General features: G+C 43.9%; 4 protein-coding genes across 11 annotated transcripts; all 4 read left to right on the top strand.

Moving 5' to 3' along the window:
• The first annotated feature begins 24,036 nt into the window (after positions 1 to 24,036).
• Positions 24,037 to 27,359, top strand: LOC127316548 (probable protein S-acyltransferase 7). Its single transcript, XM_051346965.1, has 6 exons — positions 24,037 to 24,209; positions 24,312 to 24,551; positions 25,022 to 25,204; positions 25,721 to 26,026; positions 26,221 to 26,454; positions 26,543 to 27,359. Exons 2-6 carry the CDS (start codon positions 24,438 to 24,440, stop codon positions 26,984 to 26,986), a joined length of 1,281 nt encoding a protein of 426 aa, XP_051202925.1. The 5' UTR covers positions 24,037 to 24,209; positions 24,312 to 24,437; the 3' UTR covers positions 26,987 to 27,359.
• A 440-nt stretch (positions 27,360 to 27,799) lies between these two features.
• LOC127316549 (pentatricopeptide repeat-containing protein At4g33990-like) lies at positions 27,800 to 31,151 on the top strand. 2 transcript variants are annotated; one of them, XM_051346966.2, is made up of 2 exons: positions 27,800 to 30,224; positions 30,622 to 31,151. In XM_051346966.2, exon 1 carries the CDS (start codon positions 27,880 to 27,882, stop codon positions 29,695 to 29,697), a length of 1,818 nt encoding a protein of 605 aa, XP_051202926.1. In that variant the 5' UTR covers positions 27,800 to 27,879; the 3' UTR covers positions 29,698 to 30,224; positions 30,622 to 31,151. The 2 variants fall into 2 exon arrangements, with proteins under 2 accessions (XP_051202926.1, XP_051202927.1); XM_051346967.2 differs by having other exon boundaries at positions 27,800 to 29,794; positions 30,622 to 31,146.
• Positions 31,152 to 31,810: 659 nt separating this feature from the next.
• On the top strand, positions 31,811 to 36,538 carry LOC127316551 (DNA polymerase zeta processivity subunit). Of its 6 annotated transcripts, none has more exons than XM_051346971.2 (6): positions 31,815 to 32,021; positions 34,744 to 34,868; positions 34,974 to 35,054; positions 35,151 to 35,263; positions 35,828 to 36,017; positions 36,159 to 36,538. In XM_051346971.2, exons 2-6 carry the CDS (start codon positions 34,841 to 34,843, stop codon positions 36,374 to 36,376), a joined length of 630 nt encoding a protein of 209 aa, XP_051202931.1. In that variant the 5' UTR covers positions 31,815 to 32,021; positions 34,744 to 34,840; the 3' UTR covers positions 36,377 to 36,538. The 6 variants fall into 6 exon arrangements, with proteins under 6 accessions (XP_051202928.1, XP_071679351.1, XP_051202931.1 ...); XM_051346973.2 differs by lacking the exon at positions 31,815 to 32,021 and adding an exon at positions 34,208 to 34,319; XM_051346972.2 differs by lacking the exon at positions 31,815 to 32,021 and adding an exon at positions 34,346 to 34,645.
• Positions 36,539 to 54,873: 18,335 nt separating this feature from the next.
• Positions 54,874 to 60,768, top strand: LOC127316552 (retinoblastoma-related protein 1). 2 transcript variants are annotated; one of them, XM_051346976.2, is made up of 18 exons: positions 54,874 to 55,163; positions 55,891 to 55,995; positions 56,080 to 56,207; positions 56,327 to 56,423; positions 56,531 to 56,577; positions 56,765 to 56,960; positions 57,085 to 57,151; positions 57,252 to 57,434; positions 57,539 to 57,732; positions 57,823 to 58,699; positions 58,837 to 58,972; positions 59,060 to 59,132; positions 59,210 to 59,386; positions 59,476 to 59,595; positions 59,684 to 59,819; positions 59,913 to 60,025; positions 60,131 to 60,246; positions 60,329 to 60,768. In XM_051346976.2, the coding sequence occupies exons 1-18, from the start codon at positions 55,008 to 55,010 to the stop codon at positions 60,477 to 60,479; spliced, it is 3,072 nt and encodes a 1,023-aa protein (XP_051202936.1). In that variant the 5' UTR covers positions 54,874 to 55,007; the 3' UTR covers positions 60,480 to 60,768. The 2 variants fall into 2 exon arrangements, with proteins under 2 accessions (XP_051202936.1, XP_051202935.1); XM_051346975.2 differs by having other exon boundaries at positions 54,876 to 55,163; positions 59,910 to 60,025.
• Positions 60,769 to 70,683: the final 9,915 nt, after the last annotated feature.

The raw sequence follows: 70,683 nt of genomic DNA, 5'->3' as shown, positions 1-70,683 counted from the left end.
GTACATAATCAAAAACTCACATGTTCAGAGGTGACACAATCATTCTTAACACTTCTGGACATTGCTCAAAGCTACTGGAAGGTAATGGAACAAAGAAATCCACCCAACACAGCGAAAGAAGCAATGCGAAATAAAAGGCAGAATCTGTCAAAACAGAACAGTCCGTAAAGACGAATTTTTAATAAATACTTCCGTTGCTCAGATCAGAAAACTCAAAACTAATGAAAGTTGCGTACATATCTGAGGAACACGCACGTAAATTGGCATATTTTTCTGAGTTACCTACAGAGAAAACAGCCCAGATTCGTGACAGATAGAAATCTGTTTCTGCGCAGAAATCCAAATCTAGTATCAACCTTCGATTAGAGGATTCACTTGGCACAACAAAACACAAAACTAAGATAAGGAGAGGTTGCTACAGTAGTAAAAAACTTCCAAGACACAAATATAAAACAAAGTACTGTAGCAAAATAACACATGGGTTATCTCCCAAGAAGTTCTTTCTTTATAGCCATTAAGATGGGCTCAGCAGTTTTAATGATGCACTCGCAAGAAATAGTATTTGAAGCAAAAGAGAGCATCAAGAGGCAAATTCAAAACAAATTTAAGCCTAACATGCTTCCTATAAAAAGGAATCTTGTAAATAAACAAGTTCAAGAAGCATAATGCAACAAGCATAGAAAGATAAAACAAGTGTAGCTTCAAAAATTTCAGCACATAGAGAGGTGTTTTAGTAACATGAAAATTTCTACAACCATATTTTCCTCTCTCATAATAACTTTTAGTAGTGTCATGAGCAAACTCAACAATATAACTATCACATAAAGCATTCTTATCATGAGTCTCATGCATAAAATTATTACTACCCACATAAGCATAGTCATTTTTATTAGTTGTAGTGGGAGCAAATTCAACAAAGTAGCTATCATCAAATATAGGAGGCATATTGTAATCATAATCAAATTTATCCTCCATAACAGGCGGTACCAAAAGACTACTATCATCATCATAAATAGGAGGCAAAGTATCATCAAAGTAAATTTTCTCCTCCATGCCCGGGGGACTAAAAAGATCATGAAAACCAGCTTCCCCAAGATTAGAACTTTCTATATCATTATCAACAATGGTGTTTAAAGCGTTCATACTAATATTACTACCAGCATGCAAATAAGATTCCATATGTTTTTTAATTTTCGCATCAAACAATCCATGTTTTAAATCAGGAAATAGCATAAGAAGCTCATTCTTGTCCATTATGCCAAACTAGTGTAAACAAGAAACAAAAAGATGCAATTGCAGGATCTAAAGGAAATAGCTTCGAGTACTTACGACGGCGGAAAATAGCTTAGTAGCTGAGATCCGGAGTGTGAGTACCTTTTACCTTTCCTCCCCGGCAACGGCGCCAGAAAATAGCTTGATGTCTACGCCCCCTCCTTTTCCTGTAGACTGTGTTGGCCCTCCAAGAGCAGAGGTTTGTAGAACAGCAGCAAGTTTTCCCTTAAGTGGATCACCCAAGGTTTATCGAACTCATGGAGGAAGAGGTCAAAGATATCCCTCTCAAGCAACCCTGCAACCACAAAGCAAGAAGTCTCTTGTGTCCCCAACACACCTAATAGGTGCACTAGTTCAGCGAAGAGATAGTGAAATACAGGTGGTATAAATAAGTAGTAGCAACGGCACCAGAAAAGTGCTTTGCCCAGGACAGTAAACAAGCAGTAGTAACGCAACAGTAGTAACACAGTAAAACAGTAAACAAGCAGCGATAACAGTATTTAGGAACAAGGCCTAGGGATCAGACTTTCACTAGTGGACACTCTCAACTTTGATCACATAACAGAATAGATAAATGCATACTCTACACTCTTGTTGGATGATGAACACATTGCGTAGGGTTACACGAACCCTCAATGCCGGAGTTAACAAGCTCCACAATTCAATGTTCATATTTAAATAACCTTAGAGTGCATGAAAGATCAATAAGACTAAACCAAGTACTAACATAGCATGCACACTGTCACCTTCATGCTAAGAAAGGAGGAATAGATCACATCAATACTATCATAGCAATAGTTAACTTCATAATCTACAAGAGATCATAATCATAGCCTACGCCAAGTACTAACACGGATGCACACACTGTCACCATTACACCGTGCAGGAGGAATAAAACTACTTTAATAACATTGCTAGAGTAGCACATAGATAAATTGTGATACAAAATACATTGCAATCATAAAGAGATATAAATAAGCACTTCACTATGCCATTCATAACAGTGAATAAGTATTCTGTGAAATATAGCCTAAGAGACCCACACGGTGCACACACTGTCACCTTTACACACGTGGGACAAGGAGTCTCCGGAGATCACATAAGTAAAATTCACTTGACTAGCATAACGGCATCTAGATTACAAGCATCATCATATGAATCTCAATCATGTAAGGCAGCTCATGAGATTATTGTATTGAAGTACATAGGAGAGAGATGAACCACATAGCTACCGGTACAGCCCCGAGCCTCGATGGAGAACTACTCCCTCCTCATGGGAGCAAAGAATGCGGTGATGAAGATGGCGGTGGAGATGGCAGCGGTGTCGATGGAGAAGCCTTCCGGGCACTTCCCCGTTCCGGCGGCGTGCCAGAACAGAGACTCCTGTCCCCCAGATCTTGGCTTCGCGATGGCGGCGGCTCTGGAAGGTTTCTGTGGGTTTCGTCGATCGTATCAGGGTTTTCGCGACGGAGGCTTTAAATAGGCGGAAGGGCAAGGTCGGTGGACTTCTGGGGGGCCCACACTATAGGGGGGCGCGGGCCCCCCCTTGGCCGCGCCGGCCTAGGGTCTGGTGGCCCTGTGCCCCCTCTCTGGCGGTTCCCGTGTGTTCTGGATGCTTCCGGGCAAAATAGGAACCTGGGCGTTGATTTCGTCCGATTCCGAGAATATTTCTTTACTAGGATTTCTGAAACCAAAAACAGCAGAAAACAAAGAATCGGCACTTCGGCATCTTGTTAATAGGTTAGTTCCAGAAAATGCACGAATATGACATAAAGTGTGCATAAAACATGTAGATATCATCAATAATGTGGCATGGAACATAAGAAATTATCGATACGTCGGAGACGTATCAGCCAGCCGTGGAGAAGATTGGGAATCGGAGGGATCTAACGCATGGATTCCATCTGGGTAAGCATCGTCTGCCTATGTGAATTAACAGTAGGCAGTTTTTGAGCGCCAATCGTTGTTGCTCAACTAACTGCGTTGCTTTTCGAATAGGATGGATCCAGCGCTGGCTTTTCGGCTGGTGGTTAGGCTGGATTCTAGCTTTACGCGTGATTCTAAACGCTGTAAGACTAGGTTTTACTTCCCTGCGGTATTTGCAACCACCATCTCGTTAAGGGATTTCAAAGCTAACATCTACGATAAGTACACCTGGAGCTCTTTCGATGCAGTTCATTTCGAATATTTCAACAGCCCGGAGGGAAGATTTGTTCCACTAATTTCTGAAGACGATCTGGAAATTCTTTTTGCTTTGAATGCTTCTTGCCGGTTCGGTAAAATTCGTATCCATGTGGACAGGGCTGCATCATCCGGTGCCGGGGCATCATCAGGTGGTCGGGCATCATGTCTCTCACCGCTGCCTCTGCTAATAGTGTGCGCCGTGGCGCTCCTTGTAGGTCCACAGCAGCACCATCTGTCCCCAGTGCTAGTGGTAGCCAGATCGTTCGTACGGTCGATGTGGAGGACGATGCAGACATTGAGGATCAGTCTCCTCAAGATGATGAGGATGAGTTGATGTTTCCTGAATTGGTAGATCAATGCAGTAAGCAGGCAATGGAGGATCAATAAATGGAAGATATTGCTTTTGGTGCCAGATTTGATGACACTGATGATGAAGAGAAGAATGAGAATGATGACAGCCTCGTTTTAGCCGATTACGAAGGTGAAGACTTGCCAACAATTGAGTGGAACAGGGAGGATCCCCAGCTTGCAGAAGGCACCGTGTTTCAAATGATGATGGACTGTCGTAATGCAATTACTACATATCACATTCTCACTAAGAATAATTATGAGGTTATTAAAAGTGAGCCAGGTAGGTTCACAATTAAATGCCCATACCTAAGGTGTAGGTTTAGGCTGCATGCATCCACAATGCGCAGAAGCAGCTTGGTTCAGGTACTACGCCAACCAGTTGTGTATTTAGATCACGGTGTAAAATTTGTTATCTATTACTGACATCCCTTATCATTATGTTTCAGATAAAGAAGAATAAGGAGATCCATAGGTGTCCACCTCTAGGGGGAGAGCCAGAGCTGAAAACAAAGCTAGCGAAGACTAGGTGGTTGGCAGATATAATCCTAGATTGGCTGAGAGAAAATCCTTCACTTGGTCCAACAGCACTCGTAAAAAAGTGGTTGAGAAGTATAAAATGGAAGTACCTTACATGAGGATGTTCTATGCAAAGGAAATGGCTCTTGACAAGATCAATGGTCCATGGAATGAAAGCTTTCAGTTGCTTTACACTTTCAAAGCTGAAGTGGAGATGGCTAGTCCAGGCAGTGTTGTAGCGATAGACAAGCATACAGTTCCCTACAAATTGAAAAGCGGGAAGGTAATGCACAAGGAATGTTTTAGAAGGGCTTTTGTTTGTTTCAAAGCTTGCTGGAAAGGCTTTTTGGACGGTTGTGCCTTATTTGGCCGTGGATGCATCAGCTCTTCATGGCAGGTTTAAAGGACAGCTAGTTGCTGCCATCTGCAGCTTGATGGACATAATTGGATGTTCCCTGTTGCTTATGGGGTTTTGGAGGTTGAGTCACGGGAAAGTTGGACTTGGTTTCTCGCAGAATTTGCGCGACCTTATAGGTCCTCCACCAGGAGTGGTTATCCACACGTACGCTTGCAAAGGTTTGGAGATCATGGTAGAAGCAAGATTCCCCGGAGTGGAGCATAGGGAATGTATGCGACACTTGGTACAGAATTTTACAAAGAAGTTCAAGGGTAAAGTTTTTACTGACAACCTATGGCCAGCTTCATACACATGCAGCTCTAGGAAGCATCTGTTTCATTTGGATGTGTTGTATAAACAAAAACCTGGGGTGAAGGAGTACTTGGATGAACATCATGGTAGGGTGTGGTCAAGAAGCCAATTCAATGAAATTTGCAAGGTAGACTATGTAACAAGTAACCTTGCGGAGAGTTTCAATTCAAAGGTCAAGTCATTGAAAGGGCTTATGTTGTGGCAAATATTTGATAAGATTAGGCAGATGATCATGATAAAGATCGATCTGCGTCAAAGAATTGCATCCACAAATTATGTTGGCCATCTCATGCTCCCATCTTTGATTAAGTCTTTGCATGACAGGGCAAAACAATTGAGGATGCAATGCGTCAGAAAAGGAATGGAGGCTGAGGTAACCTACACTGACAAACAAAACAGGCAGTGGAGGTATCAAGTGAGTTTGGTTGATAGGACATGCCATTGTAGGGGATGGCAGATCCGTGGGATACCCTGCATACACACATTGTTTTTCATGAGTGTTATAGGGGGTGAAGATGGTGAAGTTGATCAGTATGTGTCAGAGTATTTCTCTGTTGCCAAATTTAGGGCTGCATATGCTATGAATGTTCCTACCTTGTTGGGAAAAGACCAATGGATGAAAGTCGATCCAGGCTTCAAACTGTACTCTCCAGTATTGACTAGACCGGCAGGTAGGCCGAGGAAGAATAGGATCAGAGCTAGTGCAGAGGGTGGTGCACCGATTCGAAAACGTAAGTGCAAACGTTGTGGAATCCCTGGACACATTGCTAGGCTTTGTAAATATGCAGTTGACCCAGCTTTTGGAATGGAAGATCAGGCGGGAGCAGCAAATGCAGAGGAGAATGAAGCAGCAATTCAACTTGAGATTGAAGCAGCAGTTCAACATGAGGAGATTGAAGCAGCAAATGCAGAGGAGATTGAAGCAGCAATTGAACATGAGGAAATTGAACCGATGGATCGAGAGCAGAGGGAACAGATGGATGTAGAATGGCTTCAACCGATGAGTCCAGAGGAGAGGGAACAGTATAATCGAGAGTGCCTCGAAAGTAGTAAGGCCCTGATAGATGCTAACTTCACAGAGTACATGGCAGAAGAAAAAACACAAGCTTCGCAGAAGAAGAAGAACAAGAAAGAGGGCAAAAGGAAGGTAGACACCGGTAATATCCCTGGTAGGGTTACCCGGAGTAAGGTGGTGGCCCCGGCGAGTCACACCAGGAGCAAGAGAAAGATTTTATTCTGAACAACTAATTTGAATTTGTATGAACAATTTGTATTGGGGTTCCCTTTGTATTGGGGATCCCTTTGTGTTGAACAATTTGTATTGGGGTTCCCTTTGTATTGGGGATGCCTTTGTGTTGAACAATTTGAATTTCTATGAACAATTTGAATTTGTATGAACAATTTGTATTGGGGTTCCCTTTGTATTGGGGATCCCTTTGTGTTGAACAATTTGTATTGGGGTTCCCTTTGTATTGGGGATGCCTTTGTGTTGAACAATTTGAATTTCTATGAACAATTTGAATTTGTATGAACAATTTGTATTGGGGATGCCTTTGTGTTCAACAATTTGAATTTGTATGAACAATTTGTATGCCACATTTAAGCCACATTTTTCATTTTCTCTAGGTTTTAGGGTTTTAGGGTTTTAGGGTTCAATTCAAAATAATTCAAAACATGGTGGAACCTTCCCATGGAGCCTTGTTATGTTACCTACAACCTAGAGAAATAATAATGGAAAAGGAAATATAGAGATATGAAGTTTTTATGCCAAAAGCTTCAAAACCACTTCCTAGTCCATGAGCTACTAGATATGAAGATGCAGGGCTTTCTGCTCAATACACCTCCCAAATACCCACTATGCTTACAAACTTTGTCCAAATGAGTCCAAATTCGTCACACTTGTGTATCTTTGAATTGCAAACAATATCTAGTCGGCAAAAATGTAATATATTGTTCAAATAACACAATTTTATAATTTCTATGCCAAAAGCTTCAATTTCCCTTAGTCCCTTTATTATTTGGGTGCCCCTGTTTTACTTAGTGTTACTCGGTTTTCCCCCTCCGGGTCCACTTGTTTTACTCAGTCGTACTCAGTTTTGCCCTTCCGATAAACATTTCCTCACTTTTCCCCCTCTTAGTTGTACTCAGTTTTCCTAACTTGTACTCACTGGCTGATCTCTGATTGGTCGAGATGTATGTCACACGGATCTTGGTTGGTTGAAAGCTCAACGAACGCTTGCACCGTTCGATCATTTATGATCGGACGGCCTGTATATCTCTCTCTACCACGATGGACGCATACGGAGACAAGAGCAGAGCACATACCTACCAACCCTGGCAGTCGCATATTCCAGTCGCATCTTCCTCTCTCGTATTTCCTCTCTTACTCCGGCGGTCGCGGCGGCGCGGATCTAACCGTGCGTGCGGCGGCGTGCGGCGGCGCGGATCTAACCGTGCGTGCGGTGGCGTGCGGCGGCACGGATCTAACCGTGCGTGCGGCGGCGCGGATCTAACCGGGCGTGCGGCGGCGCGGATCTAACCGTGCGTGCGCCGTGGATCTAAGAGTGCCGGTGAGGATCTAACCGTCAGAAATAGTTGAAATGTCTCTCTCTGTCTCACTTTCGTTTCTCTTCTCAGATCTGTTGAATGATGAAGAACACCAAGACGGCGGCCGTGCCGACAGTGGTCATCGATGCCACAAACATTGAAGCCATCTCCTACAACATTGCTTCGACGGCGCAGACCCAGCCTTCAATGTCGGAGCCTGTTGATGTCTCACTTCCGGTGCCGAGAGTGCGAATCGATGCCAAGACGATTGAAGCCATCATCTACAACCGCGCTGCAAAGCCGCCGATCCAGCCCTCCGCAGATCCGTCGCTGATGAAGTACACCAAGACAGCGGCGGTTCCGACACTGGTCATCGATGCCACGAACATTGAAGCCATCGCCGATAACATCGCTTCAACGGCGGATGGTGATACGTCTCCAACGTATCCATAATTTCTGATGTTCCATGCTTGTTTTATGACAATACTTACATGTTTTGCTCGCACTTTATGATGATTTCATGCGTTTTCCGGAACTAACCTATTAACAAGATGCCACAGTGCCAGTTCCTGTTTTCTGCTGTTTTTGGTTCCAGAAAGGCTGTTCGGGCAATATTCTCGGAATTGGACGAAATCAACGCCAAACATCTTATTTTTCCCGGAAGCATCCAGAACACCGAAGGAGAGTCGGAGAGGGGCCAGGGGGCCACCACACAACATGGCGGCGCGGCCCCAGGCCTGGCCGCGCCGGCCTACTGTGAGGGGGGCCCAGGCACCCTCCGACTCCGTCTCTTCGCCTATATGAGCCCTTTCGACCTAAAAACGCGATACCAATTGACGAAACTCCAGAAAGACTCCAGGGGCGCCGCCGCCATCGCGAAACTCCAATTCGGGGGACAGAAGTCTCTGTTCCGGCACCCTGCCGGGACGGGGAAGTGCCCCCGGAAGCCATCTCCATCGACGCCACCGCCTCCATCATGCTCCGTGAGTAGTTCCCCCATGGACTACGGGTTCTAGCAGTAGCTAGTTGGTACTCTCTATCCCATGTACTTCAATACAATGATCTCATGAGCTGCCTTACATGATTGAGATCCATCTAATGTAATCGGTGTTGTGTTTGTTGGGATCCGATGGATGATACATTATGATTAGTCTATCTATAAAGTTTGTGAAGTTATTGTTGATGCAATCTTGTTATGCTTAATGCTTGTCACTAGGGCCCGAGTGGCATGATCTTAGATTTAAGCTCTATATGTATTGCTTAGATTGTATCTACAAGTTGTATGCACATGTCACTGTCCGGAACCAAAGGCCCCGAAGTGACAGAAATCGGGACAACCGGAGGGGATGGCGGTGATGTGAGGATCACATGTTTTCACGGAGTGTTAATGCTTTGCTCCGGTACTCTATTAAAAGGAGTACCTTAATATCCAGTAGATTCCCTTGAGGCCCGGCTGCCACCGGCTGGTAGGACAAAAGATGTTGTGCAAGTTTCTCATTGCGAGCACGTACGACTATATATGGAAAACATGCCTACATGATTAATAATCTTGATGTTCTATCTTAATGCTTTGAATCCTATCAATTGCCCAACTGTAATTTGTTCACCCAACACTTGTCACTTGTTATTGGAGAGTTACCACTAGTGTAGATCGCTGGGAACCCCGGTCCATCTCTCATCATCATATACTCGTTCTATATGTCATTGGAAGTAGTATCAATTATTTTCTGGTGCCATTGCTCCTGTGTTACTGCTACCGCTGCTGTGTTACTGTTACTATTGCTCTCATATTACTGCTGCTTTCACATCTCCCCTGTTACTAGTGCTTTTCCAGGTGCAGCTGAATTGACAACTCAGTTGTTAAGGCTTATAAGTATTCTTTACCTCCCCTTGTGTCGAATCAATAAATTTGGGTTTTACTTCCCTCGAAGACTGCTGCGATCCCCAATACTTGTGGGTTATCAAGACTGTTTTCTGGCGCCGTTGCCGGGGAGGCATAGCTCTACTCATAAGTTCACCTGGGGAGTACACTCTATCTCTCTCTCTGTTTTTATTTTGTTTTATTTTGTTTTGCTTAGTTTACTTCTATCTAGTTTATTTGTGCTTAGTTTATTTCTGTCTAGTATTATTTTGCTTAGTTTACTTTTGTCTAGTTTCTTTTTGTCTTGTTTTACTTTTCTCATATACCCAAAAATCCATAAAAATTTGAAAAACCTAAAAATTAAAAACTGCTGTTATGGGAGAACCCATAACCTACTTGGAGCTTATAGAATGTTATAATAATTATAGAGAATCAAGAACTGGTAAAGTAATGAGTGCTATGATAGAAAAATTGAATACAATTGCTAAAATCTTGCTTAAACGCCATGATATAAATTATTGCTCTAAAGAGGACACTAAACATCTGAAATTTCAATGTGGCTTTAGTGAAGAAGTTTTAATTAAGAACTATAATTGGAATAACTATATTCATCTTGGGTTCGAAGAGGTAGAACAATTTGTCTTATTTATGGGAGCCTCTGAGATAGAATCCTTCATGTCTAGAAATTATGAAACTTGTGTTGTTTGTAAGGACCTTAAAGATTATGTCTCTTCTATCCTTAATTTTTGCAATGAAAGTTACATTGATAATCCTTATATCATTGATTATAAAGAGAGACTCATTAATGCACAAGAATGCACTCACAATTTGCAGGAACCTGTGGAAGAAGGAATTGATGAACCTGAAAGCTCATTGGATGAAAAAGAGGAGGAAATTGATGAACCTGAAAGCTCATTGGATGAAAAAGAAGAGGAGAGTGATGAACAAAAGGAGGAAGAATGGATTAGCTACCCATGCCAACCTTCTAATGAGAGTAACTCTTTATCTCTTACACTATTTGATTGTCCTCCATGCTTACCAAAGGAGGTTGAATGTTATGTTCATGTGGATTCTCTTGAAATAGTACCTATGAGTAAAACTTGTGAGAATAATTATGCTACTGTTATCTATGATAATCCATGCTACTTTGATAAATCTTATGATAATGCTTTGTTTGTGCCTGATGTCGAAATGCATGGAACTAAAGAATTTTGCTTAGCAAATGTTTATGATAAATCTTTAGATGATGGTCCTATGTTACTTGATAATATTAATTGTACTACTAATGAAAATGGGATTGGAGACATCTTGACTTTATCTATGAGTCCCATATCTCTTGAGATTGATCAATCATCATGTTATATTATTGATAAAAGCGGGTTTGAAAGTTTTAATCCCACTATTTTTGAGCTTGATAAAAATTATGTGTTTATGGATCATGAGAAACATGCTTTATGTGATAGTTATATTGTTGAGTTTATTCATGAAGCTACTGAAAATTATTATGAGAGAGGAAAATATGGTTGTAGAAATCTGCATGGTACTAAAATACCTCTCTACATGCTGAAAATTTTGAAGTTACACTTGTTCTATCTTTCTATGCTTGTTACTTTGCTTTTCATGAACTTGTTTATTTACAAGATTACTATGCATAGGAAGCATGTTAGACTTAAATGTGTTTTGAATTTGCTTTTTGATGCTCTCTTTTGCTTCAACTCTTGTTTCTTGCGAGTGCATCATCAAAATTGCTGAGCCCATCTTAATGGCTATAAAGAAAGCACTTCTTGGGAGATAACCCATGTGTTTATTTTGCTACTGTTTTGTTGTGTTTTGGAAGTTGTTACTACTGTAGCAACCTCTCCTTATCTTTATTTTATTGCAATGTTGTGCCAAGTGAAGCCTCTAATCGAAGGTTGATACTAGATTTGGATTTCTGCGCAGAAACAGATTTCTATCTGTCACGAATCTGGGCTGTTTTCTCTGTAGGTAACTCAGAAAAATCTGCCAATTTACGTGCGTGTTCCTCAGATATGTACGCAACTTTCATTAGTTTTGAGTTTTCTGATTTGAGCAACGGAAGTACCTCTTTAAAATTCGTCTTTCCTGGCTGTTCTGTTTTGGCAGATTCTGTCTCTGTTTTTTGCATTGTCTCTTGTGGACTTTAAGCAAGGCTTTCTAGACGTGCAGAGCTGTAGCTAATGTTTTATTGAGTTCTTGCAATGTGTCACTACAGGACCAAGGTGGATTCAAGTTTTTTTGAGTACTAACCCCTCTAATGAAGTTTATGAGAAGTTTGGTGTGAAGGAAGTTTTCAAGGGTCAAGAGAGGAGGATGATATATGATCAAGAAGAGTAAAAAGTCAAAGCTTGGGGATGCCCCCGTGGTTCATCCCTGCATATTTCAAGAAGACTCAAGCGTCTAACCTTGGGGATGCCCAAGGCATCCCCTTCTTCATCAACTTATCAGGTCACTTCTATTGAAACTATATTTTTATTCGGTCACATCATATGTGCTTTACTTGGAGCGTCTGTGTGCTTTTATTTTGTTTGTGTTTGAATAAATTCGGATCCTAGCAATCCTTGCGTGGGAGAGATACACGCTCCGCTTTTTCATATGAACACTTGTTCTTCGTTTTACTTTTAATGTTCAATGGTAAAAGTTGGAAGCTACAATACTTATGGTTATTTGGTTGGAAACAAAAAATGCCTCATATTGTCTTGGATAATTTGACACTTGGCAATTGTTTTGAGCTCTCAAGTAGATTATGATTAAGTTTTTTCATGTAGTTTAAACCTATTAGTGGAGAACTACCGTAGAGCTTGTTGAAATTGGTTTGCATGATTGGTCTCTCTTAAGGTCTAGATATTTTCTGGTAAAAGTGTTTGAGCAACAAGGAAGACAGTGTAGAGTATTATAATGCTTGCAATATGTTCTTATGTAAGTTTTGCTGTACCGGTTCATACTTGTGTTTGCTTCAAATAGCCTTGCTAGCCTAAGCCTTGTATCGAGAGGGAATACTTCTCATGCATCCAAAATCCTTGAGCCAACCACTATGCCATTTGTGTCCACCATACCTACCTACTACATGGTATTTCTCCGCCATTCCAAAGTAAATTGCTTGAGTGCTACCTTTAAACAATTCAAAATTTATTACCTCTCAATTTGTGTCAATGTTTTATAGCTCATGAGGAAGTATGTGGTGTTTTATCTTTCAATCTTGTTGGGCAACTTTCACCAATGGAGTAGTGGCTTCATCCGCTTATCCAATAATTTTGCAAAAAGAGCTGGCAATGGGATTCCCAGTCCCAAACTAATTAACAAAAATAGACACTCCTCCATGGTATGTGATTGATGGACGGCACCCGAAGGATTCGGTTAGCCATGGCTTGAGAAAGCAAAGGTGGGGAGGAGTGTCATCATAATAAAACTAAAATAAAAAGGCACTCCTTCATGGTATGAGATTGTTGGCAGGCACCCGAGGATTCGGTTAGCCATGGTTTGAGAAAGAAAGGTTGGAAGGAGTGCCACCCAAAAATAAAATAAAATGGGAGCCGCTCTTTGAAGGTTTGTCTGGCAAGGGGGTTAGAGTGCCCACTACCATTCGTTGACAACAACAAACACCTCTCAAAACTTTAATTTTATGCTCTCTTTATGTTTTCAAAACCAAAGCTCTAGCACAAATATAGCAATCAATGCTTCCCTCTGCGAAGGGCCTTTCTTTTACTTTATGTTGAGTCAGTTTACCTACTTCCTTCCATCTTGGAAGCAAATACTTGTGTCAACTGTGCATTGATTCTTACATACTTGCTTATTTGCATTCATCATATTACTTTATGTTGACAATTATCCATGAGATATGCATGTTTAAAGTTGAAAGCAACTGCTGAAACTTAAATCTTCCTTTGTGTTGCTTCGATGCCTTCACTTTGAATTTATTGCTTTATGAGTTAACTCTTGTGCAAGACTTTTGATGCTTGTCTTGAAAGTAATATTCATGAAAAGTTTTGCTATATGTTATCTATTTGTTAGCAACTATAGATCATTGCCTTGAGTCACTTCATTCATTTCATATGCTTTGTAATAGTATGATCAAGGTTATGTAAGAAATTATTCTTTTTATCGTTTACCTACTCGAGGACGAGTAGGAACTAAGCTTGGGGATGCTGATACGTCTCCAACGTATCCATAATTTCTGATGTTCCATGCTTGTTTTATGACAATACTTACATGTTTTGCTCGCACTTTATGATGATTTCATGCGTTTTCCGGAACTAACCTATTAACAAGATGCCACAAAGTGCGTTCCTGTTTTCTGCTGTTTTTGGTTCCAGAAAGGCTGTTCGGGCAATATTCTCGGAATTGGACGAAATCAACGCCAAACATCTTATTTTTCCCGGAAGCATCCAGAACACCGAAGGAGAGTCGGAGAGGGGCCAGGGGGCCACCACACAACATGGCAGCGCGGCCCCAGGCCTGGCCGCGCCGGCCTACTGTGAGGGGGGCCCAGGCACCCTCCGACTCCATCTCTTTGCCTATATAAGCCCTTTCGACCTAAAAACGCGATACCAATTGACGAAACTCCAGAAAGACTCCAGGGGCGCCGCCGCCATCGTGAAACTCCAATTCGGGGGACAGAAGTCTCTGTTCTGGCACCCTGCCGGGACGGGGAAGTGCCCCCGGAAGCTATCTCCATCGACGCCACCGCCTCCATCATGCTCCGTGAGTAGTTCCCCCATGGACTACGGATTCTAGCAGTAGCTAGTTGGTACTCTCTATCCCATGTACTTCAATACAATGATCTCATGAGCTGCCTTACATGATTGAGATCCATCTGATGTAATCGGTGTTGTGTTTGTTGGGATCCGATGGATGATACATTATGATTAGTCTATCTATAAAGTTTGTGAAGTTATCGTTGATGCAATCTTGTTATGCTTAATGCTTGTCACTAGGGCCCGAGTGGCATGATCTTAGATTTAAGCTCTATATGTATTGCTTAGATTGTATCTACAAGTTGTATGCACATGTCACTTCTCGGAACTAAAGGCCCCGAAGTGACAGAAATCGGGACAACCGGAGGGGATGGCGGTGATGTGAGGATCACATGTTTTCACGGAGTGTTAATTCTTTGCTCCGGTACTCTATTAAAAGGAGTACCTTAATATCCAGTAGATTCCCTTGAGGCCCGGCTGCCACCGGCTGGTAGGACAAAAGATGTTGTGCAAGTTTCTCATTGCGAGCACGTACGACTTTATATGGAAAACATGCCTACATGATTAATAATCTTGATGTTCTATCTTAATGCTTTGAATCCTATCAATTGCCCAACTGTAATTTATTCACCCAACACTTGTCACTTGTTATTGGAGAGTTACCACTAGTGTAGATCGCTGGGAACCCCGGTCCATCTCTCATCATCATATACTCGTTCTATATGTCATTGGAAGTAGTATCAACTATTTTCTGGTGCCATTGCTCCTGTGTTACTGCTACCGCTGCTTGTTATCTTGTTACATTATTGCTCTCATATTACTGCTGCTTTCACATCACCCCTGTTACTAGTGCTTTTCCAGGTGCAGCTGAATTGACAACTCAGTTGTTAAGGCTTATAAGTATTCTTTACCTCCCCTTGTGTCGAATCAATAAATTTGGGTTTTACTTCCCTCGAAGACTGCTGCGATCCCCTATACTTGTGGGTTATCAGATGGCGCAGATGACCACCCCTCGGCCGCCCGTCGTCCCGGCCTTTCTTGCCCATCGCTGCGCGGCCGTGTTCGAAGCCGCAAATTGGGATAAATTATGATAAATTTGTATTTTTCAATTTCCAATTGGGATAAAATTGTTCGAACTACTACCTCCGTCTCAAAAAAAAGCTTCTCCACATTCTTGATGTGTCCATGTACATCCGTATGTATGATTTGAATTCTATCCCAACTTTATTGGGAAGATATTGATATGTATTTGATCCGGAGGCTGGTACATGCTTTCACTTTTGGGATCCCTTCACTTTTAGAAAATGTTCATGCATGTTAAAATTATCGTGCGCATTACTTAGCACAAGTAGTAAATTGTACGCCAAAATATAGTGCTTAGAGCCACAACAAAATACAGTGGTTAGAGCCATCTACTGAATAACAATTCTATACTAAATCGTCTACCAGAACCACATAACTGCTAGGACAGGGATGACACCTAATAAAACTGCACAGATGAATCTACTTTTCTCCTCTCCCATCACTTTAAGTTCATGTTCTAGATTTTCTACCACTTGATCAAATACGGCAAGATCTGTCTCAACTCTCAACTTCTCCTTGCGAATAAGCTCTGAATTCTTCTTTTCTTCCTCCACAATACGCTTCAGCTCGAATATCATCAAGTTTTTACGGGCCAATTCATCACCTAAATTGGCCACCTTCTCCTCCAAATCCATCCTCTGGCTACACCACTGGGTTGATTCATCTTGGTATGCAATGTACCATGGATCATCGGCTTGCCTGGCTAACTGTAACAATAATGGAAAAAGAACAACTGAAATCACTCCAACAGGCCATGGCGGAACTTTCAACGGTAGTACAGAGAGCTGAAGCTAGATACCTGCACTTCCGACGAGGTAGGAGAAGTAGAACGTGGCCACGACATGATCGAATCCCCACCCTCGCCGGTGTACCCGCTACGACCAGACATTGAGGACTATTTCGTACCTACAAACTCCAATAAATTACGGGAACCGAATCGATTAGGGGACGGGGGAGGCAGAAGCGTAGGTCTTACCAAGCTATACTACCAATTGGTGCGCGGAACAAATCCCGGTCGTCGTGGGCGGTGGATCTGCTTGCGGCGGACTTTCCTGCGGTGGGTACAATGTGTGCGGACGAAACAAGTGCTGGAGCCGTGGTTGACGTGCAGCGCCGCAGTCCGTCTGACGCCGCCGGGGGATAGAGCCGGCGGCGCGACGAGGCGCCGGCGATGGCTGCTCCGTCCGACGGTGGGGAACGAGCTGCCAGCGGTTCTCCGGTCTAGCTTAAGAATAATTAATTAGCGAACTTGTTGCTTCTCTCTATGATATTCTCTAAAGATATATATCAGAGCGGCAATATGTGTCTTTTCCTGAAAAATAGACGACCCCACTGGTCATTGGCTGCGGAGGCCCCACAGAGCGGCAATATATGATTTTCTCTAAATAAATAGACGACCCCATTGGTCATTGGCTGTGGCAACCCCACAGAGCGGCAATATGTCTTTTCCTGAAAAATATACGACCCCACTGGTCATTGGCTGCGGCGGCCCCACAGAGCGGCAATATATGATTTTCTCTAAATAAATAGACGACCCCACTGGTCATTGGCTGCGACAGCCCCACAGAGCGGCAATATATGTCTTTTCCTGAAAAATATACGACCCCACTGGTCATTGGCTGCGGAGGCTCCACAGAGCGGCAATATATGATTTTCTCTAAATAAATAGACGACCCCACTGATCATTGGCTGCGGCAGCCCCACAGAGCGGCAATATATGTCTTTTCCTGAAAAATATACGACCCCACTGGTCATTGACTGCGGCAGCCCTATAGAGCGGCCCCATTTGTCATTGGCAGCAACGCGTATAAAATCATGACATAAAACGGCCCACACGTCAGCGATAGATGGATGGCTGCTCCGACGTGTCTCCTGACCCTACCCGTCAGCACGAGACGGTCAGGGAGGAGCTGCCCCTGTGCGGCCCCACCCGGTCAGACTAACGGTCAAGACCTCTGACCTGACGGCTACCGGCCGTTCCAGCACTTGTGCGTGTTTTAAACTAGAGGAGGGGAAAACTGAGGAAAAACTAAGGAACTAGGGAAAACTGAGTACAATTAACGTACCAGGGGGCACGAAAATAGAAATCCCAATTTTATTTCGTGTTATGACAATTTAATTACTCTGTGCAGATTTACAGATGTTGTCGGATGGCTTAACAAAGTCACCGATGTTTTTGCCTCCTTCTGGTAATACAAAGAGCCAAAAGCGACAAATTTATATCACGAATGGAAGGTGTCGATCGCTGCTATCTTAAATTTCTTTTTTCCATATTGAGTATTTGCTTCTTCTAATTACGATCTGGTTTATACATGTGTTACTTTATGAAGCGAGCATGCTATTGTTACTTTGTCGGGAGAGATGCTGATGGACCAATGGAGGCATCAAATCAAGAACCTGCTACCGTGTTAATTGTTGGCATGACTGTCAGTCAGTCAGTACTTAGGCATTGCGCGCTCTCACCTCTGTTTTTGCATTGTTTTGTTGTATTTCTTTCTTTTCTCCTGATTTGTGCTAGCCGTTGTATCCAATAATGTGCTGCAGGCTATTTGTTTAATAACATGCGTATCTTGCATATGCCACAAGTCCAAGCATCTGCCAAGGCACGTCGAATTACACACTGGAAACCAAAGTCATACAGAGCCGACCGTGTCAATGATCGCGGAAATAGCGACATTAGGACCCAATTGCATCATGGTATGTTTGGTGTTTTATAGTATGTTTTCTTCCCTGCATTCTCAGACTAAATCAATTGATAATCGTGTCTAGGGTGAACGGTACAAGATGTCCATTTGAATTACTGAGGTTCTTACATACAAAGGCTGGTATTACATAAGTTGCAAAGAATGTTAGAAAAAACTTAAACTAGATGATAGGGTATACAAATGCCCTCAGTGTCCTACTGTTATACCTCTTCCAAGGTACACACGTATTTGTCATATCTTCTGTTCTTCAGGATGTTTATTCTTCAGTTTCTTTTTTTGTGGCAAATGCTTACCTCATTTTTTTTCCTTTTGTTATTGCTTTGTCAGATATAGGTTTATTGTCCGAGCTATTAATTCTGTTTCAGCAGATCCACATACCGGCAAATTCACAAACTTTATTTGTTTGGGCCTCGCGGAGAGGTTGTTGTCGGAAAAGAAACATTACACTTGTGTCCAGTGTCAGAGGAACGGCTAATACTGTGCTTCAGGATTTGCTTGCCATCGTGGGAAGAGAGTTCAGCGTTGTTGTCGCTCCTAGACGTGAATCTCGCTGGATACATTGCACAGCCACCTTCGGGTACAGATTGCTGATCCGATTTCCGTGCCACTGTTACTCGACGACAGGGCATGGATGATTCAGCCACAAGTCAAGGCAATGAGAATCTCTTTGCTCCTCCTGAAACCCCAAAACATGTTCAAGGTACAAGTGAGACTTCCACTCCACCACCATCTATGGATCCCATACCACAAAGTGCAGCATCATCGGCTTTTGTTATTGATGAGGTATAACTGTGTTGCCTTACCAGAACACATGTTCTTTTAGGTTTCTGACAAGCTATGTGTTTCTATTGTAGACTGGCTCTCATGTGGCTGAAGGGGAAAAAACAAAAAAATGTTGTTGCCGGCAAGAACACTAATCTTAGAAGGGATTACACTTCACAGATGATGACTAGGATCTTGAACACACAGGATATAAAGGGCACAATATCTTAGACATCTATCTACACACTGGTCTTCTGCAGATGAATGCAGCGAGGGAGCTTTGTTATTCCTGAGCTGTTGTTCAGGGCCTATATGTTTGGACCCTGAATACATTTCCATGTTTATGTATCTACGTCAACCACCCGGTTAGGCTATGTGCTTAGGTTGTATGTGTTATTTAGCCTCATAGATGTTGTGTTTGGATTGCTAGAAGCGATTTGTCAGTTGTCGTTTCTAATGTATTATATTTTTTCCCGCACTGCTTATGTTTTATATTGTACAATTTCCAGGCTCTGTTCTTATGTTATGACTATGATCATTTGTTTATTTTGTTTTGCCACCTATACATATGCTATTTCCTCATTTCTTCAGCCTAATAATAATTTGCACCTTATACTTTTTCGTCGTGTTGATTAGTGTTGCAATTTTATTAAATGTGTATATTATGAACTGCACATGACATACGTTTACCACGACCTGGCGCGGCGTGCCGCCGCGCCTACTTTGCTAGTATGTATAATAGGGTGATGATAGTCTTCTCTTAGGGCTACCACGTATAGGATTTTTGTTAGGTTGAAGTAGAGACTAAAGAAAAAAAAATCTTTTCTTAGCTTATGCAGAGGCCGGGTGTATTACGTCAAACTTTGAGTAATAAAGTGTCCTTTTTCAAAAAAATCTAAGTAATAATCCCTTAGAAAATAAGAGAAAGAGAATTTCATCATTGTATCACATGTCTTCTCTTAGCAACATATTTTTTTACCATATTTAATTAATTTTTATGAATTGTAAGGGACGATAATAAAAAATAATGCATTATACAAGTTATAGCTTTGCCTTCTCTAGATAATATGAAAAGCTAAGAAAAAAAACACGCTTTCCCTATCATTCTACACCCTTACAAGCAACACTCAGTGTCTTGTGTGTCTTCTAAAGTGGGATGTAACCGTAGCTCGAAAATCTTGTACCAGCAGTGGACTGGTAGCTCGAAAATCTTGTACCAGCAGTGGACTGGTGGTTTTCGACGCCGAGAGTTAAGAGATGTAAGAGTTGAAGGAGTAAAAACTGTTAGACAAAGTCGCATCGAAGTAATGCACCTCCTTGTAAGCATGAAATTTTATTCTCACTCCGAGAAATGGAGATGTCGTATGGCATTACTGACTTGCAACTTCCTGGTTGTATCAGCCAGTAGTAGAATAATTTGGTACTCCTCTCGCTTTTATAATTCTTGTTGTAGTTTCATTTTAAATTTAAACTATAATCAGAATAAGAATTATTGGAGAAGTACTACTTAACTTAGAGCATCTCTAGCCGAAGCCCAAAACGGCTTTAAGGACCAAAAATGCGCCGGTAATGGGACCGCCTCTAGCCGAACCCCAAAAAATTTAAGTGAAGCATAATTTTTTGTCATCGGCCTCCGAGGCCTCCAAATATCCTCCCCCGTGCACAGTCACCTAGTATTCTCCTCCACCCTCGCTGCCACAGCCTCGCCGCCCGTCGCCGTAATTTCGCCGGTATTCACACCGCCGACCACACAAATTGTCTAGGCTAACACGCTGGAACAACCGCCGACACACCGAAACAACCGCCGCCATTTTCCACTCCGTCCGATCCACTCACCGGTGCTAGCCATCGCTGGAATGCATCGATCCAGATCCCGCCGTCGACTCGAGGTCGATTCCGGCCGCGGCGATGTGGATTCTTTCGAGTGACCACGACCGGGATTCGCCAAGGTAAAGCCGGATTCATGCGTCCACACGCCTCCTACATGTCTTCTTCCTTCATGAGCCACCGCAACTTGCTGGATTTAGGGTTGAAGGACCTCCCGGAGCTCGTGCGGGCGCCGACCTCAGCAGCCACACCGGCACCGGCTTTGGCATCAGCTCTGGCGCTGACAGCAGCCCCTGCACTCGCACCAGCATCGGCACCCGATCTGCTAAGGTGTGTTTTATCCCCTTTCTCTTTAGTGAAATTTGGTGAATTTTGGCAGATGAAGATGGTGATTGTTCGTTTAAAATCGTAGGAAGAGGAAGGGAGAAGCAAAATGGAGTGAGGATGGGACAATGATTTGTACTTTGCATATCATCATCACACACTTATTGCGGATAAGCAACCATTCAAGTAATTTTGGTAAGAGATCCATGCCAACTTCAATCAATGAACTAGTGGAGATGTTCGGTCCATATCATCGATGATGAATAGCTGGCATGTTCTAGTAATGCGCTCTAATAGGTTGAAGTTCGCTTTAGATGATGACTAGTGAAGATTTTCGGCGGTTAACAAGTGTTTGATTGTGCTATCAACTTGTATGCATATCAATTTGTCGGGTTTGGATAATGCTATCAATTTGTATGACTATATATGCATTAATTATGGGACAAGGTGTTTCTGGTCCCGAGCTCATCTGAGCTCGTTTTCTGGACCGCACGTTTCGGCAGGCGTACGTGCGAGTCTGGTCTTTTTTACGACCGATACGGCCCGAAAAAAAATCAGGAAACATGACGATACTGTATGATACAGGGTGCTACGGCGGGCCATGATAAGACAGCGGTGCGTGGTTACTCCGGGTCCTCCCATGACTGACGGTCACCACCGCTCCGGCCACCGCCAGCTCGCCGCGCTCCGGCAAGATGCGCGACGGTCACCACCGCTCCGACCACTGCCAGCTCTCCGCGCTCCGGCAAGATGTGTTTAGGTCACCGCCGCTAACCAGCCCCCTTGGCCCGCTCCGGCCGCCGCCAGCTCGCTGCGCTCCAACTTGATGCATGCTGGTCACCCCCCCCCCCCCCCGCTAGCCTTCTCCCTTGCCCCGACAACTGTACTCGAGACGGAAGAGCTCGCCCACGGGTCCAACTTGGTGGAGATGCTGGTGCTCAACGGCTGCTTCCTGACGGAGTTCTTCCTGCGAAAGGGAACCGGCCAGCTCGCCCGCGCGTTCGACGGCGTAGGTGGCGCAGTCGAGCTGGGAGAGGTGAGCATGGCTGGCTCTCGAGCGCTGGTGACAAAGCTGATTTACAGCGTTGTCGAGCTGGGAGCGCGAGAGATTCTAAACATGACGACAATGACTCGAACGACTTGAGTGGAGACTGAATTAAATATCCTACCTACAAACATGGGCCACGAAACTGCAGACTTTCTTTATACAGTGGTCACATGATACAGAATACAACCGGATACCACCGTCCTCTACGCAAATGAATGGTTCAGAAAAAGAGAACATCTGTGCTCGGGTTCAGTTATGCTTTTTCGTTAATTATGAATCTACTTATATGCATTATAAATATATTTATGTTATATGTTGTCATGTATTCATGTGCTCAAATTTGCAAATTATGTTAAAAAAATTAGTCCTCTAAGTTTTTGATGTTCGGTTCTATGGCGCAAAATTTAATGAAATAAATATAGAAAGTTAAGTTATAGAGAGGTGTTTTGTCTTCTAAATATTCGTACTTCAGCTAGAGATGCTCTTACATGCTTATTATTCTCCCGTTGGCATTGGTCCTATTGGTTTCCATTTCTTTTTTTTTGAGAAACACAGTACAAACGTAGGCGCTCACATACACGCGCATACACTCACCCCTATGAACGCACACACGCACACCCTACCCCTATGAGCACCTCCGGAAGACTGAGCCGGCGGATTGGATTTTGAAATTGACGAAGTCACCACAGGCGCCTCGCTGTCGACGGGAACGTCGCCTCCCACTGAATGAATATTCCGCCTTTATGAGACACACAAGTGCTCGTTAGCTCTTTTTTTTTTATTGTGCGAACCTTGACTCAAAAAAATATTTAAGTTGCACCTGCTAAACTCTTGACTCGGCATTTGTTGCTGAATAAATATACGAACAATCAGCAATGCATCACCGGTGGAAACTTCATGTCTATGCACAAGACGAGATTTTGCTTTGATTTTTTCCTTTTCAGTTCCACTAGCCGGTAACGACTGCACATGTAACAAGAAAGGCCACTTGGACTTATGCTACTTTTGACTTCACTTTTTGCTTGCACAAATTTAAATTAAAGCGTGAAAGGTGAAGTTGTGTATATGGTGGAAAACAAACCCCAAATAATGCTAGTTAGTAAATTGTTTTTCTTCCTAGAAATAGCATGGTAATCTTTCTAAAAGAGCAGAGCATGACTCAGAGGCTATTTCTAGTGATTTGTCAAATCGTATTGGGTTGGGGCGTGCGTGCGGTGTTCCAATGCCTGCTCGTTCCAGATGCAGAGTCTTCAGGAAGTTCAATAAGTTGGCTGCTTTTTTCTAGCTTATCTTGCATGCTTTTGTTCCTTATCTTTTCAATCACGTTCTTTGGTCTTTTCATTGCACGCTTGCAAGTCACGTCCAATAATCCTTTTTTAGAACACGGTACAACGGAGACGCTTACAAACAAGCATGTACAATCACCTCAAATAATCTTTACCTAGGTAGACAATAAAATGTAACAACTTAAAATTCATTTTTGGTCATGGAACAAGAAAACCAGCACAAACGATTAGATAAACAGAAAACCGGACATAAATATCACACGTGTTTTTTTGAGAAATTCTAAGATGCACCCAAATAAATGTGAACCGAGTATTTCTTATCCAATGTCTAATAATATTGCTAGTACATCTTATAGAAGTTAATAGCCCTATCAATTAGTATGAACGGTGGAAGTCTATATGCGTTCTTTTTGTGAAGCAAATTATATGTGGCGCATAATTAAGAGAATAGGGAAAAGATAATTAAACCCTTCCTTTTTGCTAAGACACAATGAATGACACACCGTTACAAGATTTATTTTTGTTAGACAAACTTAACCTTTGATCAGATAACGGTCATGATTGAATATCCGCCTTAGTGAAAAAGCGGTTAGTTTGAGTGTCTTAAAAAGCTCTATTTCTTTCTAATTCTACTAGTCTTTCTAGGAGTAATTACTATTTCTTCCCAATATCCTACACATTGCATGGGTTTTTTTCAACCAAGTTCAGAACATAGGACTTAACCAAAAAAAATAATATTTTTTTTGCATGGTACCGTGTAACACTTTTCCTAAATACTCGAGTACTAAAGGCTGAAGCCAAGCAGAGGCTATCTGTAAGATCACAAAGACGTTAGGGTTTCATCGGCAAAAGAGATACTACTACAGTCCACAGTCTCTTCAGACTGAAACTTTTCCACCCTTCTTCTCAGCGAGCAAGCACTCGCTTCCTCGGATCCCTAGGTGACATCACCTCGCACCCCGCGACCTCTTGCCCCCTTGATTCCCGAGAAGCTTCCCCTCGCCGTCAACGCTCCTCTCCAGGTACGGGCTCACTCGCCGTCTCCCGCCGTGGCTCGTTTGATCCAGGTCGCCCCCCTTCTCGTTCTGGGATCCGTGAGAACCACCTGCTTCTTGTTCTTGCAGGTGGTGTAGCTTCCATTTCGCTTGATTTCGGAATCTATGAGGTCGCGGCGAGCCGGGCTAAGCTTAGGGTTCTGAAGATTTTGGGGGCTTTGGTGGGTGAACGGAACAGGGAGCGTCTGGCGGTGGATGGAGGGGAGGATGCAGGGGAAGGTGCAGCAGCTGTCGGACTCCAACCGTCGGATCATGGAGGCTGATGCGGCGCCGCCACGGCGCGTGTACCAGGCGTGGAAAGGGAGCAATGTGAGGACTTCTTGCCCTTTTATTCTGGATTCCTGTTTGCGCAGCACTAACTAGTCTGTACGGGCAGGAAGTTTAGGGCTTCATGGTTTTTTCGACTAGTTTAACAATATGGGGCCATGAGTGGTTGGGGCCTTAATGGTGTCTGAGCATTTGTCATTGATGACTGTGATTTTAGGTTTGAATCATATCAATGTGTTTAATTCAGAATGGTAGTGGCTGTTTGTACACTTCATTAGTTCTTATTTCTAAAGGAGTAAACTCATGCTCCTTTCTCTCCATGCATTGTTAAGTTTATCCGCATCTGCACAACTTCACTGTGATCAGAAATGCACTATACAAACTTAGTAGCGGGAAGGGGGACTTTATGTAACTTCATTGTCTTATATTCTTCGATTGTTAAATTCAACATTTATGGTAGTATTATTATCTTCCTCTCATGGCATTCTTTATTTCTTTATGTGTTCCTGCAGATATTTTTTCTTGGAGGGCGACTTATATTTGGGCCTGATGTGAGGTCACTCATCGCCACAGTATGTTTAATTGTAATCCCAGTGATCGTCTTTGCCGCCGTTGTTCCTCAACAGCTTGCCAATGGCTACCAAAACCAAATTGGAGGATGGGTTGCATCTGTATCTATCATCTTTACAGCATATGTAAGTCAATGAGACATGCAGGCAATTAGCTATACGCACATTTATGCCTTTCTCTATTCTGCTCTGGAAATGTGTAGCCATTCCTTGGGCCTTGTAAATGCATCATATGGATGGTCACAACCTTGTCATATGTTACACATCTGCTTTAAAAACTGAAAATCCATTGCATTGGCTTCTGCCGTCTTAAGTTATGCCGCATTTGCTTAGTAGAGAATGTTGTTATCCATTGTGCTTTGTGTGTATTCAAACAGAAGTGCTGTCGTGTCTGTGATTTTTGATCTGTAGCTTGGCAAGATTACAAATTCTATACATCTTGGTGCAGCAATTTCTTACAAATTTTAGTTGGCCTTAGGCCTTATTTTAGTCTTATGGAGGGCTCTGAGCCTTGTATTAGCCTTTTCCTTTCTTTCACCTTGTACGTACTCTTTATATCGGAAAATACAAAAATATAAGCAGTAAGAAACCTACTGTACAGCTTTAAAGAAAGATTACTAAGTTCTATTTTTTGTTATGCAGATTCTTGTTCTTCTACTTCTCACATCTGGCCGTGATCCTGGAATTGTTCCTCGAAATGCCCATCCTCCAGAACCTGAAGACATTGGTGAATCCTCCAACTTGTCAGATTGGCCAGGTGGTCAACATGGCTCGGCTGGTTTACCACTCACCAAGGATGTTGTTGTTAATGGTGCTATAGTTAAGGTCAAATATTGTCATACATGTATGCTTTATCGTCCACCAAGGTGCTCCCATTGCTCAATCTGCAACAACTGTGTCGAACGTTTTGATCATCACTGTCCTTGGGTAGGCCAGTGCATTGGAAAGGTATGCAGTATGCTGTTTTGACATGCCAATTTCATGCTATATGTGAACTATGTTAAGGAAATGGGACAACGAAGAAGAATGGGGACACCTGCAGTTAAATATATATGTTTCCTCTTAATGTTGAGGTGGATAGATGGGCCATAATAACAATACATTTTACTCATTATGGCTTTGAATTCTCTTTTTTTCTGCAGAGAAACTACCGCTTCTTCCTTATGTTTGTATCTTCAGCGACTGTGCTATGCATTTTCGTGTTTGCATTCTGCTGGGTCAACATCGGGAAAATAATGGACACACATGATTGCAAATTAGGCAGAGCTATTCTGAAGTCGCCCATCTCCGCCATTCTCATGTTATACACATTTATTGCTGTGTGGTTTGTTGGAGGATTGACCTCATTCCACCTCTACTTGATTTCCACCAATCAGGTAAGGTTCTTGCCCAGTAAATGTAGTAAGAGTTAGTTCTCTTTTGCAATTTATGTGCAATGCTCATCCAAGAAATTAATAATTGCAGACTACTTATGAGAACTTCCGGTACCGCTACGATCTGAGAACCAATCCTTACAACCGTGGATTGGTCCAGAATTTTGTTGAGACCTTATGTTCAAGGATCCCCAGCTCCAGAAATAATTTCAGGGCAAAAGCTAAGGAGGATTCTGCAGCCTTCACCTCATCGCTTAGCATGGGACGGGTCCTAAGTCCACCGAAGATGAGCGTGGACCTTGAGATGGGCACAAAAAGGCAAGCTGTAGCTGTGGAAGACATGGAGGACATACACAGCCAGATTGGCAGTTCTATGAGACTTGAACAATGCGGCACGGAACCCCCACATTTGGTCGGTCGGAAGGGTTGCTCTGAAATTGCTTCTGACATAGGGACATTCGCAGAAGAGTTTGGCATGGAAGGCAGGTTCAATGAGAGGAAAAAGATCGAGATGCACACAAATGATAATCCTTAGGCTCTTGTCTCACAAATGCCCCCTTAACCTCATGTCGACCTTCATCCCTTGCTCAGAGCGGTAAATCTTCGGAAAGAAGAAGAAATATGTAGGACAAATGGTAGAACAGATATTCGCTATTTTGGCTGAACTTAGATGCTATTTGTAGATTAAGTGGCTGGTAATATTGGCATGATGAACCTGGACAGTTTCACTGGCGCCATCTTTGTTTAGAATGTGTTGCACTGTTAGTGATACCTGTTAGTTCATTTGTTGTAGGTTATGCATGTGTGTGTGTGGCACAGTTATCGCTGATTTACTGAAGTTGTAACTTGTATCATTAACCTCGCAAGTGTATTCTATTGGTCAATTATCTATGTTCGCTTTCTACCAACATCTTGGATCAAAGAGATCACAAATGTCATTTCAGGTTGTGCATGACATTCTAGGAAATGCAATGCTTCTTAAACAATCATGATATGGCTCTGTTAAATGTGCCAGTTCTAGAAATATAACGAAATGACATATAGAATTAGCAAATATTCCTCACAGACTAATTTTTTCCACCGCTCAAGGTTGCTTAGCAACCAGACACTGCATATGACAATGAGTTTGATTTTGCTGAGCAGAAATTTGGAATGTAACTACTTCCAGTACTGATTTTGATTGAATCTCGTTTTTATACATAAATGAGAGGGTGTTTTTTATCATTTTTTTCTAGGGAAAATATTCTTTCACTGCAAAAATATACTTCTGTAATACTCTACTTAACTTTGAAAAGCCACGGTGCCAAAGGCTTTAAGATTCGTGCAGATGCTAGATGACTAGAGCCTTTTTTCTAGGCAAGAGTTGGAACTGCGTCGTTGCATTTGCATACCACATGCCCGACAGAATTCCGGAGAGAAACGAAACCAATGCCGCCGCCCCGGCCGAGCGCCCGCGTCGAGGAGGAGGACAACCTCGTTCGCCTGGCGGCGCGGTGCGTGTCCACGCACCAGCTCGACCAGCTCCATGCCCGCGCCGTCCTCCTCGGCTACGCCCGCAACAGCTTCGTGGCCGCCAAGCTCGTCCGCGCCTTCGCCGACCTCGGCCACCTCCGCCGCGCGCGCGCCGTGGCGGCGGCGCTCGGGGCCTCCGCCAACGCCTTCGTATGGACCGCGCTGGTCCGAGCGCACTCCCAGTCGGACGCCGCCGCGCGCGACGCCGTGGCGCTCTACGCCCAGATGCACCGCGGCTGCCCCGGGATCAAGCCGCTCACCTTCACCGTCTCCTCCGTGCTCAAGGCGGCGGCTCGCCGCAAGATGCTGCCGGAGGGCGAGCAGGTGCACGTGCACGTGTTCAAGAACGGGTTCCAGGCCGACGAACGCATCGCGACGACGTTGGTGGATCTCTACGCCAAGTGCGGCAGGCTGGACGATGCCCGCAGAGTGTTCGACAGGTTGCTCGTCAAGGATGCTCAGCTGTATAACACCATGATTGCTGCGTACATTGAGGCGGGCGACGTGGAGAGTGCGGAAAAGCTGTTTGAGACGATGCCGGAGAAGAATGCATACACGCTTGTGGAGATGGTTAGCGGGTATTCTGCTCGTGGTGATATGGACTCTGCGAAGCGTGTCTTTGAAATAGCACTGGCAAGTGGAGCAGCAAACATGGTCGTGTGCACTGCCATGATATCTGGGTACGCGAAAACTGGCAAAGCTGATGATGCTAGGGCTGTCTTTGATGGAATGAGAGAGCGGGATGTTGCAACCTGGAATGTGATGATTGGCGTGTATTCAGGTGCTGGTCGGGCTGCAGAGGCAGTGGATCTCTTCAAGATTATGCTGGAGAGTAGAGCAAGCCCGAAGGTGGAGCCAAATCACACTACAATATCAGTTGTGGCAGCTGCATGCGCGCAATGTGGGTTACCGACTCAAGCTAGCTGGATACAGGATTACGTGGACAGTTGTCGCACGATGTTGTTGAACAACCATACTGTAGCAGCCCTCATTGATATGCACTCAAAGTGTGGCAATATAGAGAAGGCACTGGACTTGTTTTGCAGGTGGACACAAAGAGATCTGATCTGTTACAGTTCTATGATCTCTGCGCTGGGCATGCATGGCCGCGGAAAGGACGCAATTTCTGTTTTCAACGAGTTGCTTGAAGATGGGTTCGACCCTGATGGCATCTGTTTTGTGTCAGTCCTGAATGCTTGCAGTCATACAGGACTGTTGGATGAGGGACGCCAATACTTTCAGATGATGAATGATGAGTATCACATTATTCCTACTGTAGAGCACTATCTGTGTGTGGTGGACTTGCTTGGTCGTGCCGGATGCATTGATGAAGCTTACCAAATGATCGACCATGAGATGCCAACGGATTTCCAACAACATGCTGGTATTTGGGGCGCTCTGCTAAGTGCTTGTAGGACTTACTCAAATGTGGAGATTGGGGAGGTGGCCGCGAGTCACCTGTTCAAGTTGGAACCAAATAACATGGGAAATTATGTTCTGCTTTCAAATATATATGCAAAGGCAGAGAAGTGGGATGGAGTCCAAAAAGTTCGAACCCTCATGAGGAGACAAGGAATTCAAAAGCCGCCTGGGTGGAGCCAAGTTGATGCTGAAGGAAGTCTTAGAGAATTTATGACTAGTGAGCTTCATGACAATGTGCTAGAGCCAGTCATGGAGATACTGAATTGGGAGCTCAAGGATCATGGTTACACCCCAATCATAGAAGTTGAATGAAGAGTTGAAGATGCCTGTTTTTCAAGAGTGTTATTCTCAAGTTTGATTGTCTATGCCATCAAAACTAGTCATTTCTGCATAATAGATCCATCTCCATGTTAGCTCCCTGCTCTCTGTTGCATTAACAAAGAACAGATATGCCATCTAAATTCCATTTTTAATGATCTAAGAACAGGACTTGTGGGCTGTGGTGGCCAAATTTACCGTTTAGAACATTTCTGAGCCCCGGACCATTCCGGAATCATATCTAAGCCTACAAGACTTGTCTGTAGCCAGTCACAAGGAATCACGCAGTTTTCATAGGCGTCGCACATTCGATAGTCCAAATCATAGTGCATACATTCCTACACCACAATGTTTAGTTTTGGAAGTCAAAAGTAGAACCACAAAGGTCTTATGAGCACACAATCTTATTGGATCGTATCATATATTCTTAGAAGCCATGTGGTGGTTATTGCTAGGCATGTGGAGTGCAAGTGTACAAAAGGAATGTCAAATAAGAGCTAGTGCACGAACTTTTCCGCGCGGTATGAGATTTCCCTTCTGTTTTGTACGCCTTTTTGCTCTTGGTTCTTGCTCATTACCACTGTCAACTATGTCGCAGCTACCACCTTGAAGCCTTGGCAGAATCTCCGAAATCAGTAACAGATTTGTAACTTTGGTGCCTAATGCTAACTTATCCAAATCTTCTGTGGTTACTTTCAGAGATACTAGCTGACGCCTTTTTGTAGTTTCCTCTCTTTAGTATTGCCAATGAACACATGGCAGATTAGCAGCGTGTTTTTTCCCTTTCACCACAAAATTAACTCTGGTTAATTTTTGTATATCTGTTTTCTTCTGTCAACACATTATACACTAATGCAAATCATCAACTTGCTCCAGATGTATTCTTTTGTGTAAGTTAACAAAAGCCATGTTTTGCAGGGTGCTATGAAGGAATGGTGAAGCATATATTCAGCATCAAATTTCAGATTACTGGCACCACATGTAGTGTCCCTTGGTGTTGCCCAAAGTCCAAATTCCTCGAGTAAAAAGCTCAAGGCTGTTGCAACTGGGAAGAAAAGATGAGGAAGAATATGAGCACCTCTGTTATTTTAGATGACTCTGCTGGTTCAGGAATCTATTGATTCCTCCTCTGTGGCCTATATAAACTCAGGGCAGTTGCATGGTCTGCTCCCAACGTAAGAAGCATGTTGTGTACTGTAGAGGAAGTGGAGAGGGTTCTTCAAGGACTTTCATCTCCTTCTCCCTCAAAGGCCTCCAACGGAGTACTTTGAGCGAGATGAAGAGGGCAGCTCCTTAGTGTCGAAATCCACTCAATTGTCCGGTAAATTTCTAATGCTGATGTACGTACCCGGGACATGCTTTGTTGTTCGATGGAGTACCCGCTCTGCTGCAGATGGTATGAATGGACTATATGAAATTTTCATTCTAAAAATTATGCTCCTTCTGTTCCATAATCTAAGGCGTGACAGTCAAAGTTTAATTTTGACAAACAATTTCATTAACAATTTGTGAGTTATATGATACAAATTTTATATCATTGTATTCATATTTGGAAACACTTCACCAACGATATAACTTTTGTTTCTTGTAATTCTAAATTATTGGCCAAAGTTGTGCTTTGACTTAGGTCACGTCTTAGATTTTGGGGCATATGGAGTCTCATCATATATCAAATACAAGGTGAACAACACTTGCTAGTGCGATGTACATAGTGACTTCATCAATCTTCGGTCTCCGCAATTCTGGTATTCAGGTGCAATGTGTCTTCGTGTTTGGATTTGGTGTTACTTGAAAAAAGAATCTTGCAAATAGTTACGCATCAGTTATTTTCTTATTCTAAATCTCGTTTTATCTTATGATTCTTTTATTTACATATTTTTATCTTAGAGTCGGGGCATCGCGTCGTTGCATCTTCTGTCTGACATTATCACATCCTTTCCATGATGCTGAATTAAGAAAGAAACACAGAAATAGACGTGGAAAGAAGTTAGCCTTTGTTATTGGACCCCTGGACGTTGGATCCTTCTTGGATGGCCCAGATATGTCGCTACGCCAGCAGCCAGCAGCCAGCAGCCGGCAGCTCAACCTTTCCTTCGTTTCGTACCCCTCGCTCGACCCCCTTCGCCGCCGCCGCAGAAACCCCACCGCTCCCATCCCACCGCCGCCGCCGGTCACCCGCCTCCGTCCGAAGCACGCTCACCGGACGCTCTCACGAGGCGAAGGAGTTCGCCTTCTTTCGTAGGCCCCCTCCTTCTTGCCTCCGCCAACTGCCGCGGCGTGAGGACCCATCAAGCATCAAGGCCTTATTCCTCTTGGTGGTAAGGAAGCCCTAGCTTTCCTGGATTGTTGTTCGTGCCATTTCTCGTCTACTAGTAGCATTCTCTTTCCGGAAGAGAAATATCGAATCCTCCACCCACCCCCATGACCTGTCGTGATCTGTGCAAATTGTGCAATTTATTGTGAATTTAACTTGGAATGGTCGGACCCGATAATAACCTGCAAACATGGTGAATTCATGATCTAGTACTACTCAATATAAAGCATAATCTCTTGTGCGTTCCTCGTTGTTCTTATGCTATGGCCATTTGATGTCTGATATCTCGTGGTGAGCGTTGTTGCTGGCCTGCTGTTGGCACTTTATTTTCAAGTTTGCTCGAGTTCAGCAGCAGGTGTAGATAGAATAGGTGGCAATACTTTTCCCATGCGTGGTTTTTCCAGTCATCTTGTAGAGAAATGTTTGTTATGTTATTGCTGATGGATATGTGGAATCACTCCAGTTCGAATAGAAATGATTTCTTATGCCAGGTTCCCTTAATGTAGGTTTCAGTGCCGGGTGACAGTCTCCTGAATCATCCTATTGCTTCATGCTGTGACCGCTCTACTCCATCAAGGATATAGATGTGCTTTTTGTCACGAATGCTCAATGGGAAGACTCGATCCTTCTCCACTATCAAAAACTCTTTCTCTCAAAGTACACATGTCCTTCCCGTCCCAATTCCCCGCCTCACCCACCGAAATCTCCCCGTCCTCCTCTCCTATGCAACCGTCTCCGGCCTTCTGCTCAAGATACCCCTTCTCCACTCCATCCTTCGCTCACTCTCCTCGGGGCCTGTCCCATCTCTCTCCCTCTCGTTCCTCTCCCTACTCCGCCGGTCTGGCCACATGCCCCTCGATAACTACTCCCTTTGCGCTGCTCTTGGTACTGCCGCCCGCATGCCCTCTGTCGTTGCTGGTGTCCAGCTCCATGCCCTTTCTGAGAAACTCGGTCTAGGTTCTGATACCTTTGTCCTCAACACTCTTATCAACATGTACTTGGCTTGTAGTTATCCATCTGCTGCAAGGTCAGTTCTTGATTCTGCTCCCCAGGGAGCATCTGATACTGTTTCCTGGAATACAATCATTGCTGGATACGTGCGTGGTGGGCTGCCTAAGAAGGCTTTGCAGGCTTTTATCCAAATGGCCAACGGGCAAGTTAGGCTGGATGATGTCACCTTGCTGAATGCTCTAGTTGCTTGTGCAAAAACATGCACTATGGAGGTCGGAAAACTGTGTCATGCACTACTTGTGATGAATGGTTTTGAGGTTAACTGTTATATGGGTTCCTCTTTGATCAGTATGTATGCAAAATGTGGGCTGGTTGAAGATGCTCGCAGGGTTTTTGATCGAATGCCTGAGAGGAATGTGGTTTGCTGGACCTCAATGATCTCCGGATATACACAGCTAGGTAAGTCTAAAGAGGCTGTTAAGCTATTCAGAGACATGCAGATTGCTGGAATGAAACCTGATGACGCAACAATTGCTACTGTTGTATCTTCGTGTGGCCAGATGGGAGCACTGGACTTGGGACGCTATGTCCATGCTTACTGTGATGTTCATGGTTTAGGAAAGGGCATTTCCTCCAGAAATTCATTTATTGACATGTACTCAAAGTGTGGTGATGTCAAAAAGGCCTACGAGATATTTCGTGGAATGGTCAGGCGGGATGGTTTTTCCTGGACGGTGATGATAATGGGCTTTGCTGTGAATGGCCTCTCTGGTGAGGCACTAGATTTGTTTGCACAGATGGAAGAAGAGGGTGAAGTCATGCCAAATGAGATCACTTTCTTGGGTGTCTTAACTTCTTGCAGCCATCAAGGGCTAGTTGAACAAGGATACCATCACTTTTATCGCATGTCCAAGATTTACAGTATTGCCCCGAGGATTGAACACTACGGATGCATGGTCGATCTCTTGGGGCGTGCAAAGCTATTTGCAGAGGCACGGCAATTCATTGAAGATATGCCAATCGCCCCTGATGTGGTAATATGGCGGTCGTTGTTGTTTGCCTGCAGAGCCTGTGGAGAGGTGGGAATTGCAGAGTATGCAGCGGAAAGGATCCAAGAGTTGGAGCCAAACATGTGTGGAGAGAATGTTTTACTTTCTAATGTCTATGCTACCGCATCAAGGTGGGTTGATGCGAGTAAACTGAGGACAAGGATGCACAGTAGCAGAGTGACTAAGCGACCTGGTTGCTCTTTCATTGAAGTGGACGGATATGTGCACGAGTTCTTTTCAGGAGACGATTCACATTTTGAGACTGAAGCCATATACAACATTCTTTTAGGGATTAATGCGCTGTTAGTAGCAGAGTCCTTCCTGATGTGAAAGCTAATATATTTCTGTGGAAACCGTACTTGTTGTTCTATGATTTTCTATTTATGAAATGACAAAATCTGTAGTATGTCTACATATATGCATTTCCATCAGATGCTGGGAGTTTTCTCCAGACGTTACAGCATTAGCAATTTTAGTGTCCAATTGAGTGTACACTATTATCCTTATTTTATTGGCAATAATGTCTGAAAATGTTTCCTTCTGTACTGTTAACTTTGCCAGGTAATAGTTCAATACCCAAGAGGGTTTGCTGAGTTTGTACCATGTCAAAAGAAATTAGCTATCAATTGTATGGTTTTACCTGTTCTTCTATCGTGCTGTTGCCTGACAGTATATTTTTTTTTAGAATCTACTAACCCAGCTATGATTTCTCTGTCTTGAATTCAGGGTATCTTGTGCCCACTCACCTGTATACTCTTCGAATGTAAACCACCAGTCTGACAGGTTCCTACACTCCAGAATTTAGTCATTTACCAACTGAGCAATGGATCGGAAGAATCAAACTCCACAGGGTAAAGTGCTTATGGTTAATTCGTTTTGTTGCTCTGTAAGCTGGAGTTTATGTTTGAACAGTTACCTACTGTCCTCTTGGCTAAAAATTTGGTTGGCTTTAAAAGGTCAAATTGCACAAGTGGTTGTTGAATTTCTAGAAGTAGCTGTCAGCTGCATTGTCTTCCTCAAAGGATTCTATCCTGCTCGTAAGAATTCCTCAGTTTTGTGTTTAAGCCACATTGTTAACTTTGCTGTTTGTGATTTTTTTCGATTGACATGGATTAAACACAATACATGTTTAGGTGCATTTGAGAGGAGAAGGTACATGAATGTAGTTGTCCAGAAAGCTGTGCATCCCCAGCTTGCTGGCTATATCCACTCTGTGACTGCTGGCCTTCTACCTTTCATACAGAAGGTGTGTTTTATTCCATTGGTTCTTCGTCCACCTGCAATGAAACACGCTCTAAAAGTAACCGTATTATTTATAAAGAAATCACTACAGCTGCTGCCGTGAATTTTGAAGTTTCCAAAAATAGTCCATGCTTGCTATACTTGAGTTTTTTTACCTCATGCGATGTCGTAGTTGTCAATTGGATGAACTTAACTACCTAAAAAAATTATACGATCTTAGGAGTGTCACCCTTTTGTTGCTTTTCTTTTATGTGTGATTTTGAAATTCAGCCATCTTTCTTCATGACATGTGTAGGGTAACTCAATTGGTTATGTAACTTGCATTGCTGCTTGAGCCTTGAAGTCTTGCACAATTGTATTTTGAGCATATGACCGCTGCATACTTGGCTCGTGTATCATGTCACATGCACGAAGGAAACTAAATATAACAAGTTGGCTCTTAACTTTATGCTGGAGCGACAACTTCGAGATCTCAGGATCCCCTGGTGTTCAAACGGTCTCCATTGTAGTATACAAGTTCCAATTTGGTTATCTCTTGGTAACTAACCATAGTTTTGTTGCAACCCAGGGACTTGTTGAGAGGGTCGTAGTCATCTTCTATGACAAAGATCACATACCGATCGAGAAGTTTGTGTTCAAGCTTGCAGTGAGCCAATCCTACGGCTCAAACTTAGAGCAGTCCAGCCTGGAATTCGCCCTGCGGGCGTTCCTGATCAAGCTGACCGTCGCCGAACCTCTAACGAAACCCCTTCCACCAGGTAGTTGGCGCCCTCTCTTTCCTTGGAAATTTTAACGACCATCAAGTGATATATTATTATCTTAAAGGCGGACAGCAAGAGCCATAACTATTACCATACCATGAGAACTCATAAGGGACGTAACATGCTTGCTTGTGGTAGATAGCAGCTGGGAGATCGCGGCCTACTTCCGATCCCTCCCCACGGATGGCGTCAAGGACAATGAGCAGGACGCTCAGATGTGGATCCCTACCGACACCAAGATGTGGATGCAGCCGCCGCAGATCACCCCCATCAAGTCGATGGGCTGCGACCCTCTGAAGATGCAGCTCTACCTAGAGCAACCTAACCTTGCAGAGGCTAAGGATCCCGCTCCGTAACACAATGTAGATGTATCTTTTGACGAACAAGGCTCCGTCCCTCTTATCCTGGACCTGATCTTATTGCTGAAATTCGCTGCTTTCTCTTATACCGCCGTTAGGCTGTTGTTCCTGATGATGGATTGGTTAAGAGCATAGTATGAACGAAAACCCATTTGTGAATTTGACAAGGCTCATCTCGTCTGCGTTTACAGTACCGCTGTTCTCTTTTGCTGTGGCTGCTGTATGAACTCTAGAGTGAGTCTGAACAAGGGGGGATGCTGGAGCTGTTTTGGCAGATGTCCTTGGGAGGAGGAAAAGACAGAGAAGAGAAGAGGATCCTACTGAGAAAGCGCAGCAAAACAAATGACGCAATCAACTCAGCACTACACAGATACGTACAGTACACCCGGCATGAGTCATGAGAGAGACAGATCGAACAGGAGTGTGCAGATGAGGTCACGAAACCAAAGGTACATGTATATGTGTGTGATGTGCTACGATTCGGGTCTAGTGCCAATCAGCGACCGCATCGCATCATTCCTTTTCTTCATTCTTCGCAGGCACGCGCGCTACACGCACCTTGGATTCGGCCTCCGTTGTTTGGGCGAGAGTGCGTGCAGAAAAGAATGTTGTGATGCCCTGATGCGACGCGACGCAGGCGTACGTCCTGCCGCAGCCACATGTTGCTTTGCTAGCCTGTCTCGTACTATTCTCGTTTTACTGCTGTACCCTGCTGCTGCGGTCCGCTGGCCTTCTCGTCTTTGGACTGACAAACGGGCGTACACAGCTTCACCACGCGCCTTTTTCACAAAACTGACCTAAAGTTAAAAGGATTTTGAAAAATAAACTATTGGTGAAATAAATTCACGGATTTAACCCTTTTGTGTGATGTCGTTTTTTTTGCTGCGCCCCAACCATGGCGTGGCACAATGGGGTGTCACGCCCTAGCCTACGGCGCCACACAATGATGTGCCACGCCGTGGAGACATGCGTGACACAAAAGGATAGATCTGTGAATTTGTTTTGCAGAAGGTTTACTTTTAAATTTGTTTCAAGATTAGGTTATTTTTGTCCAAAATGCCTCACGATGCGTGACCCGCTTCCTCGACAGCATCTTCTCCTACTTTTTTTTGTTACCACTTGCAGTATTTGATAACATATGTGTGCTAGCTAGGTCCAAAAGAAAACATTTGTGTTACTTTTTTCGGCTAGGGTGGAAACCCTAGTGCCACCGCCACCTCATCCCTCCCTCGTTGTTGTTGGCAATGAGGTCGGGCAAAGCTCGAAAGCGACTGGCTGTGTGGGACTTGTTCTCGTGCAATTAGGCTCAAGGACCTCATGGCGGAAGGAGTGGCAGGCCCAGAAAAATATTGAAGGGTGCGTACTCCCCCCCCCCCCCCCCCAAAAAAAATCGCACTAGACCTTATGCAATAAAAAAATGCCAAATAAACATTCCCTCCGTTCCAAAAAAATTTTGATAAATAAAAATTTAGAATGGAGGAAGTTCCAATAGTATTGGAAAATTTTCTGCCTCATCTTTTTAGAATTTAAACAACCCATCTATTTTTTTTTATCTTGTGATAAATTCTTTCTAGATGGTAATCTACCATAAATAAATTGAAAAGTGGTGATGGTTTTTTTTTTGGCAACAACTAGTGATGGAAATGGTTTAGCTAAGGGAACCATAAACTCTTGATTTAATAGAGAACAAAGAAAATAGCATGTGTTTTTTTTTCCAACAATCTTAACCGATTTGTGTTTATCTGGACAAAATTCATCAATTCACCAGAGCAGCGTACATAAGCTAGTTATTTACTATGCGCCACAGCTTTGGATCGTGCACTACTGGGTTGAGCAACATATCTAGCATGCATCTTTGTTGGCTGAGCCTGCAAGCATTCCAGCGGAGCGGGAGCAGAGGAATCGGCGACACAGGGGTGGGAAGGGGGTGATCCGATGAAGCGGGTCTGGGCGGGCAGGAGTTGAGGCCGGAAAGGGCGGCTGCCGGAGTTAGGTCTTGCTTTTCCTCATTCCGTTGGGAGAGTCGAGAGGAGAAGCGCACGCTTGCCCTATCGGCCGCCTCCTCACGCGCGCCTATATGATTGGAGGAGACGAATAACGTAGGAGAAAACTCCAAACTAGGCCACGGCCTAAATCACGCGCGCCTATATGATTTGTTTCAAGATTGGGTTATTTTTGTCCAAATTGCCTCACCACGCGTGACCCGCTTCCTCGACAGCGTCTTGTCCTACTTTTTTTTGTTACCATTTGCAGCTATGTCCAAAAGAAAACATTTGTGTTACTTTTTTCGACTCTGGTGGAAACCCTAGTGTCACCGCTACCTCGTCCCTCCCTCGTTGTTGTTGGCAATGAGGTCGGGCAAAGCTCGAAAGCGATTGGCTGTGTGGGACTTGTTCTCGTGCAATTAGGCTCAAGGACCTCATGGCGGAAGGAGTGGCAGACCCAGAAAAATATTGAAGGATGTGTACTCCCCCCCCCCCCCCCCCTCAATTTTTTTGCACTAGACCTTATGCAATAAAAAAATGCCAAATAAATATTCCCTCAGTTCCAAGAAAAAAATTGATAAATGTAAGGGTACATTGCCCCTATGTGTGGTTTTGGTAATTAATGACAACCCCTATGGACTAATGTTTTCATTGAGTTTATATGAAGGAATATTTCATAGGTACTACTTGCTCTCCATGTGTTGGATTCAAGTATGGATGCCATGAAGATAAAGATATACCTTGTGTATTGGCATCAAGATCATCGGTATGAAGATATATATGTGATATGATCAAGAAGAAGAAATGAAGATGGAGTTCTTATGTGGAACTCAATATTATCCATGCTCTATCTTAAGTGAGTATGAGAAGATACAAGGTTGAGTTGGGCAAGTTCAAGATGAGCATCTTGAGTGGATCACATGCTTGAAGCTTGCCGTCCATTTGGTGATAGTGGACATATGAAGATGTGCTTCAATGAAGCTTTCCCATCATAGTGTATGGGGGAGCATTTGTGAGTATACACGAAGCGACAAATGATCAAGTGATGGGATGCGCAAGGCAAAGGTATGACCTTGATAGGTTTTCCTTTTACCGGTCTCGTGGTGGTTGATGGGAGACCGGATTATAGGATAGATAGCCGCACTATTAAGAGGGGCTTTCGGTTGGGTAACTTGACCACATCGTCTTAGGGAGCTCAATCCTTTGCATACTTTGCATATTCTTATTGCTTCTTGGTATTTCTCGGTGTGAGGTTCTTGAGCTTGTTGCTAGCTTTACAACAAGCCCAAGTTCATCGAAAACGGAGTTCGCATGCATCTTCTATTGCGTTTTCAAGGTTGGGCGATTTTACCGGTTATTCATAATATAAGGTTCTACCTTTTATATTCATGATAAAATCCCCTCCTACAGATTCTTGAGTTTTCACTTTCCATAAGATAGCATTTGTTGTTATCTTCCAAACAAAATTGGTTTCATGCGATTCGGAGTTCGGGAGCATTAGTTATTAAAGAAAAGGAAAAAGGAGAAAAGAAGAAAAAGAAAAAAAAAGGGGAAGGAGCCAGCCGGATCGGGACGGCGCCGGCCCACCTGGAAAACCGGCCTGGGAACCGGTGCCATCCGGGCGGAGTACCGTGGGCCTGGCCGCCCCATCCGGCCCAGCTCCCGGTTATCAACCGGCCCGCCGGCCGCCACCCCGGCCGACCGGGCTCCTCGGACCGGGCCACACCGCCCACGCGGCCCGCCCGCCGCCCCGCGCCCCCTTGCTCCCTGCCGCCCCAGCGCGGCCTGCTCCTCTTCCGGTCGGTGGCCCGGCTGGGCCGGATGGCTGGCCGGCCTCCTCAGCCCAGCATCCGGTCAGCCGGCTGGGCCGCCGGCCTGGGACGTTTTTAGAGCTTTTTTTTGCCCGTTTTCTTGTCTTTTTCCCCCCCAACAGTTTTATTTGCTCCTACCTATAAATAGACCCTTCTTCCACCTTGAGCAAATAGTTCTTCCCATTCTCTCTCCTCCATTGCTACTATTTGAAGAACTTGCTCTCCCCCTTGATTCCTCCAACCGTTCTTGCTCATATTTGAGGATTTGAGAGAGGAGATCTAGATCTACACTTCCACCAAACCGTTTCTTCTCTAAGTGAGGGAATCTCTTGGGATCTAGATCTTGGAGTCTTTGGTTGACTTTCCCCCTTGTTCTTCCTCTCCAATCTCATCCTAGCATTCGTTGCTTTGGTGGGATTTGAGTGTGAAGGACTTGAACACCTCCGGTGTTCTTGCTTTGCATCATTGCATAGTGTTGAGCTCTCCACCACGATTTGTTCGAGTGAGAGACCGTGAGCTTGTTACTCTTGGAGGGTGGCCTCCTAGTTGGCTTGGTGGGTGTCCCGGTGATCTCTTCGTGGAAGATTGTGAAGGGGCCCGGGCTTCTCCTTCGTGGAGCTTGTGAAGTGGTTGTGGAGCTTGCCATCTCCGGAGCGGAGTGATGGCGTGTATTTCACACGTTCGTTGGGCAACCCCAAGAGGAAGGTATGATGCGCACAGCAGCAAGTTTTCCCTCAGAAAGAAACCAAGGTTTATCGAACCAGGAGGAGCCAAGAAGCACGTTGAAGGTTGATGGCGGCGGGATGTAGTGCGGCGCAACACCAGAGATTCCGGCGCCAACGTGGAACCTGCACAACACAACCAAAGTACTTTGCCCCAACGAAACAGTGAGGTTGTCAATCTCACCGGCTGCTTGTCAGAATAAAGGATTAACCGTATTGTGTGGAAGATGATTGTTTGCAGAAAACAAGAAACAAAGATTGCAAGAGATTGTATTTCAGTAAAGAGAATTGGACCGGGGTCCACAGTTCACTAGAGGTGTCTCTCCCATAAGACGAACAGCATGTTGGGTGAACAAATTACAGTTAGGCAATTGACAAATAAAGAGAGCATGACCATGCACATACATATCATGATGAGTATAGTGAGATTTAATTGGGCATTACGACAAAGTACATAGACCGCCATCCAACTGCATCTATGCCTAAAAAGTCCACCTTCAGGTTATCATCCGAACCCCTCCAAAGATTAAGTTGCAAAGCAACAGACAATTGCATTAAGTATGGTGCGTAATGTAACTAGTGACTACATCCTTGAACATAGCACTAATGTTTTATCCCTAGTGGCAAAGACAACACAACCTTAGAACTTTCACATCGCGTCCCAGGTGTCAATGCAGGCATGAACCCACTATCGAGCATAAATACTCCCTCTTGGAGTTACAAGCATCTACTTGGCCAGAGCATCTACTAGTAACGGAGAGCATGCAAGATCATAAACAACACGTAGATATAACTTTGATAATCAACATAACAAGTATTCTCTATTCATCGGATCCCAACAAACGCAACATATAGAATTACAGATAGATGATCTTGATCATGTTAGGCAGCTCACAAGATCCGACAATGATAGCACAATGGGGAGAAGACAACCATCTAGCTACTGCTATGGACCCATAGTCCAGGGGTAGACTACTCACACATCACACCGGAGGCGACCATGGCGGCGTAGAGTCCTCCGGAGATGATTCCCCTCTCCGGCAGGGTGCCGGAGGCGATCTCCCTGGATCCCCCGAGATGGGATCGGCGGCGGCGGCGTCTCCGGGAAGGTTTTCCGTATCGTGGCTCTCGGTGCGGGGTTTTCGTCACGGAGACTTTTTATAGGCGAAAGGGCAGGTCAAGAGGCGGCACGGGGGCCCCACACCACAGGGCCGCGCGGCCAAGGGGGCCGCGCCGCCCTAGGGTGTGGCCCTCCGTGGCCCCTCTTCGTCTCTCCTTCGGACTTCCGGAAGCTTCGTGAGAAAATAGGCCCCTGGGCTTTGATTTCGTCCAATTCCGAGAATATTTCCTTACTAGGATTTCTGAAACCAAAACAGCAGAAACAAAGAATCGGCACTTCGGCATCTGGATAATAGGTTAGTTCCAGAAAATGCACGAATATGACATAAAGTGTGCATAAAACATGTAGAGAACATCAATAATGTGGCATGGAACATAAGAAATTATCGATAAGTCTGAGACGTATCAGCATCCCAAAGCTTAGTTCTGCTCGTCCCGAAGCAGTAAAACGATAACACGTATAATTTCTGGAGTGACATGCCATCATAATCTTGATCATACTATTTGTAAAGCATATGTAGTGAATGCAGCGATCAAAACAATGTATATGACATGAGTAAACAAGTGAATCATATAGCAAAGACTTTTCATGAATAGCACTTCAAGACAAGCATCAATAAGTCTTGCATAAGAGTTAACTCATAAAGCAATAATTCAAAGTAAAAGGTATTGAAGCAACACAAAAGAAGATTAAGTTTCAGCGGTTGCTTTCAACTTGTAACATGTATATCTCATGGATATTGTCAACATAGAGTAATATAATAAGTGCAATAAGCAAGTATGTAGGAATCAATGCATAGTTCACACAAGTGTTTGCTTCTTGAGGTGGAGAGAAATAGGTGAACCGACTCAACATTGAAAGTAAAAGAATGGTCCTCCATAGAGGAAAAGCATCGATTGCTATATTTGTGCTAGAGCTTTGATTTTGAAAACATAAAGAGAGCATAAAAATAAAGTTTTGAGAGGTGTATGTTGTTGTCAACGAATGGTAGCGGGTACTCTAACCCCCTTGCCAGACAAACCTTCAAAGAGCGGCTCCCATTTTATTTTATTTTGGGTGGCACTCCTTCCAACCTTTCTTTCACAAACCATGGCTAACCGAATCCTCGGGTGCCTGCCAACAATCTCATACCATGAAGGAGTGCCTTTTTATTTTAGTTTTATTATGATGACACTCCTCCCAACCTTTGCTTACACAAGCCATGGCTAACCGAATCCTTCGGGTGCCGTCCAACAATCACATACCATGGAGGAGTGTCTATTTTTGTTAATTAATTTGGGACCGGGAATCCCATTGCCAGCTCTTTTTGCAAAATTATTGGATAAGCGGATGAAGCCACTAGTCCATTGGTGAAAGTTGCCCAACAAGATTGAAAGATAAACACCACATACTTCCTCATGAGCTATAAAACATTGACACAAATCAGAGGTGATAAATTTTGAATTGTTTAAAGGTAGCACTCAAGCAATTTACTTTGGAATGGCGGAAAATACCATGTAGTATAGGTAGGTATGGTGGACACAAATGGCATAGTGGTTGTCTCAAGTATTTTGGATGCATGAGAAGTATTCCCTCTCGATACAAGGTTTAGGCTAGCAAGGCTTATTTGAAACAAACACAAGGATGAACCGGTGCAGCAAAACTCACATAAAAGACATATTGAAAACATTATAAGACTCTACACCGTCTTCCTTGTTGTTCAAACTCAATACTAGAAATTATCTAGACCTTAGAGAAACCAAATATGCAAACCAAATTTTAGCATGCTCTATGTATTTCTTCATTAATGGGTGCAAAGCATATGATGCAAGAGCTTAATCATGAGCACAACAATTGCCAAGTATCACATTACCCAAGACATTTATAGCAATTACTACATGTATCATTTTCCAATTCCAACCATACAACAATTTAACGAAGAAGAAACTTTGCCATGAATATTATGAGTAGAAACCAAGGACATATTTGTCCATATGCTACAGCGGAGCGTGTCTCTCTCCCATAAAGTGAATGCTAGGATCCATTTTATTCAAACAAAACAAAAAAAACAAAAACAAACCGACGCTCCAAGAAAAAGCACATAAGATGTGATGGAATAAAAATATAGTTTCAGGGGAGGAACCTGATAATGTTGTCGATGAAGAAGGGGATGCCTTGGCATCCCCAAGCTTAGACGCTTGAGTCTTCTTGATATATGCAGGGGTGAACCACCGGGTGCATCCCCAAGCTTAGAGCTTTCACTCTCCTTGATCATGTTGCATCATACTCCTCTCTTGATCCTTGAAAACTTCCTCCACACCAAACTCGAAACAACTCATTAGAGGGTTAGTGCACATTATAAATTGACATATTCAGAGGTGACACAATCATTCTTAACACTTCTGGACATTGCATAATGCTACTGGACATTAGTGGATCAAAGAAATTCATCCAACATAGCGAAAGAGGCAATGCGAAATAAAAGGCAGAATCTGTCAAAACAGAACAGTTCGTATTGACGAATTTTAAAATGGCACCAGACTTGCTCAAATGAAAATGCTCAAATTGAATGAAAGTTGCGTACATATCTGAGGATCATGCACGTAAATTGGCTTAATTTTCTGAGTTACCTACAGGGAGGTGGACCCAGATTCGTGACAGCAAAGAAATCTGGAACTGTGCAGTAATCCAAATCTAGTACTTACTTTTCTATCAACGGCTTAACTTGGCACAACAAAACACAAAACTAAGATAAAGAGAGGTTGCTACAGTAGTAAACAACTTCCAAGACACAAAATAAAAACAAAGTACTGTAGGTAAAACATGGGTTGTCTCCCATAAGCGCTTTTCTTTAACGCCTTTCAGCTAGGCGCAGAAAGTGTGTATCAAGTATTATCAAGAGATGGTGCACCGTTATCATGAGCTCCCCCATCCATAGTGGTACTAAGGGCTTTGTCAATTTTAGGCCTATAATAATACTTCTTTGGTCTAGGCACTTTAGAGACATACATAAACTTTTGCTCCTTACCCACATAAGCTTTCTCCTTATATTTAAGAGAAGAAAATGTTGAACCCAAGGTTCCCATAGCCTTTTCAAGTTCGTCAATCCTATTGATTTGATCATCATGGACAGCATTAGTTCCTAGGACACTAATTCTTTCATCAATTCCTCCTAAGGATTTATCAAGTTCATCGGTTTTATCAAGTAATATTTCCAATTTAGCTTCAATACTTGGAAAATTTTTCTCTATGGTTTCCAATTTTTTCATAACATCTTCAAGAGAGATTTCAGTTTTAACTTTATCAACAGGGGGTATTCCAAATAAACTCTCAATAATGCAGCTAGCTTCTAATGCAGGAGTACTTAGGAAGTCACCTTTTGCGAGACTATCAAGAACATATCTATTCCAGCTAGAGATACCAACATAAAAATTCCTGAGTAAAATAATGGTGGAGTGCTTCTTAGTGCATCTATTATGAGCATCGCTAATTCTATACCAAGCATCTCTCAAACATTCTCCCCCTCGTTGCTTAAACGTGCGAACTTCAATTTCAGGATTACTCATTTTAGTAGCAGTAAATAAAGCAAACTAGATAAAGTAAATGCAAGTAAACTAATTTTTTTTGTGTTTTTGATATAGCAAACAAGATAGCAAGTAAAGTAAAACTAGCAACTAATTTTTTTGTATTTTGATTTAGCGCAGCAAACAAAGTAGTAAATAAAACTAAGCAAGACAAAAACAAAGTAAAGAGATTGAGAAGTGGAGACTCCCCTTGCAGCGTGTCTTGATCTCCAAACGGCGCCTTAAAAATATGCTTGATGGCGTGTATTTCACACGTTCGTTGGGCAACCCCAAGAGGAAGGTATGATGCGCACAGCAGCAAGTTTTCCCTCGTAAAGAAACCAAGGTTTATCGAACCAGGAGGAGCCAAGAAGCACGTTGAAGGTTGATGGCGGCGGGATGTAGTGCGGCGCAACACCGTAGATTCCGGCGCCAACGTGGAACCCGCACAACACAACCAAACTACTTCGCCCCTACGACACAGTGAGGTTGCCACGCTCACCGGCTTCCGGTAACAAAGGATTAACCGTATTGTGTGGAAGATGATTGTTTGCGTAAAACAAGAAAACAAAGATTGCAAGAGATTGTATTTCAAGAAAGAGAATTGGACCGGGTCCACAGCTCACTAGAGGTGTCTCTACCATAAGACGAACAGCATGTTGGGTGAACAAATTACAGTTAGGCAATTGACAAATAAAGAGAGCATGACCATGCACATACATATCATGATGAGTATAGTGAGATTTAATTGGGCATTACGACAAAGTACATAGACCGCCATCCAACTGCATCTATGCCTAAAAAGTCCACCTTCGTGTTATCATCCGAACCCCTCCGTATTAAGTTGCAAAGCAACAGACAATTGCATTAAGTATGGTGCGTAATGTAACTAGTGACTACATCCTTGAACATAGCACTAATGTTTTATCCCTAGTGGCAACAAAGACAACACAACCTTAGAACTTTCTCACTGTCCCTGTGTCAATGCGTGCATGAACCCACTATCGAGCATAAATACTCCCTCTTGGAGTTACAAGCATCTACTTGGCCAGAGCATCTACTAGTAACGGAGAGCATGCAAGATCATAAACAACACGTAGATATAACTTTGATAATCAACATAACAAGTATTCTCTATTCATCGGATCCCAACAAACGCAACATATAGAATTACAGATAGATGATCTTGATCATGTTAGGCAGCTCACAAGATCCGACAATGATAGCACAATGGGGAGAAGACAACCATCTAGCTACTGCTATGGACCCATAGTCCAGGGGTAGACTACTCACACATCACACCGGAGGCGACCATGGCGGCGTAGAGTCCTCCGGGAGATGATTCCCCTCTCCGGCAGGGTGCCGGAGGCGATCTCCTGGATCCCCCGAGATGGGATCGGCGGCGGCGGCGTCTCTGGAAGGTTTTCCGTATCGTGGCTCTCGGTACTGGGGTTTTCGTCACGGAGACTTTTTATAGGCGAAAGGGCAGGTCAAGAGGCGGCACGGGGGCCCCACACCACAGGGCCGCGCGGCCAAGGGGGGGGCCGCGCCGCCCTAGGGTGTGGCCCCTTCGTGGCCCCTCTTCGTCTCTCCTTCGGACTTCTGGAAGCTTCGTGAGAAAATAGGCCCCTGGGCTTTGATTTCGTCCAATTCCGAGAATATTTCCTTACTAGGATTTCTGAAACCAAAAGCAAAAACAAAGAATCGGCACTTCGGCATCTTGTTAATAGGTTAGTTCCAGAAAATGCACGAATATGACATAAAGTGTGCATAAAACATGTAGATAACATCAATAATGTGGCATGGAACATAAGAAATTATCGATACGTCGGAGACGTATCACGGAGGAAAAGCTAACCATAAGGAAAGGGCCATAATCCTTCGTGGGTGTGGTTCGGAGAATAGGGTGAGCCTTCGTGGCGCGGGGAATCCTTCGTGGGACCTCCACTCCTCCAAACGTGACGTACCTTGTTGCAAAGCAAGGGAACACGGGAATACATCCTCGTCTCCGCGTGCCTCGGTTATTTCTATACCCGAGCTCTCTTTCCTTGTGATAGTCATCGTGCTTGAAGTACATATATCTTGCTATCACTTGTGCTACATATAACTTGTGCATATCTTGCTTAGCTCTAGTTGCTATTGTTACACCTAGTTGAGCTTAGCATATTTAGGGTTTGTGCTTGTAAACTAAACGATAGTTTAATTCCGCATTCTTACAAGACAAATCCGTAAGAGTTTGTAATTGCCTATTCACCCCCCCCCCCCCCCCTCTAGGCGACATCTCGATCTTTCAATTGGTATCAGAGCAAGGTCTCTCCTTGTTTTAGGCTTCACCGCCTTGAGAGTAAAGATGTCGGCTAGTATAGTGCACAATGACACAATTGTCTTTAATGGCACAAATTATCTTTTGTGGAGAAATTGCTTGCTTTGTAAGCTTCGGACCTTGTGTCCACATATAGAGCAATTTCTAGATGTCGGTTTTTCTCCTCCGATGGATTCTCAAAATCTATCTTTAGAGGATGAGAAAAACTTACATCTTGAAGCTCAAGTATCTAATGAGCTTTTTTTCTCTTTGAGACCCGATTTTCGTAGGTTCTTGATATATATAAAGCGAAAGTCGTCTCATGAGATGTGTATCAAGCTTAAGGAAATGTTTGGTGGATCCACTTCTCATTTGGTCGGTGGTGACTCCGAGGAGCTCTCTTCTTCTTCACATCATGAAGAGCTCCAAGTTGCTTCCACCTCCGGCCGTGATGAGTCATCATCTTCTTCCACTTCACCAACGTGTTGCAAGACACAAGGTAATGATATGGTGAGTGGTGAGGGAAATTGCAATGTTGATATTGTGCTCAATAGTGATGACTCTTCATCTCTATCTCATTGCAATGTTTCCTCTTTGGACTTAAACACATCTTGTATTGAAAATAATCTACATGCTTGTGTTGATAGTCCTTGCATATCATGTGTAAATTGCTTACATAGATCTCATGAGGATATGCTTGCCTTGTCTTGCTCCCATAATCAAAATGTTTCTATTTCCTCTAGTTGCTTGTTGACTAACATTGTAGAGGAAACCGAACACTCTATGGATCAAGACATGTTTTCAAATGAGGATTCAAGAATATCTTCATCTTCATTCTCCGGTATGCACATGTGCCTTATGGCAAATGGATCAAAGGTATCTCCTACTTTGACTCCTAACACTTCCTCTAATGATGAGAGTGATGATGATGATAATGATGAAGAATATAATACCTTGGTGCATAATATGGCAATGATATATGCTTCTCTTCATGGTAATAAAGAAGCTCGTGCTAATCTCGAACACTCTATGGATATCTTGAATAAATATAAGGAAACCATAGTGAAGTTGGAGTCCCATGTTGAAAATGAGGAAATGAGATTCACTCTCCTCAAGCATGAGCTAAAAGATGAGAAGCATACTAATTTTATGCTTACACAAAAAATTGAATCCTATATGCATGAAAATGAGAAAACTATTGTTGATGCTTGTGCTACTAACTCTAATTCTTGTGAAGCATCTACCTTAGAGGAGAATGTTGAGCTAAGGGCTCAACTTGAGTTGCTAACTAGCAATTATAGGGAATTGGAAGAAAGTCATAAAAAGCTCTCAAGCTCTCATGATGATCTTCTAATTTCCTATGATGGGCTAAAGTTAGCTCATGAGGCAAGTATCACTAAGGTAACATCTTGTGAGCCTCATATGGATGTTAGCACAATCTCTACTACAAATATTATATTGCCATGTGCTAGTCCTTGTAATCCATCTAGTCAAACTAGTGATACACCTTGTGTTGGATTACTCACTTTGCCTTGTTGCTCTAACAATGAAGCTTCTACTTCCTCTAGTACTTGCATTTCTACTAACCATGTAGAGGAAATCAAAGAGCCTTATCCACTACATCAAGCCATTGCCATCTCGGTAACAAGTATCTTATTCATGCACTCTCATATAGCATCCAATCTCTTGTAGGTTGTATCTTGGCATGAAATTATTTATTTCGAAAATATTGCGGTTCTTGAAAAACCCATTTAAAGTAAAACTTCTTATTGAACATTTGAGTAATTTGAGAAGATGCATATGATAGGTTATATATATATATATCATATTTTATGATTCACCTATCACAAATATGCCCTCTAGCAATTTATTGCGTATCAATTCCTCAAAGAGCTCTTGTGTGCAATATTGATGAATTTGTGAAATAAATCCGTATTTGTGATACTTGTTGCCTTTCTCAAAACACTCCAACTAGCTCTACTTCCCTTATTGTTAGTTGTAATGTTTTTGAGGTTTAACTTAGTTGAAGTTCATTCATATATACCATAAGTGAAAATTGGAGCCATAGGCTATATATGCTTCTTAAGCAAACATCCTTTGGTATATTTTATGACTTCATCTTGGATATCTTGTTTTATCTATTTTGTTAACCTCTTGTGTGTGCATGTTTCTTTATGGATCACTTTGTCCACTTTAGAAACTTATATACATAAGAGTGTTAATCCATCACCTTGATATTCTTGATCTTTGCCGACCATCTTTTACCCCTTTTGTTTTTAGTGGGTTGGTAAAGAAAATTTATGAGTGCTTGGTTTATTTATTTTCTTCATGCACTCATATCTCGTAATTGTTGGACTCAAGTTGTTCTTGATAAGCATACTCTCTTTATCTTAGTTGTGTTCTAACTGATATATAGGGAGTGAGGATTCCATGTTTGTGCATATTGTATCCAAATGCAAACATTATAAATTGTGCACGAACCTTGGGGAGCTTTCTTATTTTTAGAGCACTATATCTTTCTTATCATGATATCTTTGTTTGTCCAATTGGATCTTTGATTGCTTGCTTTATTTGTTGAAGCTCACTTCACCATGTTATCTTTATGCAATCTTTGATCCTCAATATAGTTTGATTTCCTTCAATTATTCATCATTGGATATGTGCACTTGATTCCACTCAAATTATGAGAAGTGCACACTTTGGGGAGGAACTCACATTATATTGGCCTTCTAAATTTTTCACCCATTTTGACAATCGATGCCAATGGGGGAGAAGTTTAGAGGGTTTAAGGGAATGGTTTTATACTTAAGCTTGGTTTGTGCTTAAGTGTTTTGCCTCTCATGCATTCCATATATTGTGGGGGAGTTTTCTCTTGACAATGTATGCAATGAATTCATGTTCATCACACGTGCATACATTGTGGGGGAGTTTTCTCTATATATATTGGTTCTACTCACATCCATTGCATTTGTTGTAGTTGTGTGAGTAGAGCCGGTTTTGATATGGACTAGTAGCTTTGTGTTACTTGACCATATCAAATACAACCTCTTGTATACAACTTATTCTCGGATAAGTTGCGTACTTGTCACTAATATTCATTATATAAACCCTCTTATTGTGGTTGTCATCAATTACCAAAATGGGGGAGATTGTAAGGGTACATTGCCCCTATGTGTGGTTTTGGTAATTAATGACAACCCCTATGGACTAATGTTTTCATTGAGTTTATATGAAGGAATATTTCATAGGTACTACTTGCTCTCCATGTGTTGGATTCAAGTATGGATGCCATGAAGATAAAGATATACCTTGTGTATTGGCATCAAGATCATCGGTATGAAGATATATATGTGATATGATCAAGAAGAAGAAATGAAGATGGAGTTCTTATGTGGAACTCAATATTATCCATGCTCTATCTTAAGTGAGTATGAGAAGATACAAGGTTGAGTTGGGCAAGTTCAAGATGAGCATCTTGAGTGGATCACATGCTTGAAGCTTGCCGTCCATTTGGTGATAGTGGACATATGAAGATGTGCTTCAATGAAGCTTTCCCATCATAGTGTATGGGGGAGCATTTGTGAGTATACACGAAGCGACAAATGATCAAGTGATGGGATGCGCAAGGCAAAGGTATGACCTTGATAGGTTTTCCTTTTACCGGTCTCGTGGTGGTTGATGGGAGACCGGATTATAGGATAGATAGCCGCACTATTAAGAGGGGCTTTCGGTTGGGTAACTTGACCACATCGTCTTAGGGAGCTCAATCCTTTGCATACTTTGCATATTCTTATTGCTTCTTGGTATTTCTCGGTGTGAGGTTCATGAGCTTGTTGCTAGCTTTACAACAAGCCCAAGTTCATCGAAAACGGAGTTCGCATGCATCTTCTATTGCGTTTTCAAGGTTGGGCGATTTTACCGGTTATTCATAATATAAGGTTCTACCTTTTATATTCATGATAAAATCCCCTCCTACAGATTCTTGAGTTTTCACTTTCCATAAGATAGCATTTGTTGTTATCTTCCAAACAAAATTGGTTTCATGCGATTCGGAGTTCGGGAGCATTAGTTATTAAAGAAAAGGAAAAAGGAGAAAAGAAGAAAAAGAAAAAAAAAGGGGAAGGAGCCAGCCGGCCGGACCGGGCCAGGCGCCGGCCCACCCGGTCGAAAACCGGCTTGGGAACCGGTGCCATCCGGGCGGAGTACCGTGGGCCTGGCCGCCCCATCCGGCCCAGCTCCCGGTTATCAACCGGCCCGCCCGGCTGCCACCTCCGGACCGGAGCTCTGGCGGACCAGGCCACACCGCCCACGCGGCCCGCCCGCCGCCTCGCACGCCCTTGCTCCCGCGCCCTGGCCTGCTCCTCTTCCGGTCGGTGGCCCGGCTGGGCCGGATGGCTGGCCGGCCTCCTCAGCCCAGCATCCGGTCAGCCGGCTGGGCCGCCGGCCTGGGACGTTTTTAGAGCTTTTTTTTGCCCGTTTTCTTGTCTTTTTCCCCCCCAACAGTTTTATTTGCTCCTACCTATAAATAGACCCTTCTTCCACCTTGAGCAAATAGTTCTTCCCATTCTCTCTCCTCCATTGCTACTATTTGAAGAACTTGCTCTCCCCCTTGATTCCTCCAACCGTTCTTGCTCATATTTGAGGATTTGAGAGAGTAGATCTAGATCTACACTTCCACCAAACCGTTTCTTCTCTAAGTGAGGGAATCTCTTGGGATCTAGATCTTGGAGTCTTTGGTTGACTTTCCCCCTTGTTCTTCCTCTCCAATCTCATCCTAGCATTCGTTGCTTTGGTGGGATTTGAGTGTGAAGGACTTGAACACCTCCGGTGTTCTTGCTTTGCATCATTGCATAGTGTTGAGCTCTCCACCACGATTTGTTCGAGTGAGAGACCGTGAGCTTGTTACTCTTGGAGGGTGACCTCCTAGTTGGCTTGGTGGGTGTCCCGGTGATCTCTTCGTGGAAGATTGTGAAGGGGCCCGGGCTTCTCCTTCGTGGAGCTTGTGAAGTGGTTGTGGAGCTTGCCATCTCCGGAGCGGAGGAAAAGCTAACAATAAGGAAAGGGCCATAATCCTTCGTGGGTGTGGTTCGGAGAATAGGGTGAGCCTTCGTGGCGCGGGGAATCCTTCGTGGGACCTCCACTCCTCCAAACGTGACGTACCTTGTTGCAAAGCAAGGGAACACGGGAATACATCCTCGTCTCCGCGTGCCTCGGTTATTTCTATACCCGAGCTCTCTTTCCTTGTGATAGTCATCGTGCTTGAAGTACATATATCTTGCTATCACTTGTGCTACATATAACTTGTGCATATCTTGCTTAGCTCTAGTTGCTATTGTTACACCTAGTTGAGCTTAGCATATTTAGGGTTTGTGCTTGTAAACTAAACGATAGTTTAATTCCGCATTCTTACAAGACAAATCCGTAAGAGTTTGTAATTGCCTATTCACCCCCCCCCCTCTAGGCGACATCTCGATCTTTCAATAAATAAAAATTTAGAATGGAGGAAGTTCCAATAGTATTGGAAAATTTTCTGCCTCATCTTTTTAGAATTTAAACAACTCATCTATTTATTTTATCTTGTGACAAATTCTTTCTAGATGACAATCTACCATAAATAAATTGAAAAGTGGCGATGGAAATTTTTTTGGCAACAAGTAGTGATGGAATTGGTTTAGCTAAGGAAACCATAAACCCTTGATTTAATAGAAAACAAATAAATAGCATGTGTTTTTTCCAACACAATCTTAACCGATGTGTGTTTATCTGGACAAAAAATCATCAATTCACTAGAGCAGCGTACATAAGCTAGCTATTTACTATGCGCCACAGTTTTGGATTGTGCACTAGTCGGTTGAGCAGCATATCTAGCATGCATCTTTGTTGGCTGAGCCTGCAAGCATTCCAGCGGAGCGGGAGCAGAGGAATCGGCGACACAGGGGTGGGAAGGGGGTGATCCGATGAAGGCGGTATGGGCGGGCAGGAGTTGAGGCCGGAAAGGGCAGCTACCGGAGTTAGGTCTTGCTTTTCCTCATTCCGTTGGGAGAGTCGAGAGGAGAAGCGCACGCTTGCCCTACCGGCCGTCTCCTCACGCGTGCGGAGAAGACGAATAACGTAGGAGAAAACTCTAAACTAGGCTACGGCCTGAACCGCATATTAGGGGTAGTCGATTTTTCTCCCTTATATATTTGGCATGTGTCACGGCCCACCCGGCCGACACACCCTCTTTGTACGCTGATGCATGGAAGGGCAAGATCCGACAGATTTGGATCATAGAGGCTTGTAGGGTAGTCACTGAATGCACGGGCAAAGGAGGCTCGCGAGACAGCTCCAGTTAAAAGCTTATCCCTAGACTATGGCCGAAGCAACCGCCAATACCACCCTTGGGCGCTGTGTCTGGCCTTATTGAGGGTGTCGGTGAGGCGATGCCCACATCCTCTCCCGAGAAAGCATCAGAGAAACCCTAAATCCTTGTTATTGGGTGAGACGACATATCTTTCGTGTGTATCTTACAAGCCGGTTATGTTGGTTTCTTTCGGTTTTCCACTAATTAACCGGGCACCATTCTTCTTCTTGTATTCCATGAAATGATATTTCCATATCAAAGAAAAGAAGCGTGCCCGTGCCTGATTAATTAATTTACTCTAGCTAGGGAAAGTAATCCACGTTGGCCGAAGAAAACCAAACAAATTCGAGGGAGACGGTATCTGTCGTCCATTGCAAGCTTCTCACCGGCGTCCTGGCAGGATCGGACACATTTGCCCCTCCGCCGCATCCGCGAGCCGCACGTGGCCTCGGATCCCGACAAGCCCACCAACCATCCGGGCCCACATCCTGACATCACATCCAGATCTCCCGCCATCTCCCACCCTGCTCTCCCGCCAAAAAGCGCGCCGCCAAACGCCCGGGCCCACCCCGCTGCCTCCTTGCCGCGCAAACCAACCCGCCAAACGCACGCCGCCCCCCGCCCAGCACATAAAAATCCTATCTTTTTGGCGCGCACCCCCAACCTACGCCGCCTCTGCCCCCCGCCGAGTCGAGTCCTCCTCCGCCACGCACGCCGCCCCACCGCGCAGCCAGCCCTAGCCCCGCCACCGACGCCGCCGCTCGCCGGAGATTTTCAGGGCTGAGATTGGTTCCTGGTTCCTGATGGACGGAGCGCCCCCCGCGAGCTCCGGGTCGGGACTCAGCGACGCGTGCTCGGTCACCCCGGCTCTCCGGAGGACGGAGAACGGGTCCACCGCCTCCGCCTCAGCCGCCGCCGCCGGCGCAGCCATGGAGGAGCGCTTCGCCGGTCTCTGCAAGGTACGCGCGGTCTCCGAGCCTGTCGGGATTAGGGATTTCAGTACTACGGGGTTTGAATCTTCTTCAGGCGCCCCGCCCTCTCCCGTCGTCCGTATGCGGTAGTAATCCCGGCGTGTTTTCCTCTGGCGATCTGTTCTAGTTCCGCCGTGTAGGGGTTGTTTCCCCGCCAAGAAATCGTGGCTGGTTCGGCGCCCAATCTCGGATTTTTCTCCGGTTCGTCGCCGTGTTTGGTCCTCTCTGTTCTTCGCCGGCGTTAGGCTGTTTGGGGGGAAATCTGCGGTCTTTTCCCCCCTATGGCTCCGGATCAAACGGATTCTGCGCTCTCTCCCCCTCGGATTAGATTATCTTGACAATTTTTTCGCCCCTCCCGATTCTTCTGACTGATTTCGTGCTCTCGCTCTGAAATCCTCCGAGGGAAACGCTGTGTCGCGGATATCCTAGTGATATGATGTAGGCTTATAGTTGCGAACGATCTTTTATTTAGGGCTAAAGTTCGGCGATTCATGGCTGTTGCTACTTCAATCCTAGGGAAAAAAACATGTTTTTATATTTTTGTCTCTCCGGGCGAGATTTTTTTTTACCTGTGTATTTAATTGATTTATAATGCTCGAACTTTTACCATGATGTAGGAGAAACGACAATCTTCCATCTTCTGCGCTATTTTCATCATGCCTTTAGATTTGTTTTAACATCTAATTTCTGAACTACTCTGTTTCCTGGCGAACAGACCAAGCTAGCTCTCAACGAGAGCACGACGAGGCAGGCGATGCAGCTGTTCAAGGAGACCAGGGTCATCCTCCAGTCCAGCATGTCGTCTTTGGCCACTGGATCGGTAAATCTCGCTTTCTTCTTCGTCAGTTGCTTCCGGTTCGGCGACATGCCATGTAGCTAAACTTTGTGCTTCTTGTGCCTGTAGCCCGAGGAGATGGAGAGGTCCTGGTCCGCTTGTGTTCTGTACTGCGTGTCTAAGCTCAGCGCAGGGGAGAAAGCCAAGATAGATGGTGGCATCACGCTGCGCCAGATCCTGAGGGCATTTGAACTCAAGTAAGCATTTGTTGCAAAGTTTTGATTTTTTTGTATGCTACATCTGCATTTTTTGGTGTGTAAGAGCAAGTGCTCGGTTTGTGCTAATCTGATTCCTTTTCTCTCTTGATGCCCTGCAGAATTGTTGATTTTTTCAAGGAGATGCCTCAGTTCTGCATAAAGGTTGGATTCATTCTGACTGGTCTGTATGGTTCAGATTGGGAGAAGAGGCTTGAGGTAATACAACACACACACGAAAAGTCTTCTCCCCTGTTTCAGAACTGAAACGAGTTTTAGGTGTTCATCCCTTACTGATTAGTGCATTTTCTTTGTTTTGTGCTCAGTTACAGGAGATGCAAGCTGGTATTGTCCATTTATGCTCACTAGGCCGGTAAGTGATACTTCACGTTCTGTTTACTTTTGGCTACATGTTACCTAAAATGTCCATTTAGTAATTATGTTCACTGAACCATAGCTCATTTGCCCTTCTTCCTCTTTCTTGTACTAGTTTTTCTTTGGTATTATCAGTTATGAACTATTATGTTTTGATACACGACAGTGATGTTTGTCTGGTTCAGGTATTACAAACGCGCATACGAGGAGCTATTCCTGTCAAATGACGGCAAGCCTGCAGATAACTCTTCAGAACCAAGTGCACAACAAGCTTCTGAACATTATCGCTTTGGATGGTTACTCTTCTTATCTCTTAGAATCCAAACAAATAGCCGGGCCAAGAATCTTTTAACATCCACAACTGAGCTAGTTTCTGTGTTGGTAAGGACTCCCTACTATGATCAGTTTCACGTGTGTCTTCTGATATTCCCTTCTCACGCAACAAGACAAACGATGTATAATATTAGCCAACTTGTAAATAATGATTACTTCTTACTGCCTGCAGGCTGTACTTATTATTCATATCCCTGTGCGGCTAAGGAACTTCTCTATCCAGGATTCGTCCTGCTTTGGTAACAACTACCTCATTATTTTGACTTTTCTATATTCATGCATAGCTTGTTTGGTATTTACAGCTTTAAGCTGATGGATGATGTTTATCATTTGAATCAGCTAAAAAGTCAGATAAGGGAGTCAATCTTATTGCATCCCTTTGCGAAAGATATCTTACCTCAGAAGATGAGTTGCGCAAAGCACTGGAGAAGACAAACACTCTCATTCTGGATATTCTTAAAAAGAAACCTTGCTCAGATGCTACAGAGCTCCAGCAGGGCAATTTGTCGTTTATTGATCCAGGTATGATTCTGGTCTGAAAATAAAAGTTCAAAGTTTTGCAATCAATGTTTGTCTTCAAGAATTTTTTCTGTCCAATGCTACAACTACTTTATTATTTAATGCAGAGGGCTTGACATTTTTTAAGAATTTTCTCGAGGAAGATTCATTGAAATCAAGTTTGCAGACCCTGGAAAAGGAATATGAGAATGCACTTAACACTAAGGGAGAATTAGATGAGCGCATGTTCGCTAATGATGAGGATAGTTTGCTTGGCAGTGGAAGTCTGTCAGGAGGTGCCATTAAGTTACCGGGCACAAAGGTAATTACGAATAAAGCTAAACCTGCTCTCCTTCATTCCTTCAGCGCTCAAAAGCTTTGATCTTTAATAACATTATCTGTGACATTGCAGAGAAAGTATGATGTTATGACCTCACCTACAAAATCAACAGCAAGCCGAGCTCCAATGTCTCCTCCACGTTTCTGTCCATCACCTACCGGAAATAGCTTTTGCAACTACAAGATTGCTCCTTCCACCCCAGTGAGCACAGCCATGACAACTGCCAAGTGGCTTCGGTCTACAATAACACCCCTTCCTTCAAGACCTTCTGGGGAGTTGCTGCGCTTCTTCTCGTCATGTGATAAGGATGTAACAGATGACATTACATGTAGAGCTGCCATTATACTCGGAGCCATATTCACAGGAAGTTCTTTTGGTGAGCGTATGTGTACTAGTGTGCGAAACACAAATGGGATGGATGCTATCTGGACAGAGCAAAGGAAAATGGAAGCTCTTAAGCTGTATTATAGAGTTCTAGAATCAATGTGCCGAGCAGAGTCACAGATCTTGAGTGGGAGCAATCTTACATCACTTCTGTCTAATGAGCGATTTCATCGGTGCATGATTGCCTGTTCTGCTGAGTTAGTCCTGGCCACTCACAAGACAGTCACAATGATGTTTCCAGCTGTGTTAGAGAAAACTGGTATAACAGCTTTTGACTTGAGTAAAGTCATAGAGAGCTTTGTTAGGCATGAAGATACACTTCCACGAGAGTTGAAGCGTCATTTGAATTCACTGGAGGAGAGGCTTCTGGAAAGCCTGGCATGGGAGAAAGGCTCCTCAATGTACAATTCCTTAATTGTTGCTAGACCAGCATTATCTGCAGAAATAAATCGGCTAGGTCTACTAGCTGAGCCAATGCCATCACTTGATGCTATTGTGGTGCATCATGATATTTCAGTGGGGGGCCTTCCACCTCTTCCATTTCACAAGCAAGAACTCTTACAAGGTAAGAGTTTTACAAAGCCACCTTCAACATATGCCTGTTTCATCATCGTTTTTTTTAAATGTTGTTAAATGAGCAGTTTCTCTAGGGCTTTTTGAGTGAGTTATTATTGAACTTCCTGTGTGTCATGTTTTCTGTAGATAAAGATGAAGTTAGATCGCCCAAAAGAGCTTGTACTGAAAGGAGAAATGTGCTGGTAGACATCTCATTTAGATCACCAGTGAAAGATACCATCAAATCAAAGTCACTACCTCCTCTTCAATCGGCGTTTGCAAGGTTTATATTCCTCCTTGATTCCTGTGTATACTTGTCAGGTCAGCAAGATGCTAAACTGTAACTTTTACTTTTTTGCCTTGATTGCAGCCCAACAAGACCTAATCCTGCAGCAGCAGGAGAAACATGTGCAGAGACAGGAATAGGTGTATTCTTGAGCAAGGTGGGTGCTTTCGATGCGATGTACTGTGATCCACTAAAATGCTTGCTGATTACACTACACCTTTTTGCCCCCTGCAGATAGCAAAACTTGCAGCCATTAGAATCAAAGGTCTCTGTGAAAAAATGAATCTTCATCAACAGACTATAGAGAGTGTATACTCCCTTGTCCAGCAAATCATAAACCACCACACTGCGCTTTTCTTCAACAGGCACGTTGACCAAATTATACTGTGCAGCATATATGGAGTTGCAAAGGTATGTTTAAATCACTGGACTTTGAAAATCTGCAGATAAAGGTCTCTCTCAATACAGTTTTTTTATTGTTCATTTATTGTTGTTTGCAGGTAACTAAATTGGCCCTTACATTCAAGGAGATTATTTATAGCTACAGAAAACAACCTCATTGCAAGCCACAGGTTTTCCGTAGTGTTTATGTCCATTGGCCATCAAGAACCCGCAGTGGGGTAAAGCTCCACCTTGTTTTGTTGTTAGTGACTTGTTCAAATCGCTGTTACTCTGACACACTTATCTGACAAACTCTTTTCACACCAGAAAATCGGAGCGGACCATCTTGATATTATCACTTTCTACAATGAAGTTTTTATTCCCACCGTCAAGCCTCTATTGGTAGATCTTGGACCTTGCACCAGTCCAAACAAAAACAGCGAGGAAAAAAGTGCTTCTGATGGTATGTATTGATTTACTGAAATTAAGCAACACTGTTGAAATGCTGAATTTGTAAATGATTTTCCTGAAGTGTTCTTTTTTGTCATATCAGCAGTTCCATTTCCAGAATCTCCTCGGCTGGCTAGGTTTCCAACCCTTCCTGACATGTCTCCAAAGAAAGTTTCTGCTACTCGTAATGTTTACGTCTCCCCACTACGAACATCAAAGGTGCGTGTCTTCTACCTCTTAAATCTTCTACGTGTTAGCATCTGTATGATCATCTGACTCTAAATTGCTATGCAAGTCCTTGATCAATGTCATTGACCATTTCAGATGGATACTTTGCTTTCGCCAAGCTCCAAGAGCTATTACGCCTGCGTCGGGGAGAGCACCCAAGCATTCCAGAGCCCTTCCAAAGACTTGAAGGCCATTAACACCCGCCTAAACAGGTAGTCAGAGGAAAAGTTTCTGTCATTCAACTATCAAGGAGAAACACAATACTTATCCCCAGAATACTTGAAATTTGTGCAGCGGGAAGAAAGTCAACGGAAAGCTCAACTTTGATGTTGTCGATGATCAGGTCGTCGCTAGGAGTCTCACCGACCAAAATGGCGCCTCCGCTGCTCCGGTGGCGGTTGTTGGCACCAAGACGCCGGTGAAATCCGAGCAGGCAGACTCTTAGCTCCTCACGTGGTATTGCGTCACGACCTATCGATACAAATGTTAGTCTGTTAGGTGTCAGCTGATCTAGTGTTAGATGTTTAGAAGAAGCCCTTCTTTATACCTCTTGTTATGTTCCCTGACATGGGGAGTCCCTCTGTGAGCAGCTCTTATTATCTGTGACATATAAGAAAGGCTGCCCTGAGAGCCTCCCCTAACCTCACATGGCTTTTGAGCCTCTTTGTTTGGAAGACTTGATGCTAATTTTAGTGTAGTAGGTAGCAATCTTGTAAATGAAAGCTGCTTGTTCATGTTGGATGTTTTGTCATGATCTGCTACTACTTCACCAATCTGCCATGGTTTGCATTCCTACAGCTGAAAGCCAGTACGAACTAATGAAAACCGCAGCACAGTACATATTCACTGTATACATTCCATGTAACTAGTTCAAACTGTGAATTTTTTTCTTGAGGGGGATGAGCCCTGGCCCGTTCATACTTGAAGGTATTTGAACAGTTTGTCTTGACTATTATTTGGAATGGAGACTGGCTTTTCTTCTGCTAATGATGAACTCGTACAACTCGGCAACATACACTTGTACTGACAAGTAAGGTCATCAGAAACTGATGGTAGCTAATCGATATGCACTTACTGCTTGTGTATATTAGCTATGAATCTGGACGCAGGAAAGAGAAACATACCGGGTTACATATCTGCGTTTTCTGAGTTCAGACAGCCAGAGTAGTTTTTTTTTAAGGAAACAACAGGACTTCGCTGTGGATTTTATTTCACCTTAAAAAGAGATACATCTTCGTAACATCCAGAGAGATAAAACTAGGGGGATTGCAGTCCCAAAAAACAGAAAATTTCCTACCAAAACAAAACCAGCTATTTTACGAGCCAGGATAGCTGTGTATGTACTCCAGATTTCAATATCACCATTAAAAGCTTGAACAAGCTCTAGAGAAACAGATTCAACAATGACAGAGGAGCAACCAATCGCTTCTATCAGAAGTAGGCCATGTGGGAGGGCTCAAGCTTCAGCTGATGTAGCATCAGCAATATTACTAAGAACACGACCTAATCCTGCTACAGCCATTTCGGATGATTGCACCCGCAGCACCCGAGCCATTAGGAAAATAACAATCATCAATGTTAAGCTTATACTTGCTAGATTTTGGCTTGCACCAGAACACCTCCTTTGGTTCAGCTCTGCAGCGCTACAAAAAATTGATTTAAGTGGCAAGATTGAGAAAATTGTTTCCCTTGGAGGAGCCACCAATTCTCCTTTCACAAATTCCCTCCGTTGCCACTAGATATGCCAAGCTCCAATCAAAATCAACTCCTTTAGGTCATGTATATCCGCATCTGTATGATCTTTTAGGTTACTGAGGACTTCTTCAATGACCACCGAACCAGATCGGTTAACTAAAACGGCTAAGTTGATTATGGAAAGGAGCCCACCGATTGCCAAACTATTTTTGCTCTTTGACACATAAATATCATGTGATGAATATCTTCAGGACAAATGTTGCACATCGAGCATTGAGAAAAAACTGGAATGTGTCTATCAGCTAAGGTAGCTAGCACCGGGAGGGTGCCGTGTAAAGCTTTCCATGCAAGTATCTTTATCTTGCTAGGAATTTTCAATTTCCAAAGTATTTTCCATACTGGATTTTGCGAAGATGGTCCATCGTCATTTCTTCGGGTTTGGCGTGTGGAAATTGTGGGGTTGATCGAGCATCATCTCGAAAGTATACTTGGACCTATCATGTCACTACTTCTTCCTTGGGCCATTCCACTGCTGGCCACCAGTCTTCTGTCGTTGGCTGCTACCGGCTTCAGGCTGGGCTTGTGCTACTGCAGCCACATGTTGCAGGCTATATCTCTTGCCCGGGAAATCTTCCCTTCTCTTGTTCTGGTTGTTGTTCCGAAAATCTTGGCGCGGAGGGTATCTTGGTAGAGGGTCAGCCGCAAATGCGGACTGAGTGGGATCACCCAGTGCATAATTGTCCGCCACCCGGATCATTTCCACCAAGGTGAGCGGCATGTTCCCCTGCAGCCTACCACAGGCTGGATCCACACCGACAGCCGTTGTAGAACCAGCTGATGGCTTGAGCCTCTATCACTCCTTCACATGAGTTCCTTGTTGCACTCCATTGGGTTAAGTATTACCGGTCGGTCTCGTTCTCGCGCTGCTGGCACATGGGCTACCTTAAATGGACCGTCCTTTAATGGGCCGGTATAACCTGGGTCCAAAGTCCAGTTTTGTGCCACGTGTGTTCCTGCATGTGGGCCCCGATGTCCACGTGTCAGCAATTCATGTTGCCACGTGTTGAGATGGTAATGGGCCATCTACACGCACATGCTGGTATTCCAAGTAACACGTGTCGACATGCCAATGGAGATGACGTTCGGGAGCTTTCACTTCCGTGCCGGGAAAGAAGGATCGCATGTAAGGGTATTTTACCCTTATCCATTATTTTGGTAACAATGACACCGTGCTAAGAGTATTTGGCCTAATACATGTTTGTAAGGATAATCTCAGGTATTAGCCAAAGAGGCATAAATGGTGTATCAAAGGAACAAGAAGGCTAAAGGAGACCCCCCACTTCGACAACAATTAAAAAGGGGGTCTACAGCAGGGCGTCGGTCATAGGACCGGTTGGACCGGCCCGTGCGCCGGCAGACTCCGGTCTGCCGCCCGGTCGACCGGGCGGCTGACCGAGCGCCCGGCGCCAACCGGCCCCTGCGCTTACACCAACCGGGAGGGCTACTGTAAGCCTCTGGAACGCTTCGGTTCCAGTCCGGTCAGCCGCCCGGTTTGGACCGGCGGGTCCGATCCCTGGCCCGGTCGGACCGGGCGCAGGACCGGGCGCCCCGGCGCCAACCGGCCCCTGCGCTCACACCAACCGGGAGGAGTACTGAGAAGGATTTCGAGGCTCCGGTTGGGGTCCGGTCTTCCGCCCGGTTTGGACCGGCGGGTCCGGTCCCTAGTACGGTCTGACCGGGCCCTGCGCCGGACGGTCCGGTCCCTGGTCCGGTTGACCGGGAATCTCGGGAGAAAGATGATGTGTCAAGTGAGCAACGGCCATATTTTAAGTGACACTATAAATACCCCTTCTTCTACCTCTGAAGGGGTAGGCACTATACTACAAGCTGTTCTTGAGCTCTTTCTCTCATACTCCATTGCTAGAAGCACCAAAAGCCTCAGATCTCCCTCCTCCTCCACACAAACTCAAATCCCTCCGGGGAAACGATAGAGGAGGACCCGATCTACTGTTCTACCAAGCCAAATATCATCCCCCTTGTATTCATCAAGAAGCTTGCTCTCTAGGGTTCCTTGGAAACCCTAGGTGGGCAAGAGTGGTCCGGAAGCATCCGGGCTGTGGATTTGCTCCTGACAAGATTGTGAAGGTTTGGAGGCTACCTCAAAGTCTACCACAAGTGAGTGAGCTATTCCTTCGTGGGATAGGCTCCAGAGAATAGGGTGAGCCTTCGTGGCGTGGGGAATCCTTCGTGGGACCTCCACCCCTCCAAACGTGACGTACCTTCTTGCAAAGGAAGAAAACACGGGAATACATCCTCGTCTCCGCGTGCTATCGGTTATCTCTAACCGAACTCCTTACTTGTGATTTAACTGCCTGTGAGAGCTTTCGTGCTCAAGTTAGTTGTATCCACATATAGGTTGTTTCACCTAGTTTGCATTAGGCTCACCTTTATATTCCGCAAAGCCTAATATTGCAAAGAAAGAATTAAAATCTGTAGAAACCTATTCACCCCCCTCTAGGTTTACCATCTCTGATCTTTCAATTGGTATCAGAGCCTGGACTCTTATTAAGGGTTTCACCGCCTTAAGAGTGAGATGGATAAACTATTCGAGGGTCTAGATGAAGACTCTAACCTTTCGGTTAAAGAGATGAAATCTAGATTCTTGGCATATGATGCCGAGAAGAAGAAAAAGGAGGATGCCCTACAAAGCCAAATGGCAGAGATGACTGCCATGCTTAAGAACTTGACTAGTGGGAATCCTAGTGGGGCTTCGGCCCCTCAAGGAAGTTTCCATGAAGTCAACCATGACTATCCCAAAAACACATCACCCATGCCTCATATAAACCATAGTGGGAATGTTCCCCATTTTGATGGAACTCACTTTCCTTTTTGGAAATCTGCTATGGAATCTCATATTCGCAGCTGCAGTGTGGAGTTATGGGAGATCATTGTTCATGGATACCGGGAGCCACATGATCCCGCTCGGTTGAACTCCGCCGAATTCTACAACCGTCAACTCAATGCCTCCGCACATGACAAGATTAGAAGTGGCATCAACCGCAAGCTCCTTGATCAAGTCAATGACATTGACTCCGCTAAAGAGTTGTCGGATCGAATCGTAGTACTCCAAGAGGGAACCGATTTGATCCAATCAGCTCTTTATGAGACCGCAAAGCAAGAGGCTCACCAGTTCATGATTCGAGAAGGAGAATCCGTGGCCGATGCCTATGCAAGGCTTGGTGCTCTTAGAGTAAGGGTCAAGGGACTTGGAGTTGAGAAGTACAATGACGGCTTCGAGATGAATGAAGCATTCATAAAGTCCAAGGTCATTGCTATGATTGCTGTCAAGCAAGAAGACACCAACCTTGCACTCAAGTTGCAAATCATGACCAAGAGTGCTGATCTGAACTCCGATGACCTAGTCTCCTATGTGGCCGCCAATGAAAACATGGCCAGGGCAGGAAAAAGGCTCATGGAAATGAACCGTGTTGATGAAGCCTCACACAACCATGAAGCGTCACACAACCTTGCTCTCAAAGCTAGAGCTGACCATGAAAGAGTAGAAGACTATGAAATTGAAGAAGAAGATGAGGAGATGACTTCAACTAGTGACATTGCTACCGACTTTGCCTTTTTGCCAAGAAGTACAAGGCAAAGTTCCCAATGCTCCTCAATGACAAGAAGAAGAAGAAGAGAACTTGCTACAACTGTGATGAAGATAGCCACTTTGCAAATGAGTGCCCTTATGAGAAAAGGGTAGACAAGCCAAAGTTCATCAAAGGGGTCAAGCCAAGATTGAAGCCAAACCCAATCAACGATCGATACAAGAAGAACAAGGGAAGATCCTTTGTTGGGGCCGAGTACTTGTCCGATGAAGAAGAGGAAGATGAGGAGAAGGCGGCCGGAGTGGCCGGTTTGGCTTTCTCCAAGCCCGGGTCACTCTTCACATATGACTACTCCAAGAATTACTCCACGGAGAATGATGTTGGTTCTTCCTTCATGGCAAGGACAACTCAAGATGATGACTCCGATGACTCTCCCTCCTCTACAATCGTTGGCTCTTGTCTTATGGCAAGAGAAACCAAGGTAATGGAATCCCCACCTTCTCTATCTAGTGTTCTTGATGATGAGACGGAAAATCAAGAAGAGCTAATTGTGCTTAAGGAACTTTACAATGTTAGATGCACCCTTCGTGGTGAAGCTCTTGTCAAGTTTGATTTTTTGATGGACTCTCTCAAAGAAAAGGATGTCTCCATTGAGGAATTAGAATATCATTTGAATGAAAAAGAACGGAGATTCAATCTCCTAAGACAAGAGCTAAAAACCGAAAGGTGCATATCTCAAGGCCTTAAGCAACAAATTGAAACTTATGAACTTGATAAAGTTAAGGACCTAGAAACTATTGATAGGGCTCAATCATTGACCCAAGAGCTCAATGCCTCAAAGGAGGAGCTTGAAGTTGCTCATGCTTCTCTCACTAGGGATCTTGATCACCTTGAAAGAGCTAACAAGCTTGTTAAGGATGAGCTCAAGAAACTTGGAGAGAACCATGATCTTCTCCAAGAAACCTACAAGAAAGCTCTTGGATCAATGAAGGATCCCATTGTTGTAGAAAAGGTTGCTAGTTCCTCCACCTCTTTTACTAGTGAGCATGCTAAGCTTGTTGAGGAACATGTTCGTTTACAAGAGGAACTCTCTTTGCATGTTGAGACCAATGCATATCTTGAATCCTTGGTGACCAAATATGGTCTCGACTATCATCCTAATGAATCTTCTTGTGAGCAAGAAACTATTCTTGAGGAAAATGTTAGTTTAACAAAGGAACTTGCAAAGTTCACCACCGCCAAGAATAAAATGGGATTGGGTGACCTTTTGAGTAAGCAAAGGTCAAACAATCAAAAGTTTGGACTTGGATATGTTCCCAAGTCTCACAAGAAGAAGAACTACAAGAAGGAGAAGCCTGCTCAAGAAAAGAACAAGAAGGTCACTAATGATGGCAAGGCCTCAAAGGGCAAAGCAGCTAGTGGTGATCGCACGGGGCCAAACAATCACTATGCTTTATTTGTTGATTATTATGGTGATGTTTATGCTAGCTATGTTGGCCCTTGTAATGGCTATGCTTATAGAGAGTACTCAATTTGGGTACCAAAAGATATTGTTGCCATTGCAAAGGAACCCATTAATCGATGGGTTCCTAAATCCTCTACTTGATTTTGTAGGGGTATTCCTCCGGTGGTCCAAAATGGGTGTTTGATAGTGGATGCACCAATCATATGACCGGAGGAAGAGGTGTGCTTGATAATTCATTGAAGATATCAACAAGAAGTCAAGCATCACCTTTGGTGACAACTCAAAGGGAAAGGTACTTGGGTATGGCAAGGTGGCAATCTCTAAGGACTTGTGCCTTGAGACGGTCATGCTTGTTGAATCCCTTGGCTATAACTTACTTTCTATATATCATCTTGCCGATGCCGGTTACAATTCATATTTTACTAATTATTGTGTGAAAGTCTTTAGGAGTGACAATCTCAAATTGGTTCTTGTTGGATATGTGGAGAACAACCTTTACGTGGTTGACCTCTCGAAAGAGAGCCTCTCTCCCTCCATATGTCTAATGGCGGACAAGCATGACGAAGGTTGGTTGTGGCATCGCCGCCTTGGTCATGTCAACATGAGAAATCTTAAACAACTCCTAAAGGGTGAGCACATTGTGGGACTAACCGGCATTTCTTTTGAGAAAGATCGTGTTTGCAGTGCATGTGTAGCCGGAAAGCAACTCAAGAAGAAACATCCTATCAAGAGTATCGTCACCACATCTAGGCCTTTGGAGCTCCTTCATTTGGATCTCTTTGGGCCATCACATTATGATACTCTTGGTGGGAGCAAGTATGGACTTGTCATTGTTGATGATTACTCAAGATACTCTTGGGTCTTTCTCCTTAAGTCTAAGGACGAGACCCATAGAGAGTTCATCACCTTCGCCAAGAAAGCTCAACGTATGTATGAATCCGAGATCAAGGCGATTAGGACCGACAATGGCACCGAGTTCAAGAACTACAACATGCAAGAGTTTGTTGATGCTGAGGGCATCAAGCATGAGTTTTCGACACCATACACCCCTCAACAAAATGGTGTTGTTGAAAGGAAGAACCGGACTATCATTGAGATGGCAAGAACCATGTTGAGTGAATTCAACTCACCCCACAACTTTTGGGGAGAAGCCATCTCTACGGCTGTCCACTACTCCAACCGGCTCTTCCTCCGCCCCCTCCATAACAAAACTCCATACGAGCTTCTCACATGTAACAAGCCTAATGTCATGTACATTCGTGTCTTTGGATGCAAATGTCTTGTTAAGAACAACAAATGAAAGCTCGGTAAATTTGAAACTAGAACCATACAGGGCATATTTGTTGGATATGCGGAGAACTCTCACGCCTATAGATACTACAACCGGTCCACTAGGACTATTGAAGTATCTTGTGACGTGGTGTTCTTGGAGGATAATGGCTCCCAAGTGGAGCAAGTTGTTCCATGTGTTGCAGGTAATAGTGATGATCCATCTAGTGTCATCAAGCATATGGGCATTGGACACATCCGGCCCATGGAAGTTCATAATGATGATCAAGATGATGGAGTAGAAGTATCAAGCATGGCTCAAGTGGAGCCTAGCTCAACTCAAGCCGAACCATCAAGTGCAACTCAAGAACCATCCTCCACTCAAGATGAGTCACATTCCGAAGAACAAGAAGAAAGTCCTCATTCCACTGAGCAAGATCATGATGATGATCAAGAGACATCCTCAACTCATGATCAAGCTCAAGTGGTCCCTCATGATCAAGTACTAGCAAGAGATGAGTTCATTGATCATGAAGGAACCATTCCGAAGATCAAGGCCGCTACAAGGGCAAGTGACATGAAAGTAGATCAAGTCCTTGGTAGCATCTCAAAAGGAGTGGTAACTCGCAGACACCATGCATTAGTTATCACTTATTGTCAACACCATGCTTTTGTGTCTAGTTTTGAACCACTCAAGGTACATGAAGCCTTGGTTGATCCGGATTGGGTTATTGCCATGCAAGAAGAATTGGAGTGTTTCACTCGTAATGAAGTATGGTCTCTAGTTGAGAGACCCAAGGATCATCGCATCAATGTTATTGGGACCAAATGGATATTCAAGAACAAGCAAGATGAGAATGGCATTGTCATACGAAACAAAGCAAGGTTAGTGGCGCAAGGGTTTGCCCAAATAGAAGGTATGGATTTTGAGGATACCTTTGCACCGGTAGCCCGTCTTGAAGCTATTCGTCTTTTGCTTGCATTTGCGTCTTTCCACAATTTCAAACTATTTCAAATGGATGTGAAAAGTGCATTTTTGAATGGTCCCCTAAAAGAAACCGCATATGTGGCTCAACCCCCGGGTTTCGAAGACCCATGCCGACCCAACCACGTGTATTTACTCCAAAAGGCACTCTACGGTCTCAAGCAAGCTCCACGTGCTTGGTATGAGTTCCTTAGGGATTTCTTACTACATGATGGGTTTTGCATGGGTACGGTCGATTCCACCCTTTTCACCAAGCGGGTTAAAGGGGGCAGCTTATTTATATTTCAAATATATGTTGATGATATTATCTTTGGTGGAACTAACCCCAATCATAACAAAGCTTTTGAGCTATTGATGACTAGGAAATTTGAGATGTCCATGATGGGAGAGTTGAAGTTCTTCCTAGGCTTCCAAGTGAGGCAACTTGCAAAAGGCACCTTCATCTCTCAAGAAAAGTATGTGAAGGACATGCTCAAGAAATTAAACATGACCAATGCAAGCCCAATGAAGACACCCATGCCCGTAAAGGGGCAACTTGGCTCATGTAACGGTGAGAAGGATGTGGATATAAAGGTATACCGCTCCATGATAGGATCCTTGCTCTACCTTTGTGCCTCTAGGCCGGATATCATGCTAAGTGTAGGGATGTGTGCTCGTTTTCAATCCGCTCCTAAGGAGAGCCATTTAATGGCGGTCAAACGGACTCTAAGATACCTTGTTCTCACTCCTACTCTCGGGCTATGGTATCCAAAGGGGTCAACCTTTGAACTCATTGGGTATTCGGATTCCGATTGGGCCGGTGATAAGGTTGACCGGAAGTCTACCTCCGGGGCTTGCCAATTTATTGGCCGGTCATTGGTGAGTTGGTCATCCAAGAAACAAAACTCCACCGCTTTATCCACCGCCGAAGCCGAATACATATCCGCGACATCTTGTTGCACTCAATTGTTATGGATGAAGCAAACCTTTAAAGACTATGGTGTGTCTCTTGGTACGGTGCCTCTTCTTTGTGACAATAAAAGTGCAATTAAGATCGCCAATAACCCGGTTCAACATTGTCGCACCAAACATATTGACATTCGCCATCACTTCCTACGTGACCATGTTGCCAATAAGGATATTGATCTCACTCATGTGGGGACAACCTACCAATTGGCGGATATTTTCACTAAGCCTTTGGATGAAGCCTGGCTTGTTAACTTGAGAGGAGAACTTGGTATTCTTGATCCTAAAAACTTAGATTGAATAACTTCTTGCACTATATTCTTGCATTTATCTTGCTATCTAGCTTAGAGGCACAACACATATGGGGATAGTCATCTTACCATGTCTTGGTATGATGCATACCTATGTGTGCAACATAAATAGACCCAATGTCATTATATGGACCCAAGCATGTCTCTTCGAGGTCTCATGACATTTGCGCTTTCACATAGGGAGAGTAATCCCCCGCCCCTCATTTAACCTCAATTGCAACTTGATTTGACCATATTAGGCTAAAGGGATTTCTATTTTCGTGCCCCTAGTTCGTTAGTTGTACTCAGTTTTCCCCAGTCCCTTAGTTTTTCCTCAGTTTTCCCCTCCTCTAGTTTGAAACACGCACAAGTGCTGGAACGGCCGGTAGCCGTCA

This window comes from Lolium perenne, chromosome 7 (assembly GCF_019359855.2).
Source record: "Lolium perenne isolate Kyuss_39 chromosome 7, Kyuss_2.0, whole genome shotgun sequence".
NCBI classification, from domain to species: domain Eukaryota; kingdom Viridiplantae; phylum Streptophyta; class Magnoliopsida; order Poales; family Poaceae; genus Lolium; species Lolium perenne.
This window is presented reverse-complemented; position numbering and strand designations above follow the sequence as displayed.

Excerpts from the sequence above, each read along its gene's own strand:
- LOC127316552 (XM_051346975.2), top strand. The coding sequence starts at position 55,008 with ATGGACGGAGCGCCCCCCGCGAGCTCCGGGTCGGGACTCAGCGACGCG. Across the intron at positions 56,424-56,530 it reads ATTGGGAGAAGAGGCTTGAG|TTACAGGAGATGCAAGCTGG; the intron begins GTAATACAACAC and ends TTTTGTGCTCAG. Across the intron at positions 56,578-56,764 it reads CATTTATGCTCACTAGGCCG|GTATTACAAACGCGCATACG; the intron begins GTAAGTGATACT and ends TGTCTGGTTCAG.
- LOC127316551 (XM_051346968.2), top strand. The coding sequence starts at position 32,602 with ATGTGCTTTTTGTCACGAATGCTCAATGGGAAGACTCGATCCTTCTCC. Across the intron at positions 34,320-34,743 it reads CTTTTAGGGATTAATGCGCT|GGTATCTTGTGCCCACTCAC; the intron begins GTTAGTAGCAGA and ends TCTTGAATTCAG.
- LOC127316549 (XM_051346966.2), top strand. The coding sequence starts at position 27,880 with ATGCCGCCGCCCCGGCCGAGCGCCCGCGTCGAGGAGGAGGACAACCTC.
- LOC127316548 (XM_051346965.1), top strand. The coding sequence starts at position 24,438 with ATGGAGGGGAGGATGCAGGGGAAGGTGCAGCAGCTGTCGGACTCCAAC. Across the intron at positions 26,027-26,220 it reads TAGGCCAGTGCATTGGAAAG|AGAAACTACCGCTTCTTCCT; the intron begins GTATGCAGTATG and ends TTTTTTCTGCAG. Across the intron at positions 26,455-26,542 it reads ACTTGATTTCCACCAATCAG|ACTACTTATGAGAACTTCCG; the intron begins GTAAGGTTCTTG and ends TAATAATTGCAG.